Source organism: Rosa chinensis, chromosome 7 (assembly GCF_002994745.2).
Source record: "Rosa chinensis cultivar Old Blush chromosome 7, RchiOBHm-V2, whole genome shotgun sequence".
Classification (NCBI taxonomy): Eukaryota; Viridiplantae; Streptophyta; class Magnoliopsida; order Rosales; family Rosaceae; genus Rosa; species Rosa chinensis.
The window spans coordinates 46678946-46737940 of NC_037094.1; the positions used below are offsets into that span (position 1 = coordinate 46678946).

At 36.9% G+C, this 58995-nt stretch overlaps 2 protein-coding genes and 2 long non-coding RNA genes across 5 annotated transcripts; all 4 read right to left on the minus strand.

Annotated features, from left to right (window-relative positions):
* Nucleotides 1-21427: 21427 nt before the first annotated feature.
* On the minus strand, nt 21428-27083 carry LOC112176393 (tubby-like F-box protein 8). Its single transcript, XM_024314300.2, has 6 exons — nt 26654-27083; nt 26355-26456; nt 25345-25769; nt 25053-25140; nt 22961-23093; nt 21428-22398 (listed from the first exon to the last, which is right to left on the minus strand). Exons 3-6 carry the CDS (start codon nt 25690-25692, stop codon nt 21684-21686), a joined length of 1284 nt encoding a protein of 427 aa, XP_024170068.1. The 5' UTR covers nt 25693-25769; nt 26355-26456; nt 26654-27083; the 3' UTR covers nt 21428-21683.
* A 6468-nt stretch (nt 27084-33551) lies between these two features.
* LOC121050425 lies at nt 33552-35314 on the minus strand. Its single transcript, XR_005802928.1, has 2 exons — nt 35049-35314; nt 33552-33813 (listed from the first exon to the last, which is right to left on the minus strand). It is a non-coding gene; the product is annotated as an uncharacterized LOC121050425 (long non-coding RNA).
* Nucleotides 35315-38720: 3406 nt separating this feature from the next.
* On the minus strand, nt 38721-43491 carry LOC112180481. 2 transcript variants are annotated; one of them, XR_005803101.1, is made up of 5 exons: nt 43340-43491; nt 41519-41972; nt 40850-41031; nt 40327-40453; nt 38721-39219 (listed from the first exon to the last, which is right to left on the minus strand). It is a non-coding gene; the product is annotated as an uncharacterized LOC112180481 (long non-coding RNA). The 2 variants fall into 2 exon arrangements; XR_002928307.2 differs by having other exon boundaries at nt 41519-43491.
* A 7727-nt stretch (nt 43492-51218) lies between these two features.
* LOC112175487 (WD repeat-containing protein 3) lies at nt 51219-58287 on the minus strand. The gene is made up of 11 exons (XM_024313160.2): nt 58013-58287; nt 57705-57920; nt 56527-57624; nt 55872-55991; nt 55027-55440; nt 54646-54858; nt 53783-53914; nt 52356-52424; nt 51932-52054; nt 51626-51676; nt 51219-51541 (listed from the first exon to the last, which is right to left on the minus strand). Exons 1-11 carry the CDS (start codon nt 58250-58252, stop codon nt 51404-51406), a joined length of 2814 nt encoding a protein of 937 aa, XP_024168928.1. The 5' UTR covers nt 58253-58287; the 3' UTR covers nt 51219-51403.
* Between the last annotated feature and the right edge of the window lie 708 nt (nt 58288-58995).

Sequence of the window (58995 nt, forward strand, 5' to 3'; positions counted from 1 at the left end):
ATAATTCTTTGGGAAAATAATAGAAGATTCATGAATCTTGGAGACCAAGGCCAATGTCCCTATATATACTCCCCCTTCTTTGATGTTTTAGACATCCCCTAATTCAGAAAATCACTCCATAACGTCAAGTCTCTCTCTCCCTCTCTCCATTCTCTAGTGCAAGCTCCACAATTTTCAAGCAAGGAAGAAGAAGAGAAGAAGGAGCCGTGTGACCTATCCTCCATCATCCACCTTGAAAACTTGCTTCCAAGATTCAAGAATCCAACGGCAAATCCTCCATCTCCATCTCCAACTCACGGTGTAATTCATCCTCTTTCTTTGTAACCTTTTAGGTTTCCTTGTTTGATTTTTGTTGGAATTGTTTCTAGTCAATAACAATGTTAGGGCAAAGTTTGAACCAAATTATTATGATTAAATGAAATTTTCGATTCCTATGATTGTGATTCTATAGTTGCTTACGTGAGATTGTTCAATTAAATTTGCTTGATTGATATATTTTGTATGTTTATCTTAATTGGTTCGAAACTTTTAGGGTTTGCATATAATTGATGCTAGATTTAAGTAAAAGATTCACCTAATAGTTTTGTGAACTTAAATCAAAAGTAGTAAAGGCTTTGGACAAAGGTCAAATTTAATTGAAAAGGATTGCAAATAGATGAACTTATTCATACTAGGTTGTGCACTTAAGTTGATAACTTTTCTCTATGATTCTTGCGTTGAACATGTTTTGATTAGCTAGCTTTCTAGACTTTGATTGCATGTTTAATAGGATTGATCTAGGTGCTTTCACTTAGGTTAATTAGTAAATGAAAGTAAAATATGGGAAATCATTTGCTTTCAATGTTTCACATGATCAACTTCTTTCCCATGACTTAGAAGAACAATTGTAGGGTTTGAATCGAATTTGATACTTGGAATGGGTTTTGATCTTTGTTTCTTACGTTTCATTCTTGTACATGTGTTTTTATATTTTCCTTCTTTTTATTTTAATTTTCGAAAACCCTAAGTCTATAACCCCCCTTTGATTTCGTTATTTTGTATATATACTTTATTTTATTTTTGTAACTATTATACTTTGTATTTATTTTAATTCTTTATTTTTTTTACAATGACAGGTGTACCCTCAATCCCCGGTTAGAACGATCCCTATTTACCATATACTAACGATGACATTTTCAGGGTTAAATTATACGCTTACTTTTAGCGTATCATTTTTTTTTTTTGCTTCCTCTCTTTCACTTTCGGGGGTTTCTCCCTTCTCTCTCTGCGTTAAATCCATCTCTCTATCACAGCGCCAAATGTTTCGTCCCGTCCTTCCAGACGTCCCTATGGTACAGGTTTGGGATTTGAGATTTAACGTCGGATTTGGACGAATAAATGACCATTTTAGCCCTCAACGTTTGGATTTAACGACCAATTTGGACGAAGCATCAGAGATTGGGCACGGAAGAAAAAAGTGGAAAGCTTAGGGGGTAAAAAAGTGAAATTGAGAGTCGGGGGGGGGGGGGGGGGGGGGGTGAAATGATGACACCCTCAAACCTCAGCAGAGGGTAAACTGAAATTAATTATCTTGAAATGACCATTTTAGCCCTAAAAGTGGACCCCATTATCGACTTAACATCCAATTTGGACCGAAAATGAGACATTGGGCACGGAAGACAAAAATTGGAAAGTTCAGGGAGTAAAAAAGTGAAATTGAGAGTCGGGGGGGGGGGGTGAAATGATGACACCCCACTACTACAAAAAGTGCATCACACAACGGTGGAAATCTGTTGTGTGATTTGGGACATGTCTGTCGTCTATCTCGGTGTTGTGTGATCAGCACACTCCAACAACGGTGAATCACCGTTATGTGTAAATAATAGACACAACGCTTCAATTATAACCGTTGCACCGATTCTGCGCATGCCAATGCCAGAAATTGGATGCGGCGCATTCAATTGTTGTTTCGATGGTGGTCAGACAACAGAAGTAAGTATGGACCGTTGTTGGTTAACTTCTCACACAACAGAAAAATGACACTCAGACAACGAAAGTAATACCATACTGTTATTGGTTAACTTCTCATACAACAGAAAAATATAGGAACTGTTGTGTGACTTAACATTGGACAACTGATACCTATTTATTCTGTTGTGTGAGTATTAATGAGACGTCAAAATTTTATAGGTACCGTTGTGTGATTAAAATTGATTTGTTGTGTGATTAACGATATATGCATATTCATACAACATAATGTAATTAACTGTTGTTTGATTACTTTCGGTTCTTTACCTGAAACATTTGCTAAAAAATAATGCACAATATGAGATTTAGGCATTGAAATACTCTAATTCAACCATCTAATGTACTAAAAGAGCTAGCATATGTCAACTACCAAAAGAGCTAGCATTTGTCAATCGTCTATACATTCATGTATCCAGAAGGCATTCTAGCTAGCTTGATGGCTACTGCATTCTAGTTAATTACATTGAAAGATAGCAAAAGCTGATACAATCAAATAGTCGCAATCGAGAGAAACTTTGCCACTAACGTTCTGCCATACTTGCATAGTGTAGTACCAAGGCAGCAGCACCTAGTGTGTCGGGTGGAGCATCCAACAGCTTGTCCCCCAGTTCTAACTTCTTTTTCAAAATGATCTCTTTGAGCTTACTTGACTTGAGCTGCTCCAACTTTTACACTTCCATCTCAACCTGCAGAAAGAAAGTTAATACTATTAATTAGCTCATATAGAATAGAGAACTCTAATTTTTGTATCTCTAATGAGAGAAGATTAACTAGATTGTCGAGCATCAACTCGATTGTCCAATTATCTGTTTGTCTCCATTTGGGTCCGAAAAAATCAAACGGATTATATGATTATATGGTATTAGCCACTCAAGAAACCCACCAAAGAAGCCATAAGTAAGCAAATATAAATCAAAACCATCACCTCACAAAATTGGTAATAATAATGAGAAAGGGATCCTAGAGTATAAACTACCTGGCTTATCACCATTTTGGCTAAAACAGGGTTTGCTTGGAGAGCTTGTTCATAGACAATCCAATTATGTTCATGTACATACTTCAGTATCTCGTAAAGGGTCCATCCCTGAAATATAGCTCAAAATTAGTTCTAACAAGAAAAATGCTACATACATACAGAGACAAACCCCTCATTCAATGAGGAAAGAACTCGAGTTTGGTTGAGCTCATCATTAAGTTCCAAACCCAGCAGATACTTTGTATAGTCTAGTAACATCAATAACGTATTCACGATCAACCAAATCCAGCAAGAAAGCTTAGAACTTCACACCTATCATGAACAAATTAAGACATTTCTAGTCCAAACTAGTGGAGGAAAGAACCCAACTTTGGTTCAACTCAGTCATTATACTAAAAATCATTCTACCTAAACAAGTTCTAAACTTGGCTGAAACCAAGTATAGTTTCGAAACATCATTGCCTATCAAAGATCAACTAATTCCAAAACAAAGCTTAGAGCTTTAAGACATGCCCATTTCAAAGCTTATTAATACTAATAGAAACCAATTAAAACCTTTGCAGCTTATTTGCATATGAGCATCAAAACCCAACATATATAGTAATTATAACCATAATAAAGGATACCATAGTAAACAAAACGAAGAACATAATATAATACAAGAAAACATACATGCCAATAGTCATGGTCAATCGTAAGCAAGCACCGCAAAGGTCCCATGATTGCTTCCATCTTTTGCTTTGTAGTACTTAAAAAATAATTGACGAAGACCTTAAATTACTTAGTTGGCAGCTGGCACTGTACAAGTCCTTCTGAACTTTTCTAATACAAAATTTTCAGTTCTCTTTCTTTTAGCATATAAATTCCAAGTTCTCTTCCTGTGATCTTCAGGTGATCACATTTAAGGAGTGTATATAAATTCCTCTATGATTATGAATAATAGAACAAAACTACAAGGCTGCATACAGATCATCTAAGTTAAATATTAATTTCACAACTATTAAGGATTCATGAAGGTTTACCTCAATGAATTAGCCAACACCTCCAGAAGCATTTATCAAACCCCTCTGGTAAATTAACGATTGTGACATCCAAATGTAGTTGGTATTTATTGACCACCTGCAGCAAATTCCTACAATCCCAAAATCGAAATAAAAGAAAAACTCTAAAACCACCACTCGAGAAAATGAAAAAGAAAAATTACCTAGTCCAATTCTTTCTCCAATAACCAGGTCTTCCCAAGGAATATCACTTTCACCTTCATCAACATTCTCAAATACTTGCTCAACCCTACTTGAAATGGAATCAAAGGATGAGTTGCAACTGTCTCATTACCTTCAGTTTGGAATTGGTCAGGAATTTTATTGAAAACGCAAACAGGCTTCCAAATTGCAACAAAGCTTTTAGAAAGAATGCAGCAGCTTGAATAGCTAAAACGACGGAGAGAAATTGCAAAGTTAGAAAGGATTAAAAATTTACGAGTTTATGAAAGCAACTTAAAGAACACTATTGCACCAACTGTGATTTTGAGTAGGCAAATGGGAGGACCTTGATGGCTTAGACTACTTTGTTGGCTGATCAATGTACCTTATTTCATCAGTGTCCTGAGCATCAGTTAAACTATCCGATGGAAAATACAAACAAAAAAATGTAAGATCAAATATGGACATAACACATATCATCATAAAGTAATTGATGATTAGCTTAATATCAATCCTAGTTTAACATGGATACAAACAGTAAATCAATACTAGTGACTTAATGAATAGTGTATCAATTCATTAAGGATAGTAATCTATTGCTTAGTCTACAAGGAAGGCTACAAGTTGTGATACATTAAGAATCTAACTAGGAAACCTAAACCGATATGGATAGCTTTAATGGGAAGCTTCTTGAGGTTTAAGTCACCTATATATACAGATGAATTGGTCCCTGATTACTACCGACGTTTTGCATATTGTTCTGTCCATTGAGAAGCAAGTTGGTAAGTAACAGAAGGCTATATTCAGTGTTCGTGTTTGCAGTTGCATAAGATGGAATCCATGCCAGTAATTGCTGAAGGTAAGCCTTAATCCCTTTTACGATTGTGTGCATATGTTGTGAGCATGTATATGGTTATTTTACAATTGGTATCAGAGCATAGGCTCACAAGTATCAAAATCGTTTTAGGGTTTTGCAAAACAAACACAAAAAAAAAAAAAAAAAAAAAAAAAAAAGGGGTTTTTGCTTTACGGACCAAGTCACTGATCAGGAAACTGACCATGTAACTGGTCATGTAACTGATCAAGGTAAGTTACTTAAGTCAATTGCTGCATCTGGTTAAATATCAAGTTCACGCTTCCGCTGTGATTTTTAGCAGCAAATTGGGGAAAAAGCAAAAACAGGTTTTTCTGTGAAATTGATTTCGATTCATAGCATGATAATTGTGTTTTTGATTGTGCTCAAGAACCTTAGTTGCATTCCCGGCGTGCGTTAGGTTAGAGTAGATGGTGACCGGATGAAATTTACAATTTCTTGATTGTTCCGTGGTTTCTTGGAATCAAATCAATTTTGGTTATGCTTGAATATGCATGTTGAATTGATTGATGATATGGTATTGTATCTATGATTGTGTAAAATTGCATGAAGAACAAAAATCTCCCAGATTTTGTTTACACATTATTAAAATTGACAGATACGAGAGCTTAATTTTCTTACAAGGATGAATCTGGGTAGAATATAAAGTTAAAAGCTCATGGGTTTTGTGGTTTTCTGTTGGCATAAGTGATTATGATGCACAAAGCATTCTTCATTGATGTTGGCAGAAAACAATGATCAGGTAACTGACCATGTAACTGGTCGGGTCACTGACCATGTAACTGGTCGGGTCACTGACCAAGTAACTGGTCAGGTCACTGACCATGTAACTGGTCAGGTCACTGACCATGTAACTGGCCAGGTCACTGACCATGTAACTGGCCAGGTCACTGACCATGTAACTGGCCAGGTCACTGACCAAGTAACTGATCGAATAACAAAATTGAAATTGTGTTTTGTGTTTTAAAACTATGCTTCAGTTTTATCTTCCAAAGAAGTGGTCAAGTATGGTTTTAGAATACAAAACAGCAATATGCGTGCTTGATGAAAATAAATACGGATACTTAGAAATTTTTCTTCTGTCTAAAGATGTGGATAAATTTCTTTGGATAACTTGTTTTCATTGAACATGGTATATTGATAAACAACTCCAGGATGTTATGCTTCTGCTCAAAAGTGTTGCTTAACATTATTTTTGGTTATGGACTGATATGAATGCAAGTATGGATTGTTTAGGTTTTCTGTATGTTCTTGTTTTGGTTGCTTAAAGCTAAATAAAACACAGAAAACTTAAAGTTATTTTCTTTACAAATTGAGAACTCACACGAATTTTTGTTTTGCTCCTTAGGTAACTCTTACATGAACTTGAACAGTGTCTTGATGCTAACTGGAACCAACTATAGAGCTTGGCTAGATTCTGTAGAGAACTATATGGGAATGCATGAGAACATAGACTATTGCTTCACTGAGGATAAACCTGAAGAGTTAACTGAAAAGAGCACTAAGAAGGAAACTGATCTTTACAAGAAGTGGCATAGATCCAATAGAATGGCTAAGAACCTCATTCGTACCTCTATGTCCAAGACTGTCAGAGGAAGTATAGAAGAACCTGAGCTAGCATCAGATTTTTTGGAACTCATAGGTGCTAAGTTTAAAGAAAGTGAAAAGGCAGAAGCTGCTAGGCTAACCAAGGAGTTTCATGATTTGAAGTACATGGGTTCAGGGGGAGTTAGAGAGCATATTATGAAGATGATCAATATAAATGGCAGACTCAGGGAGCTCTTGATGGGGGTTAGGGATGAGCAGGTAGTGCATTATGCCCTACATTCCTTGCCTAACAGTTTTAGTCATCTTAGGACCAGTTACAACTCTCAAAAGGGAAACTGGACTTTAGATGAACTTATATCCATCTGTGTTGATGAGGAAGCTAGGATCAAGGAAGAAAAAGAACCTGCTACAGCCATAAATCTCATAGAGAAGCCTAAGAAGAAAAAGCCCCAGAATAAGCTCAAGCCTACCAAAGCCATAACTAAGAGTTCAACAGCTGCAGTGGCCAAGGAAAACAGGCCATTTAGGTTCAAGTGCTACTTTTGCAAAAGAGTAGGACACATGAAAAAGGACTGCACTGGCTATAAAAATTGGTTAGCCAAAAAGGGTAAGATTTTTTCTAATACAGTTTTTTCTTTAGAAATTAATCTTATAAATATTGAACCACAGTCTTGGTGGATAGATTCAGGCTCACCTATTCATATTACTAATTCTTTGCAGGGATTCATAAGGAGCAGAATCCCAAAAAGTGATGAAGTGAACCTGTGTGTAGGCAATGGCATGAGAGTGGCAGTCAAGGCTATTGGAACCTTAAAGCTCGATCTAGGATTAGGAAAATTGTTAGTTTTGGATAATGTTTTTTATGTACCTTCCATGAGAAGGAATTTGGTTTCAGTTTCTCTTTTAGTAAAATCTGGTTGTAGACTTGTTATTGATAGTAATGGAATTCTTATTTCTAAAAATTCTGTTCAAATTGGTTCTGGTGTTATCTCGAATGATTATTTACAGTTAAGTTGTTCAATGGCTCAACAAGAAATTTTACTTGTTGAAGATAACACAAACAGTACTAGCACTTTAACAGGTGTTAAAAGAACCAAACTAAATGAAAAGTCTGCATTTTTATGGCATAGAAGACTCGGCCATGTTTCAAAAGAGAGACTGAAAATTTTGGTGAAAAACAACATCCTAAATGAACTTGATTTTTCTGATCTAACAGACTGTGTTGAATGCTTTAAGGGAAAAATAACTAATACTAGAAAGAAGACTGCATATAGAAGCCAAAATTTATTAGAACTCATACACACTGATATATGTGGACCATTTAGGCATCAAACTATCTGTGGGAATGTGTATTTTATCACATTCATTGATGACTTTTCTAGATACAGTTATATTTATCTACTTTCAGAAAAGGCACAAGCATTGAAAGCCTTTCAAATCTTTAAGTCTGAGGTAGAAAATCAACTAGAAAAGAAAATCAAAACAGTAAGGTCAGATAGAAGGGGAGAGTTCTATGGAAAGTACACTGAATCCGGCCAACAAAAGGGTCCATTTGCCTTGTTTTTGCAAGACAATGGAATTAAAGCTCAATACACAACACCCTATAATCCACAACAGAATGGTGTTGCAGAGAGAAAGAATAGGACTCTTTTGAACATGGTTAGATGCATGATGTGTACAACTGGTTTGCCTAAATTTCTGTGGGGTGAGGCTTTAAAAACTGCAAATTATATTTGCAACAGAACACCTAGCAAAGCCATAGAAAATACTGCTTTTGAGCTTTGGTGTGGCAGGAAACTTAGTCTTCATCACTGTCATGTTTGGGGATGTCATGCAGAAGCTAGGATTTATAATCCAAGCTTGAATAAACTTGACCCCAAAACTGTTAGTTGCTATTTTATAGGTTATCCAGATAAATCTAAAGGCTATAAGTTATATTCTGCTCATCATTCACCTAGAATTTTTGAAACACATCAAGTAAAGTTTCTAAGTGAAAAAGTTCACAATACAAACCTTGAGGATTTAACCTCAGTTTTTGAGGAAATTGTGTCAGATGAGAATTTAAGTGTAGCATTGCCTTTAGAACAAGATGTAACTGATCATGTCACTGGTCACGTAACTGACTATGTCACTGACCAAGTAACTGTCCCTGGTCGAGTAACTGGTCAAGTGACTGACCATGTCACTGACCAAGTAACTGTCCCTGGTCGAGTAACTGACCAAGTCACTGACCATGTAACTGTACCTGATCAAGTCACTGCCCATGTCACTGACCATGTAACTACCCAAGTAACTGTACCTGGTCAAGTCACTGCCCATGTCACTGACCAAGTAACTGACCACGTAACTGGTCAAGTAACTGAACCTCAAAATCCTCCAGTAGCTCAACCTAGAAGATCACAGAGAGCAAGAAAACCAACTTATGGGGGGGAAGAGAGTGACTACATTGTTTATCTACAAGAAGCAGAAATTGAAATGGACTGTGCAGAGGACAATGATCCAACTACATTTAATCAGGCCATTGAAAGTAGTGAATCTCATCAATGGCAGCTAGCAATGGAAGCAGAAATTAATTCCATGAGTCAAAATGCAGTTTGGGAATTAGTTGAACCTGACCCCAACCAGAAGCCTATAGGTTGTAAATGGGTTTTCAAAACCAAAAGAGATGCAAATGGCAATGTAGAGAGACATAAAGCAAGATTAGTTGCCAAGGGTTTTACACAGAAGGAGGGCATTGACTTTACTGAGACTTTTTCTCCAGTTTCTACAAAAGACTCGTTTAGGATAATCATGGCTTTAGTGGCTCATTTTGATATGGAGCTGCACCAGATGGATGTTAAAACAGCTTTCTTGAATGGCGAACTAGATGAAGTGATTTATATGAGGCAGCCAGAAGGGTTTGTACAAGCTGGAAGTGAAAACTTAGTGTGTAAGTTAAGAAAATCAATTTATGGCCTTAAACAAGCTTCTAGACAGTGGTACAAGAAATTTGATTCTGTGATTTCTACTTTTGGATTTACAGAAAATCTTGTTGATGAGTGTGTTTATTTGAAGACTGTTGGGAACAATTTTATTTTTCTGGTACTCTATGTGGATGATATACTTTTGGCTAGCAGTAACATTAAATTGCTTAAAGATACCAAGAGTTTTCTGTCAAGGAATTTTGACATGAAAGACTTAGGAGAAGCATCCTATGTACTAGGTATTGAGATTAAAAGAGATAGGGCACAGAGACTACTTGGTTTGTCTCAACAGAATTATGTTACCAAAATTTTAAAGAGATTTGGTATGGAGAAGTGTGCAGCTGGAGAAGTTCCCATGTCCAAAGGAGATAAGTTAACCAAGAAGCAAAGTCCCAATAGTGATGTTGAGAAAGAAAATATGGAGTCAAAGCCTTATGCTAGACTTGTAGGAAGTCTCATGTATGCACAAGTCTGCACTAGGCCGGATTTGTCTTTTGCATTAGGGATTTTGTCAAGATTCCAATCTAATCCAGGCCATGAACATTGGGTAGCTGGGAAGAAAGTGTTGAGATACCTGCAGAGAACTAAAAACCACATGCTAGTTTATAGGCAAGTGGAGGATCTGAAACTCATTGGATTCTCAGACTCGGATTTTGCAGGGAATTATCCAGACTCCAAGAAGTCCACTTGTGGATATGTGTTCTTGCTTGCAGGAGGTGCTATTGCTTGGAAAACCATGAAACAAACACTTGTTTCAACTTCTACTATGCAAGCCGAATTTATTGCAGTTTATGAAACTGTGTGTGAAGGACTTTGGATTAGGAATTTTCTCATGCAGACCAAAGTATTGAGTCACATTGTGGCTAGAACACTTGTAATTTATTGTGACAATGAGGCTGCAGTTTTCTTTAGCAAGAACAGTAAAAGGTCAAATAATTCCAAGCATATTGATCTAAAGTATTACAGTGTTAGAGAAAGAGTAAAGCATGGTGAAATAGCTGTTTTGAGTATTGACACAAATTCACAGCTAGCAGATCCTTTCACCAAGGCATTGTCAGTAGCAGCATTCCAGAAACATACAGCAAGCATTGGAATTTTAGCTAATTTAGATGCTTAGGTTCAGTAGAGAGTTAGTCCAGTTGGAGCATTTAAAATTCTAAGGTTTTTTGAGTTCTTGTGTTTTAGTTGTGATCTTTTATTTTGTTTATCACAACTTGTTTGTAATGACAGATTTTATTATTAATAAATTTTGAGGTATTTTCAGATTTTGGTTATTACTGCAGTTTTTGTTGAATGTTCTGAAAATTATCGATTTTGTGTTTAAAGTTATACTTGCTATCAGATGGCTTAAATCATGTGAAGCATGATGTTAAGGTTCAAGCAATATCTTTAAGCCATCAGTGTTCAGTAAATTTGCTTGAGTTTTTGGTTTTAGAAACATAAAGTAGGACCTAATATATGTTTACTTGTTGATACACATTAACATATATTGTATCACTTCTGGTTTGACATATGTGGATTGCAGGAGCTTGTGTTTGTGGTTTTGAAACTCTGCATTTTTGTTAAAATGTATACTGTTTCTTGCTCTGCATAAGTAACTGTGATCTGACCATGTTGGAATGGATTTTCGATTTAAGTTTGTTATCTGGCGCGCACTTCAGTAAGTTAAGTAGGTTTTGATGTTCTCTGGTGCAAATCATCGAGCATGATATGTGTGAGTCCAAGGGGGAGATTGTAAGATCAAATATGGACATAACACATATCATCATAAAGTAATTGATGATTAGCTTAATATCAATCCTAGTTTAACATGGATACAAACAGTAAATCAATACTAGTGACTTAATGAATAGTGTATCAATTCATTAAGGATAGTAATCTATTGCTTAGTCTACAAGGAAGGCTACAAGTTGTGATACATTAAGAATCTAACTAGGAAACCTAAACCGATATGGATAGCTTTAATGGGAAGCTTCTTGAGGTTTAAGTCACCTATATATACAGATGAATTGGTCCCTGATTACTACCGACGTTTTGCATATTGTTCTGTCCATTGAGAAGCAAGTTGGTAAGTAACAGAAGGCTATATTCAGTGTTCGTGTTTGCAGTTGCATAAGATGGAATCCATGCCAGTAATTGCTGAAAGTAAGCCTTAATCCCTTTTACGATTGTGTGCATATGTTGTGAGCATGTATATGGTTATTTTACAAAAAATAGATATCAGTTATACTATTGCTAATTCATGACAATTACAGCTTCACGTAGAGAATTTTAATGACCAATATGATCAGAGAAATAAATAAAGATCAATACTTTAAGCTCAGTGAGTGGAGAGAGAACAATTAATACATGAGGTGCTGCAGTTGTTTGAAAGAATTCAAATCCTGAGCATCAATTAGGGTTTTAAATTCATTCGATACCTCCACTACGTATCATTAGGTCTCACTGGAGAGACATTAAGCATATCATTCACATGCCCACCAGGCAGGCTATATCATTGCCTTTTCCCCAATAACCCCAGAAAATTTGAAGGGATCAGAAGAAGTAAGAAACAAAAAGAAAATAACATCTCATGAGCCAAGTATATATGTAATGGAACTAACTACATGAATTTCAGGAGTCCCCTCTGTAAAAAATCCTGATCAAGATTACGTTTATCTCAGCTTCTTTCTTTCTTTGTAGCGAACTACTTGCTTCCTCCTTTTATCTTGCCCTATTCATTTCTGATTACAAGGAACCGTCTCTGTTTCGAATAATTTTTCCCTATCGTTTCAAACTTAGCCTTCACTCTGTTATACATGATGCAACTTATCATGGCGGTATGATAGCACAAATTCATTCAAGAAATGTTAAAAGAGGAAAATCTGGTAGACGCATGGAATCAGAAAATTCAAATAAAAGATCAAGGAAAGGGAAATACTTCTTATGCCCTCCTCTACCACCTTCGCTGCTCCTTCCAGATTTCGCACCACCATCAAGACTTGGAGCAGGCATGGCACTTGCGGCAACACCATCTGAGGCTGAAATAATTATGTCCTTATAAAATTATGAAACCTTTCAGAGGACAAACTGTGTAAAAAACATATACTCAACAACCGTAGTTTCACGTGTAAAAACCAAGTACTCAACAAGATGGAAAAGGGATAAAAGTAGAATACCAGGCCAGAGCTCTGCACCAATTTTTTTTTTCAAATATTGATCAAGCTGTTGTATGTGTGTATCAACCTGAACATTAATTACATAGAAATTATCAGGGGAAAAAAGACATTAAATAATGATACATTTTGTACAATTACTACAATTTTCAAAAGTATGAGCAGTTTAATTATTTTCTATTTTTTTTATAACGTACAGGAAAGCGGACAAGATATCCACAGAGAAAAAACATCTATGTACACCAGCTAGAACACCAATCATAACAACAGACCAATTTCTATACACTCATGTTGGGGAGTCTTTCTAATTACGGAACCAAACACACAGACTTCAACATAAATTAAGAGGTTGCAATTGCAGGATTTGAACTTCCTATCCCCACCATGATACCATGATAACTTCTATTGATTACTTCCCAAATGAATGGACTATTACAGTGCAAATCCCAAGTTCCTTATAAAAGATTAAAACCTCTGCAGCAGATGCCTTAACAAGAGATCTGGGATAACAATTTTCCATGCAAATTGTACTCGATAAATTGGTTCTATAGAATTAGTGCAGAAAACTAGAAGTGTAACATAGAGAACAATCAACAGAATAAGAAGAAAAAGAAGAAGATGAGAGGGAGATGGAGATGGAGAGGGAGAGAGATAGAGAGAGAGAGAGAGAGAGAGAGAGAGAGACTTACATTTGTGCTTAACTTCTCCACCTGAGACCCGGTCCTCATCTTCGGCGCATTTTGAAAGGGAATAAACCAAAATCAGAGAGTAAATTTGTTGCGATTCTTCTCTGCAACAAATCAACCAGAACACACAGATAAGATTAAGCAAATTCAGAAGCGAAATTAGATGTAGAAGATGATGGAATTCGTTAGAGATAGGGACCTTACCGGATTAAGAAGCCTTAATTTGATTCAGATCTTTAGCCATAGAGAGAGAGAGGAGGGTAACGCAAAGCGGAGCTTCAATTATCCATTAGTTGAAGGCGGATTTGGAGAAGTGAAGAGCGAGCACAAATTCGAACCCCAATTTCCCGCAGAGAGCGCTCTCAAAACACTGTTGAAGCGAGCACTCTGCCTATCCCGAAAAGCCATTGAAACGCCACCGCCGCTACTGCTCGTTGCCGTCGTCTTCCCATCTCACCCCATTGGACGGCTTGAGAATCGATGACATCGTAGTCGGCTCCCTGTAAAGGTGGAGGATTTGGGATTTAGGGATTTAGAGGGTTGAAATTAAGTGTGGAATTGGAAACTGGGGAGAGAGGGCTGAGAGAGGTTTCACGAGATAGAGAGCTTTCGCGGAGGACTGAGAGATTCACGAGAGAGATCGAGGTTTCACGAGAGAGAGAGAGGCGTTTCGGGGAGGCTATTCGAGAGAGAGGGTTGAGAGGCTTTGTATCGCGTGCTACTTCCTTTTCCCTTTGTTTCCTTTGGACCACAATGTAATTGACCTAGCAAAAAATTGTCAAAGTTACTCACACAACAGAAACTTCACCGACTGTCGTCTGAGTGCAGCACTAAAACTCAAAATGTGAAATCATGGAGGGAAACATGGCGCCTACAACATTTTGGCTCAAAATGTTGCCGCCCAGTTTCAAGTTCACACAACAGAAAATCTTAAATCTGTTGTACAATTTATACGACTTGCACTAGGCCTATCTAGGGGAAGACATTCAAGCAAGCTTCCTCAAACTTTGGTGCTCAATTTTTTAATCATACAACGGAAATAGTGAAATCTGTTGTACCTAGTACCCTAAATTTTGGTGTTTCAAGAGGCAACCAAGACTCCAAAGTGGAGGGAAATCTGTCGCTAAATTTTTTAAGACTCAGACGACAGACAATACTTAATTCCGTTGTGCAATGTAGTTCTGATAAAAAAGTTATCACTTTGTTGACATTCACACAACAGAACATCACTAATACCGTTGTACAATAGAGTTTACGTAAACACACAACAGATGATTTCTGTTCCGTTGTGTGATTGGTGTTGTGTGATGCACTTTTTGTAGTAGTGCCCCTAAACCTCAGGGGGTAAACTGAAATTAATCCTAATAAATATGAGAGGTCCAAATATCAAATTTAGTAAAAATCGCCTTATTTTAAAATGTCTTATCTGTTTTAGGGAATCAGAAATTGAGAGATAATCGCTGTGTATTCTCATTGATAATAGGGGCCTCTTTATAAAGAGGATTACAATGCATAGAGATAGAATCATACAAGGAAAGAGAATCTCTAGATTCTTCTAATTGAACCCTATTACCACTAGGTCAAGTAACCTAGAGTTTGGATTAAACACAAATAGAGATAGAGATATCCTTAAACACTCCCCCTTGTGTTGTCCAAACGCGGTGCTTCTCTCGTTGCCTTGTTACAAAACCTTGCCGAGTAACAAAAACCCAGTGGGACAAAAATAACCTCGGTCGAAGGGGAAAAATAGCACAACACACCCTTCATGATTCGAGACGAACATGTAGACATCTCCCCCTGATGTTTGTGCCTCCCCCTGATGACTACGATCATGGGAGTTCAGATAATTTCCGCAAGCCAATTCTTGCCACATGTTTCTCGAACGTGGATTTGGGCAATGACTTAGTAAACAAGTCTGCCATATTTTCCTCAGATTGAACCTAATTCACTTTAATCTTGAGGAACTTCTGTTGTTGCTGATTATGCTTGGTGTTATCACTTTTGATGTAGCCTTGCCTCATTTGTTCAAAACAAGCAGCATTATCCTAAATGCTCGTAGGCTCATCTGTGGTAGACTTCAAACCACAATTATTCGAACATGCGTAATTATGGATCCAATCCATATACATTCACGAACCACTTCGTGAAGAGCAATGATCTCTGCATTGTTCGAAGATATAGCGACTAGGTACTATGCTGTAGACCTCCAAGATGTCACGGTCTTTTCCCATGGTGAACCCTTGACCGGATTGGGAATGACCTTTGTGTGGGTCAGGGAGATACCCAACATCAGCAAAACCTTCCAAAACACATGTCGTTTTCGGATGGGGATAGTAGACGCAGACCAGTGTTGGCGGCGTACCTGGTGTGTGATGGGTCCGAATCCATCATCTCTTTGTAGGGATAGAATAATCTCATATCAATCGTACATCTCAAGTACTGAAGGATATCTTTTACACCAATCTAATGGCGTCGCGTTGGCTCAGAGCTATATCTTTGCTAACAAGTTCATGGTAAATGAGATGTCTGGTCTTGTGCATTGTGCTAAGTGCAACAATGCGCCTATTGCACTTAGATATGGCACTTCTGCCTCTAGCACTTCTTCGTCGTCATCTTTTGGACGGAATGGATCCTTCTTTGGATCAAGACTACGGACGACCATTGGGGTGCTTGAAGGCTTAATCTTATCAGTGTTGAAACGCTTAAGCATCTTTTGGGTATAAGCTGATTGATGAATTAGGATACCATCTCTACGGTGCTCAAGTTCTAAACTGAGGCAAAACCGTGTTTTCCCAAGATCTTTCATCTCAAACTCAGATTTCAAGTGTTCAGCGGTTTCCCTTAACTCTTTAAGGGCTTCTAATGAAGATCATGTCCAACATGAACCGCGATAGAATCCGAAACTTGTTATGGAAACACGTGAGCATATCCCTTCCCAATCAAGTAGTCACTTTAGTGAGCGTTTCAACCTTTTTGTAAATGTGCTCTATGGTCTAGAGCTACTTGACTTTGGTAAATGAAGTTCACCATGAACCTTCATGTATATTCCATATCTAGATCCCTATAGAGATAAGTAGTGACCGCATTTGTAGGTTGCATGTTCAGTTATTCGGAAACTACCAAACTGACAAGGTAGTGGAGTGCAATGACATCCATTACGAGAGAATATGTCTCATCGTAGTCGATTCCAGAAAGTTTTGTGAGAAGCCTTGCGCCATAAGGCGAGATTGCCATCTCTTTTTCTCATCACGGTTTCTAACGAAGACCCGTTAGTCAATAGGTTTTATGTTAGGAGGTGTTGGCATCACTAGCTCGAAAACCTTCCTCTTCGTTAGAGAATCCATCTTAACCTGGATCGCATCTTTCCATTTAGGCCAAATTTCTCTACGTTGGCATTCATTCATCAACGGAGCGTGGTTCTATATCATTAGACTCAATAAACTCATGCGCAACAAAATGCGCAACTACATCATCAATTATGATGGAGTTTCTATCCCATGTCTCATGTACACTAGTGTAAGTTTCATAGAGCTCTATATTCTCAGGAATAGGTTTTGACGTTGAGGCGTCCCCCAACGATAACCATAACCTGGAAGATTCTCATGAGACGGATTTTGAGTGTCGATGATTCAAGGATTGGTTTGTGCCAATGTATCCTTTGAACCCACGGGCCTCCCATGCATCATAGCTGGGGCCATGGCCTATAACGCCAGAGTGCCACTCTCTTTGGCGTTGGCGCCATGCCTACCTCCGTGTAGGGTGGCGCTACGTCCTCTCATAGGGACATCCTTCCTTGCCGGCATGTTTGCAGCATATTTGTGTGATCTCATCACTTTAATAGGGATCAAGATGAGACATAGTGGGGACAGACCATGACAATTCCTGTCGTTCCTGTTGAACATCTGTGTTCTTATCTCCCCCGAACAACGGGAAGACTGTTTCATCATAGTAACATCCGCAAGTCTAGCGGTAAGGAGATCGCCTTGCAAGGGCATTAAGTGGCAGACGATTGTAGGAGTCTCAAATCCAACTGAGTTGCCCATTCGTCTGGAATGACCTATCATAGTGCGCTGTGGCGGCGCAATGGGCACGTAAATGGCTCACGCAAATGTGCGTAAGTACAAAATACTTGTACCCAGTCACTAGCTGTAACGCAGGGGGACATTGAGTGGTGGTAGGTCGTAGACGAATTAGCATAGCTGCATGCGATATTGCATTACCTCAAGTGGATATAAGGAGAGTGGTGCGTATTGCCAATGTCCAGACTATCATCGTAGTCGTTTCCGCGAGACCAATTGGGTGTAGGGAATATGATGTCCAATATCAGTCCCAATGCAATAACCATCGAAAGTCTTCGATGTAAACTCTCCAGCATAGTCAAATCCAATTGACGGAATATGATGATTTGGGGAGTGAGCCTGTTGTCATATGATATGTGCTAGGAGTGTAGCATAAGCAGTATTACAAGTGGAAAATGGCACGACACGTGACCAATGTGTTTGCGTGTCAACCAACATCATGAGATATTTAAACATCCACAGGTTGGTTGAATCAGTCCATAGAATCCCCATAGATTTGATGTAAGAACAGAATGAGTATTTTCATATCCTTTGAGTAAGACGGTCTTAGTCCTAAGTTCCCGAAGGAACTGGCTTTGCAAAAAGAGAGAGAGGCTTTAGAAGCAACCAACCAATGAGATTTTTGGTTGGGTCTGAGCAAAGGAACTCATCTCCGTTCTCTATATGCGTTTTCGCATGGAATCCGTTGGCTATTCATAGGGCATTTTTTCCTAAGAGCGTAGAAAAGCTCGTAATTATAAAGGAGTCATAAAGAAGAGAACTCAACTTTTTTTAATAAGCCAAATGGAATTACATCATCATTTCTTTTAACCAAAGAAAATCTAATCCAATAAACTAGTTAATGCAAAACAATGGTAGTCGTCTAACTTCTTTCAGAAATTCCAATGTAAATGTGACTAGGTGAGTAGAGAGATGTCGGTGGAGCAAAGCTCGCTTAAGTACCACTTATCTCAAAACCTTTCTAGACATCACTTTTACATTGAGTACGCCTACTTTGAAGAAAAACTAATATCATTGGCATCTACTACAACAGTAATATGGCAATGGCCTACATCTCTTGGAAAATAAAAAAAGACTTAATCAAAATCGCCAGTTTCTGGGTCTTGATCCTTGTAGTCTTCCACCCTTAGATCGAGATCTCCATCTTGATCTTCTTGTTCCATGTAATTTTCTTCCCTTGCTTCACGATACGTCTTGTATGCGTTTGCAACATTCTGGGGTGCTGTACATGCTTTGGCCCATTGTTTAGTTGATCCACATCGAAAACAAACATCATTATGGTCAGGCTCCCTTGATCGAGGCGCCATTGGGGCACGATTTGGACGACCTATGCTCTTAGTGGCGTTACCACCATGGTCGGAGGCTCCGCCTCTCTCTCTCTTCACAGGTTGACCTCCACGATTCCATGCACGCCTCTCTTGGCAATTTCCTTCCTCTTTAGGGCGAACATATGGACCAGAATGTCCAGAATTGTCCCTACTCTTAGGGTTTCACTCCTTTCGTCCTCCATTGGGGGCGCGACTATAGTTAGACTCCGGAATAGGCTTAGTTCCCACGGGTCTAGCATTATAGTTCTTCACAAGAATATTGTCGTGCTTTTCAGCTACGTTCATGGCGCCAATGAGCTCATGAAACCCTGCGATACGTCCTGCATTTACATCAATCCGATAATTCTTTGAAATCAACAGTGCAGAGATGGGGAAGGTAGAGAGAGTCTTCTCGATCAACATCGTATCAGTTATGGCTTGGCCACAAAACTCCATCAGAGACTTGATACGAAGAGCTTCCGAGTTATAATCAAGCACAGACTTGAAATCACAAAAGCGGAGGCTATGCCATCGCACTTCTAAATCAGGAAGCAGGGAGTCACGAACGTTGCCAAAACGCTGCTCAAGTTCTACCCATAGCTTTCTTGGGTCTTCCTCATTGAGGTATTCATTTTGGAGCACGTCATTCATGTGCCTTGTCATGAGAATTATGGCTTTAGCTTGTTTTGCTTCAAAAGCAGTAGCTTGCTCAATGGAGAGCACGTTCTGACTAGGCTCTTGGATGGCTTCCAGAAGTCCATCAGCCTTAAGATGTTGGCGCACATCTCGGACCCACCTATGGTATCCTACGCCTGTTGTCTCTAGTGGAACAAAGTTCAACTTGTTCAGGTAACTCATCCTGAAAAACAACACAAGATTAGGGTTAGTTTAGGAGCGAAAAAGGCTACTACGAAAAACTATTAAATTCTTGAGCGTAGTAGCTTCCAAGAAATTAGGGATTTTCTGAGCGTAGTCGCTTCCAAGAAAAATCCGATTCCAAGAGGGGTTTTGGATTAGATCGAAACAACGATGTATGTGGTCGATCGTTTTCTTCTCAACAAACTCTAAGTTTGGAGGACTCTACAAGCTCCAAGCTTGGAGTGAGCACGAACCCCCACAGTTCGGCTTTTGGTCTCCCCTATGAAGAAGAAAGGGGGGTAGAAGAAGGGATGTTGGAAGTCCCCGAGAAAAAAAGAAGAAAATAAAAAAATTTAAAAAAAACTTCAAAAACAGGGAACTTTTACAAAAAATTACCTTAAAAAGTGGCTGGAAATCTTAATCGAAAAATTGGCCGAAAAGAAAAATGTCGCCGGAAGTTACTGTAGATAGCCGGAAAAATCATTGTAGATGGCCGGAAAAGTCGCCGGAAAATGGTCAGAAAAGTCACCGGAAAATGGCATGAAAAAGCACCGGAAAATGGCCGGAAAAATTGCCGAAAAGTTGTCGGAAAAGTGTTGACTGGCCGTTGACCGGAGGTTGACCGCAAGTGCTGACGTGGCAGGCTGACTGGACGCCTGCGTGGACGCTGACGTGGCAGGGAACTCTGCGGCTTGGCTGATGCACGTGGGTTCCGCTGTGGGCTGCACAGGTTCTCTTATTTTTTTTTTTCTTTCTGCCGGTTCAGGTCAGGTGGACGCCGGTGGCCGGTTCGGTTGAAATTAGGCTGGTTCCGGTGGTGATTTTTCAAGTTCCGGATTCTGGGGACGAGGTGCAGCTACTGACAAAAGGTGGCAGTGAAGGGTGGACGGGAGGCCGGTTTGAACACTTCCGGTGGCCGGTTCAGGTTGATTCCGGCCGGTTTTGGGGATGGCGCCGCCGGTTCTGGGTTCCTGGGATTGAGAGCTTCAAGGTAAGCGCCGGTGGTTTCTGATATTTGAAGGTTACGAATTTAGGGTTTCAAGGTTAGGGCTCGTGCTGATAACGTGTTTTAGGGAATCAGAAATTGAGAGATAATCACTGTGTATTCTCATTGATAACAGGGGCCTCTTTATATAGAGGATTACAATGCATAGAGATAGAATCATACAAGGAAAGAGAATCTCTATATTCTTCTAATTGAACCTTATTACCACTAGGTCAAGTAACCTAGAGTTTGGATTAAACACAAATAGAGATAGAGATATCCTTAAACATTATCATGTTAATAGATTTAACATTAAACTGACCCTTTCCAAAGTGTGTTCTTATCGTGGTGACCCGATGATATGGAACCAAACTAATATATCTCAAACTAAATCCTTATAATCTCCTTCGGATCGATATTCATGTCGTGTACAACTATACCAGGTCAAAGGGCCAGCCTGTTAGCAGGGTCAAAAACTCAATTTTAAAAAGAAAAAAGAAAAAATTGATGGCCTTTCATTAAGAAGAGAAGTCAGCCAGATTTTATGGCAAACCGCGCGGAGCTGTTGAAAGTTGACTAGATAGAAAATTCAGAAGGAAACTGGCGTTACAAGATTTCAATCAAGCAATGAAGAAGTGCATGACCCACCGAAAAACCACCTTCCCACCACCACCACCACCAAGGTCAGCAACATGAAAGTGATATCCACCAGCATCAAATGGTCACTACCATCCATTAAAAGGGGAAATGGGTTGTGAAAATGAAAGCATAACTAAATGTACAAGAATGAACAGACAAATGCAGATGGACATTAATGAATTGATTGACAGAAGGTCATGGGTAACAACACTAGGATGTGGTATCAAAGCGACGTTATACCCTGTTACCCGGGCAGCAATTGAGTTTTACAACAGAACAACCAATTTCCTATCCTAATAAAACTTGAAAGACAAGGTACACAAATAACAAGGAAAAAAAAAAACGTGAACAGAATGCTTGCCATTAGTCTCTTCTGCTTACCATCTATCCATTTATTCTTTTCTCTATTCACAAGCCAATTTGGTGTCAAAGCTGCTCAGGCAAATTGCAAAAGCCTGAAATGCAGATAAAGGATAACGATAATCCATAGTGAACATGTCTTTACCAACCTTGCCAAACTGCAGTATTATCTTATCAAGCTCAGGGGGCGCTGGCTGAGATGGAGTAGGTGCAACAACACTTGGTGCAGGCTGAATTGCAGCAATCAACTGAAAGTTCTTAACAGAAGCAACAGTTACCCGGCCTCGGAAGTTTAGGCACCAACACTGTAATTGTTCATGCCATCGTGGGGGCTTGTTTTTCAAAACCAATGGTCTTGTTTTGCTATCCTCCACATCATCCCGCGGCCCACCGATTTCAGAAAACCGTGCACTACTGAACTCAACTGAGTGGTCGAGAGACTTTGAGAAAGAGATACTTCGGAACGAATCTTCTAGGGAGCGGGAAAGGAGTTCCGGTTGGCCGGGGACAGTTCCTCCCACATCAAGAGAAGATACCGGGATAGAATGCATCATGCAATGCATCCTTCGTGGGCCACGAGTGCCTAACACATTTAGCTCGTAGGTTATTTGAGCAATGTTGTAGCTGCCAGTTGGGACTTTTGGGGAGACCTTTTTGGAAGTAAACCTACGGCTCGTCCGTCCTGGGGGCGTAATATGCTCAGAAGTGCATGCAGGCTGCGTATCATACACGATGAATTTTGTGCCAAGAAAGTTTGATCTGGGACATGAAACAAAAAATGATTACTTGAAATAAAAATTTCTAAAGCTTCCACATATAAAAAAAAATTATAGCTCCGAGTAAAACAATACATAAACATAACTAGATTAACTGTCCTTGTAAGTCCCATCCTGTCATAGTTATACCTACTTCAGCATAGAAAACATCTATTTGTGCTTCACGTTCAATCTACTCAAGACGTGACAAAAAGATAGGTGATCTAAACGAAGAGGGAAGATATTTTTGTGGTCTAAATAGGAAATTCTGTTTGCACTGAGAAAGTTCCGACCAATTCATTCACTTCATCTTCTACAATAGCTTCCTCCAAACGAAGAACATCAATGGTGATCCCCAGTAAGCAAATTAACAAGAGATTTTTTAATGTACTTGTTTACAAGTATATATAGACCAAAAACAAAACCAACAGACGATTATAGCTAATAGGTATTTAAAGTTTTTAAACCAAACTGCTGGTCTGAGAAATGAGAAACACAGGTATCGTTTAATTGTTTGTACTTGTGAAACTCGGAGATTTTTCGGTCTTTTAAATTCATGTTCTCACCTTAGCTTTCCAATGTAAGTGTTGCTTGATCTTGAAATGTTGTCAGCATCCATAGAAATAACATATTCTGTACAAGTAGTTCGTCGAGTCCTCTTTGCCGAAAGAAGGAACTTTCCATTTTCAACTAGCAAAGCTGCAGAATTGTGGAGACGAGACAAAAACACAAATTATGTTCAGAATCCGAAGGCAAACTTCAGAGAAACACATATGACAAAGTAACAGTACCGAAAACAATATATGGGTGGTCTTCATCAAGCGAGCATAGCAATTTATGATTTGAAAATGGCAAAAATTAATTATTAGTTTAAAGAAGCGACTGCTAAACATATATGCCAGCGTTATACTCAGACTCATGATTTATAGTACATTTTTGTGGAAGAGTTGATATTAGACATGAAAAAGCACATGTGCGCGCCATATTTTGACTTATTTATAATCCTGCAGAATGTTAAGGTCTCATGCAGTTTAGGGAGTTATTTTTCTTTAAACTTCTTGCTATTTTGCAGGCTATCGAAGCTGAAAAAAAATGCATAGATATATGTGCATTGTAAACTCACCAAGTGAGGATTTTAACTTTATCCCCTATCTAAATATTTTCAGTCATTGTGTTTGAACCATAACACACCCCCAGACCATGAAGTATCAAATAAAGCTTCTCATGCTAAGGATTATACGAGCTGGCACATTTAGCTGTGATTTCAATACCATCTGAACTTAAAGGGTACTCAAAAGAAACATCTATACAAACTAAATTATTATTTGGAAGTCCCTGGACAAAACTTCTCCCATCATTTTGTGATCCAAATATACAGGAAAAGAAAACAAGCAGTAACCTAAATAAGCAAGTAACAAAGATGCACGAGATATGTACGTGGTTTGGTATCCATAGGAAGCAAAACAAAGTCTTTTACCGTGCAAAGTAACGGGATTTGAGTGAACAATTTCAAAGATTGGTTACAAGCACTCTTTTGGAGTCACTCAAATGCATTACTATTCTAACTCTTCTCACTCCTAGTGAGGCTCCCATCTTCAAACTATGATAAACAACATGGTGAAGGAATGGAGGTTTATACAGGCTTTCAGACTAGGTGAGATCATAAAAAAGGCTATCCTCAGTGAGATAGTTTATTTATTTCCATTATCAATGTGATTAATGAAGATTCGACGAGATAACCACAAATGAAGATTTGTCTAAAATCCCAAAGTCTTCAATCTATTTACCAGATCACAGCAAATCCTCACATACCACGACGTGGATTACAGAACCCAAAACATGGTACATTGTGTTTTGGTTCCTTTACTTACTAAATCTATGACCAACCAAAATGCATTGCTTGATTAAAAAGAACACATTATGCAAATATATGAATTCTCTATGGAAGTACATACAATGATAAATATATTTTACTAATATTACTACAATGATAAACCTAAGCCTCCCCCACACAACTACTGCATGAAGTAAACTAGCGCAAACCGCACCATAGGCAACAATGCTTTCATGAATTATATTCATGTTCATTTCATGATACACTTAAAGTAGGGAACCCAGAAATGGCTACTTTTCAACAAAACAATATGGCTAGGATAAAGAGATCAGATATGCCTATTCAGTTGACAGCAGACAATGCACCGACTATGGACTAAAACACTTGATAGAATACAAATTCATTCTGATAAATTGATGTATACATGACAAGCATGAAAACTTTCTCTTTCTAGTTGACCGTATATAACCGGAATCTCATTCAATATGGTGTAAATTGCAGATATATACATACATATATATAGACACACACCTAACATAATTCTTCAGCACTTTTGCAAGCAAGGACCCCACCCCCCCCCCCCCCCCCCCCCAAAAAAAAGAGAAAAAAAAAAAAAACCTATAATGATTCCCAAATTGAACACTTAAGTAGTTCAATGGAAATTCAAAATATGCTGATAAATGTAAAAATTAGATTACTGGATGCTAAACCAATACTGATTCACTCATAACAATATATATGGGGGAGAGAGAGAGAGAGTAGTGAAGATGGTTATGGATGGATAAACTAATGAAGCCAACAACAATGTCAGAAAGTATACTCACCAGGACTAAGACATAAATACAGGTGGTATGTTAGATTAGATTTATCCCTTTTAATGAAGCACTGAACGAGTCCATCCCGTGGACCTGGCTGAAAAAGCAAACAAAAATGAATTGGTAAGTGTCATAGCCAACATCATAGGATGACCAGCTGCTCTAGACTATAATCTCCGGCTGAATGCAACTTGCATGGAGCCTTAGTAACTTCTATTTCAATGGAGACTTGGCAAGAAAAACATATTCCATTCAAACATAAGATGCACATTGCATTCAAATGGGTTGGAAGGAATCGAACCTGCTTCAGTGAAACTGGAAAAGTAAGCTTCCCGCAGATCTCAGGACTCTTAACAATTTCTTTGCACATCATTCTCCAAGAACGGCAAACTGAAGCACATGCAACAACGTGCTTTCGAGAAGGCCATGTGCTCTCACTCTCTTCCAGCCTCCTGATTACATCATACAATAGTTCTGGTGGGAGGCTAGCCCAACGACTGTTCTGAACAACAAGAGGCGGGTCATGCAAATCATTTAATGATCCATGAGATTTTCCTCTATGATGGCCCATCAGCCGGACTTCAAAACCCCGTCTAGATAGGCTTCCAATGCCATCCCTAACATCACGAACTATGCTACGGAATGACATTCCTACTTGTGCACAAGAAAATAAATTATGTCTCTCCTTCAAAATCCTCTGATTTTCCACTTGGGTTGTACCAAGAGCTGCCCCACAAAAGAAAAGAATTGTGACTCACTTGCCACGCAAAATAATCTTCATAGAGAAAAAGATAGATATAATACAGGAAAGGCAACAAAAAACTGAAAGAAAAAGAAAAGTGGAAAAAGGCAGATTCATATGGGCTATAAAGTAGACTAAAGAGCTAAACTTTAGTGTTACTAATATACCTTCAGGATCTAGAAACCCTATCTTGAAGATGAACATAAAAGAAAAAAGGCCAATTACCGTATAAACAAAAAAAATTACATAGCTCCCATCAAAAAGTACTAAAACACTGGATATATTTAAAAAGAATTGTGGTATCAAAAGAATTGTTTAACTTCATCCCACTAGAAATCTAAGCCCATGTTCACTATAGGAAAAGAAATTGCAAACCAAAAGAACCCTCATTTAGAGCAATTAATCATAGACAAAATCTCAACTTGGAGAACAATTAGTCATTTCTACATGATGATGGAAAGGGTCAGAATTTAGACCTGTTGTTCATGATAATTAGTTTTCTTCAAAATTATTTTCTATGTCTTCACTATAAATGGATTACAGAAAATGATAAACATAAATAGACTTACCGATCACACCAATAAAAAAAAATTAAAAAAAGCCAGATAATCTGAGCTTCAGCTGGTCAAAGTCAAAGCTGCTCCATTGCTTGATTACAGCAAGCCAAAGATCTGCAAGGAAAAATAACAGTAAGACTTGGCAAAGCTCAAGACTTTAGTAGAATACTTCAACCCTTGAAGTTCCTGGGGATTTTCTCAAGAAAACCCAGGTGGAGAAACCTAAAATTCTAAGCATATTCCTCAACAGCTCAGAATAATAAATAAAAATAAAAAATAAAATAAAAAACAAACATAGAATAGATCTGCACCTCAAAAACCAGCTCTGCAGAGACAAACAGAGCACAGTCCTTTCTGGGTTCTTCTGTTCTCTCCTTTGGGTTTGCAAATTACAAAGAGAGATCAAGCAGAGCAGAAGAAGAAGAAAAGGTAGGTCTGGTCAGAAAAAGCAAAAAACCACCTTCTTCATTATCATCAATCACTACTCTTTCAACCTTTTTGGGCTCTCTCTCTCTCTTTCTTTCTCACACACAGAGCGGACTCCAAGCCCACATTAAATTGAGTTCACGAAGCAGGAGAAGAAAAGGGAGACATGATTTTCTCTTTTGGGTTCTCTCTGTGTGGGTGTGGGAGGAGGCGGTGGTGGTGGGTACTTTTATATTTGATTATTCAAAATGAACAGTGCCTGGTCTTGGGTGTAAGAAAGAAAGAAAGAAATACTAAATACCTGTTGTTGTGTCTGTGACTGTGTATGTTACGTTTGGTGTGGTATTTTAATATTCCCACATCCCACTCATGCTCATGGTCGATGATGACCAAATGGGGCTATTTGACTTTCTCATTATATCAGCAGCTACAGCTTCTGACTTAGACGTCTGGCGAGGAACAGGGTTTTGTTCTCCTATGTTCATCATCGTCTCACTTTCCCAACTACATCCACTAGATTCTCCCATGTGACCTTATCTTTTGCTTCCTTTCTTTTTTCATCTTTTCCGTTTGATCCTTTTTATAATTTTGACTTTATTACAAGAAAGAACCCTTCAACTTTTATAAATTAATAAATTTTGTCCTATTAAAAAAATAGAAAATTACACACAAGGGTCTTTTTAAAACTTAAATTAGCCATAAGGCCACCTAACATTTTTTGTCATCATAAGGTCACTTGAGAACTCAAATTTTTGCCACCCTGACGATTTTACCTTCTACCTCAAAAAACTAACCGCACCACCGAAGCCAATTACAGATCAATCACTCTCTCTCACACACAATTCAATTCCAAAACCTAGACACGGAATCGACCTCCTCCTTCTGATGGCGCCGTTCTGGTCTGAAGAACTTTGACGATGCTAGCCACAACTAAAACGGCGCAAAGCTCCGATCATCGCTCCCACGAAAATGAATGGCGGCCGCACAAGAAGATGAAGAACCTCGAGCTTCAGATCATCGAGCCCGGCGGCCAGGAGCTCAAAATCGAAGCCGAGTCGCTTTCCTCGAGCCGTACTCCAATATTTTGTAGTCTCAATGTCCGGAAGGCATCTGAATCGGAGAATGGTTGAGTTGTGCTTTGTACTCGATTTGCGAGATTTTGCTGTCGCTGACTTGGCGCAAATCGCAGTCGCTCGGAGATCTGATATGCCTGTGCTCGTTGATTACCTCCTCTGATTGTATTTCCATCACCATCAGCGACACCTTATCCAGGTTAGTTGTACTTATTGATTTCTGATGTAAATCCCTATGCAACTGTAAACGGAGCTCCGTTTGATTTTGATTTTGTGGATGTGTGAATTATTATCATGGAGACTAGTATTAAGCGCAGTGAAGAACTGAAGCGAGTTGATGTAGTGATGATAATGTATGCCTATGATCAGCCAGTGACGCTTACTCGTATCTCTAGCTTCTAGCTCCCTGAGCTTCGTCTGTTGGAGGTATTGCTTTGTAAATTCAAGTGGTTTGCTTAGCTGATACCTAATATGGTGGTTAGGTTCGTAGGTAATATGATTTGAAATGGTTTAGGTGAATGTACTAGTAATTTTGGTTGGATGCAAGTTGGATTTGAGAGACGGGCATGATTTGAGGAGCATGGAGCAGGTGATGACACTGAGCATGGAGCGGTATAGGGAAATTGAGACTTGCATCGAGTGTTCTACTGCTACTTTTAGATTTTGTATTCAGATTTTGTGCAAGAGCTTGAAGACTAAACAGCAATTTGCTTGTGTTTAGGTTCCTGATGCATTCTATTATGCTCAAAAGGCAATTCTTCATCCAACATTGCCTTTGTTTGATTAAGAAACATAGTCTCTGCAACCCCGTTGTGTTAGTGCTTAATTTGCTACTGCTCCAGAAAGGTAAATTCATTAATTACACTTTATTTATTAGTGTGATGTGGTATACATTGTGTTGGATGTCACAGGTAGTTCTGTTGTCTTCCAGACCCCCAGAAAAAATGTTCAATGAATGGTTACCAGCGTTTGATAGTGAGCATTGAATTTGCAGGTAACTATTGTGATCTATGAAAGATAGATTTTGCTATTTTTAGGTACTAGCACTTATGCTGGTGTGCAACCAGTCAACCACTATCAAAACATATTGATTATCTTGTTAGATTGATAGGTAAATATGACAGAAATAGGAGGGTGAAGTGTGAATCATCACTCATTTTTCTTTGCTGTGTCGCCAATGATTTGGTTTTTTATGTGGGTTTTCAACACAGTGATAGTAGTTTTTTATTACTATGTTAGTATCTTTTCGACGTGATGTTAGTAGGTTTTTTTTGTTTTCATTTTATTTGATTTCAAGTCAGTAGCTCTCTATAATTGTTATAGTGGCTTTTCAATACATTGATAGTAGCTCTCCATCTATTTTAGTATCTTTTCAACGTGGTAGCTTTTTGGTTTTCATTTTGATTGATTTCAAATCTATAACTCTCAATAAATGTTATAGTGGCTTTTTAAAATAGTGATAGTAGCTTTCTATTCATACATTAGTATCTTTTTAAATTGATGTCAGTAGCTTTTTTTGTTTTCATTTTGATTAATTGAAGTCAGTAGCACTCTATAACTAATATAGTAGGTTTTCAATACAGTGATAGTAGTTTTCTATCCCTATTTTAGTATCTTTTCAATCTGATGTCAGTAGCTTTTTTGTTTTCATTTTGATTGATTCTATGTGGTCATTTGTTGATAACTTATCAAATTGGAAAAACATAATTATGAATGAAAATTCAATTTTCTTTTTGTTATGATTTCGCATCTCTTAACATTTCTTGTTTGAGATTTGTGTTCCACTATTAACATGGATAATCAGCAGGTTTTGTGCGACATGTATGTCAGTAGCTTTTTATTATTGGTCCAATAGCTTTGTACGTGTGTTATAGTAGCTTTCTCTTTTTAGATTGCTTATTTTTTATTATCTAGTTGATAAAGAGTGCCACGTTTGCGGCTTTAGCAATACATTGTTGTTTTTAGTTTTTATTTCAAATACTAATATTTTGTTGTATCTTTGTTCTTGTAGAATTCTTCCCCTTTGCATTTGTAGCGGTAGATTTCGAAACTCGTGTGAATTTGGATATTGAAGTCTTCATTGGCCAAGAGATCATTTGGCTAACCGAGAAATGTGGAAATGAAGTCTCGTGCTAAAGGTGGCAAAATTATGCCTATGGGATTAGGGCTTCATCATTGAAAAATCACAATAGCATTACAATATTGACAGTAGCTTTATACAACTATTGTAATAGATTTTCACAACTATATTAGTAGCTTTTTACAACTATGGAAGTAGCTTCTTACATAGTTATATCATTGAATATGATTTCTTTTCGCGATTGTAGTAGTATTTTTATTTTGGTTGTATCATTTACATTTCCATAGCTTTGTTAGTCTCTTAGAATAGCTCTTTCAGTCTCTGGGAGTAGCTTTTGTTATGCTTGGTGGTAGTTTTTTCCTACTTGGTTATTGTTTTTGGCATTGATGAGAGTAACTTTTGGTGATAGTGAGAGTAGATTTTGTTATTCATGAGAGTAGCTTTCTTGTATTTGTGACAGTAGTGCTTGTTGATGGTGAGAGTGAATTTTGGTATTGGTGACAATAACTTTTGTTGGTGGGGATAGCAGCTTTTGTTGCTGGTGACAGTAGCTTTTGTGACCTCGCCGAAGGTTGCCGGAAATCTCATCAGAGTAGCTTTTATTGTTAGCCACAGTAGCTTTTGGTGTTAGTTACAGTAGCTTTTGTGATCGCCGGAGGTCGGCCGGAGACCCACCAGAGTTGACCGAAGACCTTGACAGAGAGGAGAGAGAGAATGATTGTTGACTTTTTACTCCAGTGGCATTTATGTAATTATGTTAGTTTTTATCTTTAAAATATAACACCATTTTTAATCTAGTGGCCTTATGAGGGAAAAAAACTAGTTGGTGGTCTTATGGCTAAAAAAAAATTCAAAGATTCACTTATATGTAATTAACCCTTAAAAAAACTAAGAGCGTGGAAGTTAAATCTGAATTGTATATATACCAATGAACTATGAGATATTGGATAAATCATGGGTTTAAATCTCATTAACATCAGTAAAATTCTAATTCATAGGATGACTAGCTGCTCTATAATACCTCGAAAATTCGTTATTAATTTCTTAGAATTTCCTGAAATTAATAAAGTGCTCGTTAGTAAGATTTCGTGGTTCGAGGGTGGAGCGAAAGTGTTTCAGATGAATAATTACTCAAAATATTTTATTTTCGAGGAGTTAAAGGGTTGAATTTTTATTCATTGAGTTTCTCTGAAAATTTCTTTCACGAAGTCGTAGAGCACGTCGAAATGAGTTCGTGCATATGCAAAACTCGAAAATCGGAGTTCATATAAAGAAGTTATAGCATTTGGAAAAATTTCTATTTTGGTATAAAGGACTAAACTTTGTAAAAATTGCAAAGAATGACAAGTTTCCAAAATTGGAAACCTGAGCTACATTTTCTCTCTCTCCGACGGAAATCGCTGCTCACATTCTTTCGGCCACCATTGGCTGTGCCATTTGTCCTAATAGCTTTGCCTCTTGCTCCTCCACCTTCCTGTGGCAGCATCTTTGCCTATCTCGGCCCGTAAACGCTGCAGCAAGCAATTCCGGATCCTAGCTACAATGGGAGGTCAACGCCAATTTCTCCCTTCTCCGGCCACCACAGGTCGAGCCACCAGCCATTCTAGAACCCCCTGAAGACGCTGATCATGCTCACCAAGTGGTTTGAACATATTTGAAGCATGGAGAGAGAATTGAAGCAAAATCAGAAAATTGGGCAAAAACTCCGATTTGCTTTCTGTTGAGGTAATTTTCGGCTTTTCTGCTTTGATTTAGACTTGGTGCTAGTTGTGAAAGTTGTTAGGCTTGTTGAGAGGAAGATTTTAGCATAGGCCCCGCCACCCAATTTGGAGGTTGAGGTGGAGCCGCTGCGGTTTGTGGAGGCACTTAGAGGAGTTTCCGGGCATGTCAGGGGCAGTTTCTAGTTCTATATACGATCTACTCGTCGATACAAGCATTTCGATATATAACACATAATTTTTGGAGATCGTATGATTATGTTAGGGTTTTTACGGTTTCAATCATTTCGGTTTTCGATCTTGAGGGTCCGGTCGTCCGATCGACTTGTAGTTTTGTTGTATTGACCTAGAAGTGCTCTGGGGACTTTGGATGGTCTTGGATGAGGATCCGACCGTTGGATCGTCATTTAATTTTGAGAAACTGATTCTAGAAGCGATCCGTGAGGATCTGACCATTGGATCATCGTATAATTGTGTTTTGTGATTTGTGTCCTAAGTTGAGACCTTATTGTACTTAGGTGTGACGGAGAGTGATCTATTCTTTATCTCAGCTGTAAGAGACGCAACGGGATTTAGAGGTGAGTAAATCTCACGTGGTTTATTTAAGAACCGAGTTACATTATTGTTTAATTTAATTGTTAAATTGTGAAATCGTTTTCAAAAATAAATATTTGCTTTAAATTATATGTTCTTGATCGTCAACGATTCATAGGTAAGTAAAATGAAGTTTTATTATAAAAATAATTTTTTACGGGTTTTATATTTGTGAACTATAGTTGGTATTAGTGGTATCCCTGAGTGGATGACTACGTGTGTGTGTGTGTATTTACGTGAAATATATATGTATTGGTGGATTTTATGGTGATACAAGCAATATGTGTGAGTGGGTTCATTTATTATTTTGGAGTATAACTTTCAGGAAACAATATAGTGTGGGAAACTATATTTTCTATAGTTTTGACATGTGTTTGAGGATTTGGGAGTCACAAGGTGTGATTTCTTCTTTGAGTTTTGGGTAACATTTTCAGGTTCAGTGTGACCATTTTAAATGTATTGATTTGACGACCGGTGGCTTGAGGATTTGGGAGTCACAGGTTGTGATTTTTGTCTTTTGAGATTTGGGTAATATTTTGGGTCCAGTGTGACTCGTTTGATATTTTGATCTAAGGGTCAGGTTGGCCTAAGGATCCGGGGTCACAGGTTGTGACCTCAGGCAATATATCGGAATTACGCCTTTGCCCGTGTGAGTGGTTACAATCAGTTAGAGCTCTAGTTTGTCTGCTAACATGTCTAGGTTGGACCGGAGTTTCATATTGATTTGTTAGGTTAACATTTCCTATGATTTTGTCATGATGTGACTTGTGTTGTTTCTTTTGGAAAAAGAATTTTGGGTTTTTAAGGACTCATGGTGTGCATTTCCTTTCCTTGAGTTGCTTCCTTATATTGAATCGATGGATTCCTCAGGATTTGGTGTGAGTTATTTTCTTCGAGTTAAAAGGTGTTCCTTGTTATTCGCGTGAGTTGTTGACTTCCTTATTTATTTTTATTTTTCATTTAATGTAATCTCCTGAACTAAAATATACGCAGAGATTACTATGATTTTGGATTATGTGTTTTTAGTGATCTCCTAAACTAATTTTCTAGAGCAATTTACCAATAAGGTAAACTAGCCCAGGCCTAATGCCCATGCGGAAAAACATTTGAATCAAACACCATGCGGTCAATTCAAATTCTGTCTAACACGAAATAAACATTAAAGTTTTCATTAATTATGAAATTGCCACCGCATCTTTAAATTGACTAATAATTACTGAATTGCCACTGTATCTTTAAATTAACCAATAATTACTGAAATGCCACTACAGCATTTGGCTCAACCATTTCCGTCAACAATACTATTGTCTAACAGTAACATTCACAATCTTACTGTATTGCATTAGCTTTTTCAAAGTTCACTTGATTGACATCTCAAAAGCACCTTCAACGTTTTTAACAAGTAAATGTTGAGATTGATTTTGTACTACAACATAGTAGTTTCTCCTTTGTTATATTTGTGGTCTTTATCATTCTTCTTGGCCTTGAGTTTTTGCTTGTTTGTACTTCCCTCTTCCTGTTTGCACCTTATACATGTTATCCATAATTTATGAACTTTTCTTGGTAGGCACTGTGTGAAACTGCAAATAATGAGCTCATCATTAACATGTCAATTGTTATTTATATAGTAAAAGTTACTGATATGCAGTGTTAATAAATACATGCTAGAAGTGAGGTAACCGACATGCATGAATAGAGAAATAAAGATTACTCATCTCTGAATACATGAAGATCATATGAAAAACATTTAGACTCACTAGTATCCATATGATGATCACTATTGAGTATTAGTACATAATTGAATTATTGCTACTGAGAGTCAGTATCATTGTGTACTTGTTACTGAGAGTTAGTAGAATTGGGTAAATTGCTAAAAAAATCAGTGAGAAATTGGATAATTCTTGCTCACTATCAGTTATTGGGTAACTACTATTAAATGTAAGTGATACATTGAGTAATGCATCATTGCTACTGACGGTCAGTAGCAAGGAATGAGTATTAGTACAGAATTGAATTATTGCTACTGAAAGTCAGTATTATTGTGTAATTGTTACTGATATTCAGTAGAATTGGGTAAATTGCTAACAAAATCAGTGAGAAATTGGATAATTCTTGCTCATTATAAGTAGAAATTAGGTAACTACTATGAAATTGAGTAATGCATCATTGCTACTGACAGTCAGTAGCAAGGACATGTTTCCTACTTAGGGTCAATACAAATTGGGTAATTGCTACTAAAGACAGTAGAGAATTGTGTCATTGGCTACTGAGGGTATGTAGAGAATTACTGTAGGCAATATGAAAATAGATAGTTCCTATGAAAGATCAGTATGCAAATGGATAATAACTACTGAGGATTAGTACAAATGAAGTAATCGCTACTCTGGGTCAGTAGGAATATGCACCCTAAGTAGCAATTTCAATAGGGAATGAGTAGATAATAGGGAATTTGTAAAACCTTTACTATCAGAATATATGTAATGGTAACAAATTAGGTAATAGGAAACAAAACAACTACCTTGGCCACCCAAAACAAATTAAAAAGGCCAGCAAGAATGTCTCCTTAATCAATTCATGAAAACATAATTGTGAAAATTCAATCACCAAACACTACAGCAACAAATTTTTCAATGATTAAGCAAAATCAAATGTATTTGCTAGAAAAAAACAACAATCAGACTATACATATCAGCTAGAACTTGATGACAACTCCATGAACAAAATCAAAAATAAGAACAAAATTCAAGTACAGAACAATCAATTGTGAATTTCAATAGAAATACAATTGAGAAATTCAAGATACCTAAAAACATACCTCAAATTGTTAGATTTACAAATCAAACTTCGTTTTTGAGTGTGAATTTCAGATTCGTTGCCTCTATGCATCTCGATCTCAATATGAATCTAGATATCGATCTAGATCTCTTCCCCCCCTCATGAGAATTTCAAATTCATCGTCTTGATTGATTTTTATCTCGATCTCGATCTCAATCTAGATCTGTTCTCTCTCTCTCTCTCTCGTTATCTCTCTCTTTATCGCTTATCTTTCCATACTAATATATTTAGGGACATTTTCGTCAGGAAATAGGCTGCACTGGGTTTGAGCCTGGCGCATGGGCCATGAACAGTACCTCAAGGGGAATTAAAAAAAAAAAGGCTTGTTAATGGTAAATACTGAAGTAAAAGTGTAGTTAGTGGTAATTTGTTAAAAAAAAAAAAAAAAAAAAAAAAGACAAATGGACTTTGGCTTTAAAGTCCAAAAACCCTTGTAACCAAAAGAAAAATAAACGTCCAAAACCCCATCTCAGAAGAAGTCTGCCGTTCTGAGTCTCTGACTCTCTCCTTGGGTCTCTTGGCGTCGCACTCACCAGTCACCACTGAGGCCACCGCAGTTTAAGCTGTTTGGGTTTGATTTGGTTATGTATTTTATGAAATTGGAATTTCAAACTTTTGGTTACTGGTGAAGTGGTAATCTGGAATCGCAGACAAATATCGCTTGTTTTGCTCAAGCAAACTCAAAAACAGAAGATTCTAGCAATTATGTTGCTTATATGTTATGTGTGCTTGCTATTCAAGTTGTATGAGTCTTTAGCTTAATATCCCACAATTTCATCGGTTGCGTAGATTTCCTTGAATTTGGACTCCATTTCGATATCTTTCATTTTGTACTGTGATCACAACTAACTAGCACTTTTGTTGCAAATTCTAAGAATAACAAGATCAACTAGTTGCAAGATTGGAAATTTTGTTTGACTGTGTATTCACTATACAGGCGATTAGTTTCATGGTTGGCAGCCATCTTTGTGATTTGTGATTCTGTAGCCAATTGTCTTTCAAGTGTGTTCTACATTTTTTCATAACAAATGGACAAAGAGTGTGACTCTCCACTCATTGATTGTGTTAGCATATCGGAATATCTGCTGAGAATGCTCACCAACATAAAGTTGATGTTACAACAATATACGAGCAAATTAGCTTTTATCTGGGCCTCCTACTTGGTCTCAAAATGTCTATTGATGCTCATTATCAACATGTGTTGGTTGAATCTGACTCTGAAGTCCTTGTCAAGTTGATGAATGATGGTGTGGATGCTTTGCACCATTTGAAGTCTGTGATTAATAGTTGTCAGGCTCTTCATAGGCAGTTTCAAAGGTGTGAAATAAAGCATATCTACAGGGAAGTAAACAAGGTTGCTGATGTGTTGTCCAAGATTGGATTGGATTCTGAGATTGGAGTGCACTTCATGATGCAGCCTCCTCCACAAGTTATCACTATTCTGTTGGATGATTTGTGTGAAACTCCTTGTTTTAGGAGCATACCTTGTATCTAGTTTCTGATTGTTTTCTTTTGCTGGGCTTTTGGCCCCCATTTAATAAAAAAAAAATTAGCTTTTATCTAATGGGGTTTAGTCCAGAACTTACTTTTAGACAAATGACAGAAGGGGCACCAACATATTAGAGTATTTCCTGTCTGACAGTATAGTATTGCAGCAATCTGCTACATAGCTTCATTAGGAAGGATATAATTTACTTGCTTATCAGACAGTGATGATACAAAATAGGTCGTTTCAATTAGTTAGAAGTATTAATGTGAGCTCATGCTGATTGTAGATTTGTACTCTGCAAGTTGAGAGGCTGCATAGTATCCCTCTGTTCCATCTTAGTCATCAGGAAACAGACTCTTCAGAATACTAAGCAAGAACAGATACAGTACTAGTTTTCAGGAGAAAACAATCAAAATAAAGAAAGCTTTTATCTTTTTGTGAGACCAGTAAAAATATTGCATTCTTCTTAGTATTTCCAGCAATGATTCTATTAAGCTTCTAAACTTGTTCGAATATTATATTTTTGAAGAGAAAATAATAGGGTTGTTCCACATTCTAAAGATGAGGAACTGAGCTTATTAATATTTTTGAGAGACTAAAAAATAAAAAATTCAACTAGAATTTGCTATAGAGGACAGAGAAGATGTGAACTTGGAGATTTATACTTCAGATCTAAAAGGGGCATAACAGTTTTTCGGAAGTGATCTTATGGAAACTCGAAATTATAATGCATATTCTCTGGTTTATGTCAATTGATAGGTGGACAGGGTTTTAAAAATGTTCCTCGATTTAAAATGCAAGCCTAACCATGAAGTAAAGGGATTCAATTGTTGAGAGAGTGACAATTTATAATGCATTAATTCAATGGTACTTTCTGAGAGACCATTTTCTTATTCTACAAATTAAAATCCCAAAATTGCAAGCCAAGGGTTACCTTGTCTCGACTAATAATGAATGTCTCAACTGATAATGAATGCATTGTACCAGAATCTGAATATTTGTATGTGTGTAATTTAGTAATATGCTAATACTCCGTTCAATTCCTCTGGATCCTCTTCCTTCTTGTCATTTTATTATTTGATGTTAGTATCTCTATACATAGGCAGGCTTGAAGAGGATTGAGCTCAGCGCATTTGGAACCAAAATGGACGATACCAGCTCCTTTGGCATCAAATGATCATGTCAGTAGATTGCTTTCTTCCCAGGCCTTGATTCAACTAAATGGCAAAAAATCTCATCTTTTGTAAAAGTCTTCTTCCTATTGTTGCTGCCCAAAATTTCTGGCAGAGACCTCCTGTGAGCTTAGTAATTCAGGGGAGAAGGTTTCCAAACTAGATAGAATTCCTTTTTTTGATTGAAATCAGGTGATGATTGTATACCATTTATCCTCTCTAGCATCCATATTAGCAAGAGCCTTGTATATTTTAGATGATCGTTTGTAAGTTGAGAATTAGTAGTTCTCTCTGTTCTGCTTCAGCTAATTGAAACATGGCAAAAAAAAACCTAGTATTTGACTGTAGAAACATTGCATTCATGAAGATCAATAATGGCATCACATGGGTTAAAACTCAAAACTGAAACCTTGCATAAAGATCTTCTAGTATTCTCAAATTTTCTATGGTCTAATTATTGTTATCTTGGAGTTCTAGTTATTTAGTATGCTACTAGCTTATGTTATTTGAGCTCTAGCTTTTTGTTGTTACTTTTCTTGTTGTTACTAATGTTCTTGTCTCTGACATGTCTTGCTGCCATGTTTTTATTTTATTTTATTTTATTGGATCTTGCTGCCATGTTGGATGGAAAATTTTTGGAGATGTCAGAAATTCTGAGGTTTTTCCTAGCATCGCTTTATTTTAATTTTTGGTGGTTACTGATTACGGCTTGCTGGATAGGGAGCAAAGAGGGCAGGCGGATGGGACAAGTTCATGTTTAATTGTTGTTCTAGACTACCTTGATTACAAGCTCAATCCTTGTATAGAAATCCATATATAGAATTCCTTTATCTTGTTGTAGATCTGTTCCTTACATGGAAATAAAAATTTTGTGAGAGTTCCTTGTAGAAATCATGTTTAAATTACTTTCATTGTATAGAACTTGTGTATAAATTACTTCCTTGCATATAGGTATGTATAAACTCAACGTAATAGTTTGACCAATGATGAACTTGCACACTTGCAGATAATATGTAATGCATTTGGTGGTAAAGAACTTCAATTCTAGTGCATGTTACGGATTAACATTGTAGAAAGAGGAACTTGGCTGTTTTCATTATTTTGCTTATCCCAGCTTCAAAGTTGGTGTAGTACTTGATTTGACCAAATTAGAGCGTCTATATATGCTGAATATTAGACAAACGGGGACTAGGCTTCAATCATATTGACAACTTGATGCTGAATTCCGACACCTCAGCCTGTTTAACATGCCCATCAAATTTCTTGAAAAACTACGACATTTCATTTCTACTCCAGTGATGACAAGAGCTCTGGATTTGGTCACGGTGCCATCTCTTTACAATGTGTTTGAACATCCAAATTCCTCCAATGCCAAAAACAAAAAAAATGGCTTTCAATACCAGTCTGCCTCTTTTCCCTCTCGTATGGATCAGAGATTCTTTCCATGCAACCTTTTTTCCTCTTCAAAGGAGCTACAAGGAAGTCTTCTCCTTCCAAATGATACAAAGACAAATAAATGTGTCAGTATAGTCAATTTAAAACACACAGAAGAGAGAGTGTGTTACGAGAACACTTTAGGCTTGATACTTAATAATATCTTAACTTTCCTGCTAGTTCTAAAATAATGTCAGATAATGAGAACAAGCAGCAACAAGTTACTGAACTTCATCATCATAGCGCCAGTCATTATTGAAAGTTTGCACGGAGAAATAGGGTTGGAAACGTGGAGTGTGAGCTATGTATAAATGGGAAACATTTAGAGAAAAGAAATCAGGTGTAATGACCACATTGATCAGATGATTCAGATCTTTATTACTGGACAGATGATCCAGAACTCCTAGACCTGACATTTTAATAATGGGGATAATTTATTAATGCCTCAGGGCTTGGGAAACTGCAATGGCATTGCACATTATGACTTAATAATGTTCTACTCTTTTAGCTTAGAGGAATCATGCTTTCTGAAAATATATTTACAAATTTACACTTGAAGATGACTAGTTCATGGATAACACCATAAATTGGTAATAAAATAATCAATGATGATAAACTCCAGTCTTCCACTGTTCTTTTTCTCTAATCCTCTCTTACATTACACCATTTCTTGTTGCGAGGTCGTATAATCTTTTAATGAAATTATACTATTAGATTTATTGTGTAGTTTCTACAAGTCTTTAAGGTTTGATTGCTCTTCACTTTTTCTTTTCTTTTTTTGAAAGGAATTACTATTCACTTTTACTTCATACAATTTGGTTACAATTTAGTACCATCATATTTTACATGTGCATGGTTAATTAGGCTTTCTGGCATACTCATTTCTTTTTTGTTACATTGGAGCAGAATTAAACCCTGATCTAGCTTAATCCTCACCCAATTCCCTACCCTCCCTCATTACTTGAGCTAAGCCCAAGTCGTCTTCTGGCAAACTCGTTCATAATTCAATTTTAAGTTTTACCATATATTACCTCTCTTTATCCTAAACTTCACTTTCTTCTATTTTACTAAACTTTTCTCTTAATTTTATATGAAATAAAATTAGAGGAAGTTTGCCCTAATCCACTGAGGAAGATCTAATAGAGTAAGGTTGACATGATTACCTGTAAAATCAATTGCTGTTGGCCTGAAAGACTCATTTGTAGAGATCATCCTTTGCAAGTCAGGAACTAACTCGGGAGGAATAGAGGAGAAGGCTTCACTAGATAAGTAACTTAAGGTATTCATGTACTGCAGAAACAAACATACAAATAAACATTATTGCTGATACACAAAATCAAGAATCAAATTTGAGAGAACAATCCAGTTGAGGTTTTTTTTGGGTAGAAATGAAGTCAAGCATGCCAGAAGAAGACTTGCTATCCTGGCATAAACACTGTCATTCCTCCCAAAAGGAATAGGCGGTACAAGCTAGACGTTCATTTTTGACTCTTTTGATAGAACTTCCAACATTACCAGAACAAAGTACACAATGTGTAAAAGTTATGGCATTTGAAGAAGAATAAGTCATGATTCATGGATCACGAATGAGAATAACTAGCAATGAAAATACAACAATATGTACTTTCATATACCAATTACAATACCAACATTTGTACAAAAAAGAAGAATAGATATCAAGTGTACCATCTTGACATTATTGTGCAGTCAAACAAAGGCTTGCGTGCAATCAAGTGGTAGGCAAGACATCCAAAGCTGAAACTATCAGAAGAACATCCGGCTGAAGATGCTTTACTCCTAGCAAGTTCAGGAGCAGTGTAATTCAGCTACGGCTGAAGTGGAAGTAAAGAGTCCTCAACATCATACTCCTGCACAATCAATTTCAACTTATATTATAGTTGCTACATATGGCTTACAGAGAAAAATGTGAAATTCATCTTCTGTGTGGAACTAACAAAGCTTAACACAATACACCTAAGCCGTCATTGATTGCATAAAGAAGCATCATACAGCTCATAAAAAGCATAGACCAGAACTCTTAACCATTTGTAAGGAAGACCAGCAAGAAAATATCTTTTTCAAAGTTGTAGCAAAAGCAGCTACAAAACTACATAGATGGAAAAAATAAAATAAAGAATAATAATAAATAACAAATAAAAGGAAGACATCCACAAAATCATCAATAAAACAATACGAGAGAACCGCACATGACTAAATGCGAATCGTGAATTATATTCTGTATAAGAGATTGAAACCTAACTTGAATCCAAACAAAAAGTATGAATTCACAACAAAATGGGAAGGTGGGATACAATAAAATAGTTTATTTACAAATCCTATCAAGGCTTAACTTACTGCAAAATGAAATTCTGGAACATTCATATTGCCTGAGGCCTGATCTGTTGAGATCGCAAAACCAAATCCACCAAGGTTCCAAGCTCCACTCCGCACATATATGCATTCACATTAATTGACACAGTCAGTATGTCTCGAACCTCCAACTTGAAGAACAAGCACAATGATTTAAATGACAAGAAAAGATCATCAAACTTAGAGATGACGTAACAAAATTGCAGTTATCACATTTTCCTTGTTAAATCTTTTCATAATAGTCAGACAACAATGACAGGTGGGTTGGTAGAGCCTCGAGATAAAGCCCACCTTTAGATGTCAACTTTGCATTCAATAGGAGTCATATCCAGCTAATCCTTAGTATGCAGGACCTGATTAAACTCATTTGAAACCAATTTATGAACAATAGTCCATCAAGTAGACATGAATCACATTCCCATTATGATGAACAAGTTTCCTATCAAATATAACAACCAGGTTTTAGAAATTGACCGACCTTATACACATCCCAGAAGAATGTTAGGCAAACTATCCCCATCCCCTAAATTTATACAGTTACTCAAAACAACATCACAAGAGGTAAAGGGACATGAAAAACAATTCTACCTCGTAAATATATACACCCTTTGATCATCTCCATTTGCTTGATAAATTACATTTAAGTAATAAGTAGTAAAGCTCAGATGCATTTTATTGCAAAGAAAGTCAGAACTCAAATTCCTCTTGGCCAAAGAATAGTTAAACTAAATGAATGAAGCAGATGTAAGGTAAAAAAGTCTAAAGCTTATAGTTCAGAGAGAACCATGTTTAAGTTCAAAAAACTTTCGAATCAAAATTGGCTAAGCTAATAGTTCTGGCCTTAGCTGATTTGAATATCTTAATCCATCGATCATGCCAAATTACAAGGGAACAAAAGGAACTACTTCAATTATTTCAGTAACTTAAACGCAACATGTGTTTTCTCCCTTCTATATCACCCAAACAACCAGAAGGTTACAAAATGACGAGTTATCAAGTACGTAATTTTGGGAGGATTTGCATAACCAATAAAGACGAGGGAAATAACTAGGGAATGCCCGATTCTCAAATGCTAGAGACAATACAAAGAGAAGACTAAGGGAGGATTTTGAACTAGTGGTAATGTGTAAAAGCTTTGTTTATCTAGGATCGGGGTTGATGATAAAACAAGAGGTACACTTAGAAAGTTACTCTTCACACTTGAACTGTCAATCATCCAATTCTTAAAGATGATAATATTTACATGGATGTTCAGGCACCACCATTTTCGACTGACCAGAATGCAGCCCAACATATTTTGCATCACTTAATAACAAGCCTTATCTCAAAATTCTCAATATGCCAATGTAAGAACAAGAAGTACCCAAACAAATGTACAGCAAGAGCAAGTTAACTAGTGAAACTTTATGGTCGGATATCTCACTACTCTGAATCCAACATCCCTTAAAGCCCCAAGTCTCTATCACTTAGTACATAGATTTAGCACCCAAAGCAAGAACTATGTATTTGAAGGTTTTTCATGAATTTTTGGATCATTACATGTTCAATTTGGTAGTTGATGGGCCAGTAACCTGCAAAACACACACCCATAACACATAGAAGGAAGGAATCGGATATCGAAAGCAAAATACAGATCCTCTGGCGTTGAAACAAATAGCAACCAGAACAGAGAATCGAAAATCTATACAAATAATTTTCTTTCAAATCTCTAACCCTATTATTGTAACAAACATAGCAAGCAATCCCCGATATCAAACCCTAATTTCCAGCAAACAAAGAATTGAAATCAAAACCGAGGGTGGCTACCTGACGCCTTCTACGCCCAATATTAGAACATGACACCATGAGGGTCAGTTGAAACTGGGTTTAATTTTAGCATATAGTAGGGAAACTGGGTTTAGACTTTAGAGCATGACACCATGAGGGTCAGTTGAAATTTCGGCAGGAATTTTGGCGGGTTTTCATTTCTTCAGAATTTTTTTCTTTTTAACCAAATTTCGTTTCTTCTATTTGACGTGTCTCCTACGGCTGTGTTGAAAATCACAAAATAAACATTGCAGATTTGCAGTCTTATACATTTAAAATATTTTAGGCCGTTGGATATAATTAAAATGTGAATATATCTAATAGTTCTAATTATTCAATAACGGTTTCGAATTGGGTATCGATATATTCATCACAAACAAAAATATGCCGTTCCGTTGTCATCTGGAGACACACAAGAATATAGTGGTAGTATCCAAATTGGTACATAGAAATAGACCTAATCATTACACATTCAAAAACGTAGACATAACTTGAATCCTCTTTTGGTACTATTCCAAAGACGCTACAGACACATAGAGTGCACAAAAGTGCCTAGGTTCCTAAAATATTATATTATATACGAAATGCCGGTTCCTTGGGCATTGTTACTACTGTTCATCAGGCCTTGAAAATTCCCTTTCCACAGTGATTTCTATTCAATATATGTTAATGATCTGTACGTCTTAGCAACTTCACGTTATTCAATAGGTAATTTCTGTAGCTCTGTTTCTAAACTGTAATACATTGCCCTAAAAATGTTCTTCCCTTTTCCTTTCCAGTTTTAACAGTGAGGTTACCTAGTTCGGAAGCTTGAACCTAATATGTTACAAACATTACCCAACTTCCCATAACGATTTTGAGTCAGTGTTGCATTGTTGATATGTGGGTTCCTTTTGTTAATTTCATGGTATTTGTTAAGAGGTTGGTTATTCCTTTTGGAAAATTGGTTTATGGAGAGATTCATCGTCTTGGTTCGAAAATTTACTTTTATTTTTTCTTTGGCACATGGTACGTACTATCAGAATATCATTGAGCTATTTCTCTTCTCTGATCACTGAGACATCAAGAACCATTGCAGCTGGGAGGAGGGAGCAGATAGCTGTTCGACGTACACAGATAAAGATGAGGACTGCTCATTTGGAAGATCAAAGTAGGCAAATTTTGAAAGAGTTGCTCCAATTGAGACTATGGAAGCCAAAGTTGGTGAAGAAGATCACAAAAGATGCAGCTTCATCGCAGCTAATTCAGGAATGGAAATATATCTAACATAAATGCTCCTTTTAGTAATTGAGATTTGTTGTGTATTTTATCTTTTTGGATGTGAAATGAGAAATAGTCAGTAACTGTAATTGCTTCGTTCTTTTCTTTATTATCAGATCCCATATATGTTGCTTACCATGACTTCCTTACTTGGCCATTTGGGATTGTTTCTTATTAATTATTGTTAGCATTATAATTATTAATTAGTGTTCTGATTGAATGGAGGGAAAGAGAGAATCAACGGGAGATTAAAACGGTGATTTGTGGGGTGGAATTATATGGAATTTTGTGTTAAAAGCCACCATGTTTATCACTTGGGACTTCCCCCTCTCCACACTTGGGAATTTTGAGCCTAATGGTGTTGTTCCTGTTTGTTTATGCAGATTCTGTATGCAAGCAGGTCTGCCATTACCCTGATCCTGTAACAAGGTAAACAAAATCTATAGACCTATGAAAGATGGAAAAGACCATCTGGTTAAAGCTTTCATTTTAAAACCACATTACTTTGCATCTCTATTATAGTTTGGTTCACTATCTACCTTAGTGATAGTGCGTGGGTCAGTATTCTATCAGGAATCAGATAGCAAACAGCTTTATTGATTAGCTATTTCTTATTCCACTTTTTGCTATTCTGCAATATTCGTGCATGCATGGGTCGCTTTATTGATTTGCTTCTCTTTCTAAATCTGTTTGTTCTTTTCTTTTCAGGTTTAACATTGCACCAAACTTGATGGATCAAGCAAAAGATTATTTGAACAGAACTATGTTTGTTATATTGTTGGCTAGAGTGAATATTTTAGAATGAAAAAAAAAAAGGTTGTGGTTGCACGGTTGTGTGCAGTGCCTCTTTAAGCTTGCATGTCCTTTGAATGCTGATTTAGGATGGCCTGCTTTTGGAGTGTTGATTTATGTGATTCTATGTTCTTCCTATCTCTGTTTCTTTGTTAATGCATGATAGGAGCATTTTAATACGATGTTTTAATAGTTATTTCCTCATATTTTACTTAGTTATTTCCTCAAATAAATAAATTTTAATTTAGTTTTTATTTTCTAGGTACATTGGAATAAATGAGCTCGGAAATGGAAAGAAGAGCTAGTCAACGTTGGAAGGAGGTCAAGGACTGCATAAATGAGCTGAAACGAAGAAATGAAGTTTTCCTGGTCCAACTAGGAATCCCAGTCAACGCAGGAATTTTGATGAGGCTAGGAAACCTGAAGGCATTAGGAGACCACATGGCTTGAAGATGACGCAAGGAGGCCCAAGAATCTTCTAGAGTATTATGGATTTCGGCAAAATGGATGAAAGCCCAACAAATTAGGGTTTTGTGATGCATGAGAGATATTCTTGGAGATTTAATTGTGCTTTGCAGTTAAATGCCAAGGAGGAATGGAGAAAATAATGTGAAAATCAGAAAATATCAAGGAGATTGACGCCACAAAAGGAAGGATTGCCTTAGAGATTTTATGGGAGAGAGTTTTAAGGGAAAAGAGATATTCTTGAAAGATAATTGTGTAGTTGCCTTGAAAATCAAGAGAGAATAATGTGGAAATCAAGAGAATATATGGAAGATGGCGTTGGAGGAGAATTAGGGAGAGTTTTTAAGGAAATAAAAAGTGTAGACAACAAGGAGATGCTAAAATCAAGTCTAGGTTCATCCATACAGATATTGTGGCCGAAAATAAATCAGAAAATCAGAATTTATTCATGGAATTTCGGCAACTTAATATTAGGGAATTATTTTGGTGAGTTTTTGGACAACACAACAAGGCTTACGTGGAAATTTTTGATTGGTTGAGTGACATGACAAGCTGACGTGGCATTAACTGATTGGATAGAACTGTGTCATAAAGCCTTGATTTCCCTTATAAATATCCTCCCTCCTTGGACGTTTGGAGTTCCACACTTGACAATTTTCAGAAAAAAAAATCACATAGTTAACGTCTAGCCTCTCCTCCTCTCTCCATCCTCTAGTGCATACAACGAATTTCAAGCAAGGCCAAAGAAGAGAAGAAGGAGCCGTGAGCAATCCATCCATCAACCACCATTGAAGACTTGTTTTCAAGCTTCAAGGATCCAAACGTCTACATCTCCATCTCCATCATCCATCCACGGTGTAATTCGACCTCTACTTTGTAACCTTGTTTTGATTTTCGTTGGTTTGTTTCTAGTTGACATTGATGTTAGAACAAAGTTCTTAATTCCTAATTTTATATGATTGAATGAGAATTTCAGATTCCTATACTGTGATTCGTGGTTGCTTTTGTGAGATTGTTCAATTAAATTTGTTTGATTGAAATCTTTTATGTATTTATCTTATGTGGTTCGAAACATGTATGGTTTATATATAATTGTTGCTAGATTTAAGAACATGATTCAACTTATTGTTTTGTGAACTTGAATCAAAAGTAGTAAAGGTTTTGGACAAAAACCGAATTTAATTGAAAAGGATTGCAATTAGATGGACTTTTTCATACTAAGTTGTACACTTGAGTTGATATCCCTTCTTGTGTTCTTCATGCGTCTAACATGTTATGATTGCCTAGCTTTCTAGAACTTGAATGCATGTTTGATAGGATTAATCTTTGTGCTTTCACTTAGGTTAATTAGTGATGGAAAGTAAAAAATGGGAAATCGTTTGCTTCAAATGTTTCACATGATCAATTCTTTCTCATGACTTAGATGAACAATATTAGGGTTGAATCGAATTTGATTATAACTTTGGTTTTGATCTTTGTTTCTCTCATTTCATTCTTGTAATTATTATTTTTTGTTTTATTTATTTTCTTTACTTAGTTAATTTTCGGAACCCTAAATCAAACCCCCCCCCCCTTAATTTCGTAAATATGTTCATAATTTGTTTTATTTTTGTAAATAATTTACTTTGTACTTATTTTAATTTTTTATTTGTCCTACAATGACAGGTGTATCCTTAATCCCCGGAATAGAACGATCCCTACTTGCTTATATTACTAATTATATTTATAGGGTTAAATTATATGCTTGCTAAGAGCGTATCAATGCATTTTTAATGAGAACCTCTCCTATAGTTACTAGGAATTTCTAATGTGGAGCTCTTTAAATTGAATGAATTCTTCAAAAGTGAGACATTACTTTTGACAACAAATATCGGTCAAGAAAAGTTCATGTTAGATTAGAAGTGTTGCAGCAAGCAAACAAACCCATAAATTCCGCAGCAAAGTGCGGCACTATTTGCTAGTTTACTATATACTAAACGTGAGTGTACTGTTCATAAGGAACTGAAAGGACGGTTTTGTCCTCACTTTGTGTTTTTCTGTGGCTCTGCCGTTAACCTACTGAGGAACAATAGGAGATTAGATCCCATAGAGTTCAATTCCCGTTCTCAACCCATGACCAATATGAGCTCGAAGTTTTCTTTGTAACCCCCGGAACTTCTTCGTAGTGGCTCCGCTCCATGCCTCATTTCATAGGGAACCTCAAAGATCTTCTCATTTCTGAAGAAACTGGAGTTACATCTCTTTTCCATTTTCATTCAAGAGTTCTTATGTGTTTCCACGCCCCTTCGCGACCCTGAAAAGTGGACAAATTCCTTTTCTTTTCTTAGGAACACATACAAGATTCGTCACTACAAAAAGGATAATGGTAACCCCACCATTAACTACTTCATTTATGATTTATGAATTTCATAGTAGGAAAAAGATTTGTGGCCTCAATGAGGCCTAAGATTTGTGGCCTCAATCTTAGGTGTCATGTCATGTTATCCACACACATCACCTATTTGTTAAATCATGCTATGTAATTCTTGAGAAAAAGACCATCTTATCCTTCCAAAATCTAATGACTTTAAATTATTTTGGCTTTCTTCTAAAGAAAATAAATTTTGGCTTTCTTTCATTTTTTTTTTCGTTTCATTACACTCATGCTTAGATTTAAACAACATCAATCAAGAGTATAAAAAATTTCATCTAATTCAATCAATAGATTTGCACGTACATTCAATTAATAGATTTGCATAACACATGTATATGAATTCAACCTTTGTGGGGTTCCTGCAAATTTTGGAAATATAATGTGAAAAATACATATTCATATGATTATATATATTCTTTTGTTCATTATTTTCTTTTTATGTAGGTAGCTAGAGTTTAAACGTTAGATTTGAATTCATTATTTTTTGTTTGTTTTTCCCTTATCTCTCGATTGTAGATGTTAATTAATGGCTGCTAACGTGAGAATTTTTTCTTACCTCTTAATTTAGACTTAAGTATTTTCCAAATTCAATTTATTAATGCTATTTTTTGTTGGATGAAATTAATCAAAATATTTGGAAAGAAAAGTTAACGTCTATTTCTTGGCACATAATTCAATATATTAATACCATTTGGAAAGAAAAATTAAAGGAAAAAATTTAACTAAATGAAGAAAAATATTGGTCAAAGAATTTATAGACATATCTTTTAAATTAATACATAATTAATAGCTGATAATTTTTTCGTCTCCTAATTAAATTCATTAATGTAATTGATTTACCCCCTAACATCTAAAAGGAAATGTAAAAGGGTAAATTTGGTGTTGCAATAGTATGATGTGGCAAGATATATTATGTGGAATTAAAAATAAAATTTGTATTTACTTACATGGCATGACACTTAGGATTTGAATCCACAAATCTTAGTCCTCATTGAGGCCCCATATCATTGCCCTTTCATTATTTCTATTACATCTGTCCTACTGAGACAAAATTTGGAACTTGCTATCCCCTTTCTTAGCAGGCAAAGATTTACCTCCGTAAAAAGGATAATTCATTCAGATCAACATGAGAGTCCAACTACATTGCATTGCCATAATCCATGTTGTATATTTGAAAGAGGTTGACCCCCTTGCTTCTCTCATGTTACAATCCTCTTCCCGCTGAGCCCCCAATACGCCTATTGTGATTCCCGATACAAGAGTCAAAATAGGAATAAGTAACCATATAATTCCATAGACCCCTTTTAAAAATTCCAATATAGAAAAAGAATGATATCTTGTACTTCTGGTGTATCAATTATCATTTCAACAATCAACTTCTCCCATAATGATATCTATACTACCTAGAATTGTCATAATATCAGCCAATTTCATTCTTTTAAGAGTGTTTCTATTGGGACCTCCAAATCTACTCACTTGACCTCATTCTATTATGAATTATTAAATGACATATATAACCTACTATAAAATGACTATTAAGGACAATAATTATACCCAAAAAAATATTATATTTATTTTATGTAAACTTTCCAATTCAATAATATTAGATTGTATTCTTTATTATTTTCCTTATCTATTTTTCATTTTTCAATTTCACTACATACTCATTAAAGCGTTCATATATATTTAATGAGAATTAAAAATATTATTAAGATAATGTGACATAAAAATGTATGATATATTGATATATATGTTGAACATGCATTGGTGAGGGAAAACAAAATAAATCCTATTATAATAAAACCACAGAATAGTTCATGTTATTTTCTTATTGATTAGAAATTAATTTTCGAAACTCAAAACCTTGTGTTTGATTTTTTTATATTTTATTAGAAAAACAATTTTTGCATGTTGTTTGATTAAGGTATGTATATGTAGTTAAGATTTATAGAGTAATTAAATCATTGAAATGACTAAGTTTTTTATTTTAAAGATAATAATTTGTTTATGAGTGAGGTTATTTGAGGAACTTTAGTGAGATTTAGTGAGTAGTTTTAGTATTTAAAAATTTGATAGATGGTGTAAAAAGCAAAGAAGTCAAGTGAGTAAATTTGGAGGTTCTAATAGAAAAACTCTTCTTTTAACTAACTTAGGAAGAATTTGTGGCGGTTTCTTCTTTCTTCTACGGCCAAAGAATTGACTTCTGCCGGTTTCTTCTTAGAAGCTTCCTCTCTTCTGCCTATTTTTTCGCTCTCTCGCTCTCTTCCCTCTCAATATTTAATTTACATATCAAGAGAATATCATGAGAAACTTTCTAAATATCACGATATTTTGTGAAATTTTTGATAAATTCTTGATTGTTAGTCTCATGACCTAACTGCCAAACTTGGGCCCAAACTCGAATGTTCCTAACTTCAGCCCAAATTTTAAAAAATTGGACAAAAAGGCAAGGTGAAGTAAAGATGATTCGAAACTTGGTTGCCCAAGGTATGTCAAAATTCCTCAACCATCCCTACTGAGATGTTATTTGGTTAATTTGTGCACATTTTTACACATATACGCTCTCCATATATTTCATTCTTTTCCCATCATTTCTCGCAAAAATTTATCAATATGGATACTTTCTCAATATTTCCATCAAAATATCTATTCTTCAAACCGTCGAAATTTCCTCGATAATCGATATTTTGGCCCTTGAATTAAACTCATGCAAGTAAACAATTAACTAATGATAATTTGTTAATTAATTTTTGCACCTGCTCAACTTTGAAATTCAAATAGAACCAATAAATTTACAAACTCCTGTAATCAGAGTGCCCGTTCAAAATTATCCATCTCTTGGCAAAGGTTTACTTACGTAGTAACATGCCTGGTAAGCGTAAGGCGCATGTATTATTTGTACTGTGGACTTAATAATTATTAAACAAACCATCATTGTCTAGCTGCACATAGATTTTAACCATTTTATAGCATAGCTTACGGGGGCTAATGAGCCGGGCAGGTTTTTTCCGGCCTTTGGCGGGCCGGCCCTGAAATTCCTAAGCTAAATCGGTCCTTAACACCAGCGTGCATTAAGAGGCTAACATTAATTAAATATAAAATGCTTGTAACACCAGAAAACGAGGAACATAAAATTATAAATATGGCGTGGGTTCACATGTTCGAACTTTTTTGCATTTACCTTCTTCCGTCTTTCCATACCAACTTGCACCTACACCACGCTTGGAGATGGCATCAGGAAGTGGTGCATTTGATCTTGAATCATGCAATTGCTGAAACAACAGATTAATTACTAAAGTGAGAGAAGAAAAAGAACAAACCGGAAGAAAAGAAAAGCATTGATCTCAGTCTCGCACCTTGATATGAGTCATTGCTGCATGGTTGTAACCAATGATATCCTTCTTTGCCTGGAGCAAAACAGTTATCAACATGTCAGACAAAGAATCAGTAGTATGTATGACCAAGACTATCATCAAAATAAAATTAATTTCCTGTAACGTCTGAATCAAGCAACTTAGTCGAATTTATGTCTCTACAATACATTACAATTGGTACAGACATAATATCATCCTGCCCATCAGTCCTAAGCAGATAAGTGTGTAAATGTTAAAAGGCACCATTAACCCTGCAAAATTTCTATCCTAAAGTGAACAATCTGTTACCTTTAAGTTGGGATAAAGAACCTCTTTTAAACCGGTCAATATTGGTTTTACAGCTGGAGTGGAAATCAATTGATTACAATTTATCTGCAGCAGCAATGTAACCACCCTGGTAATGAATTCAACCTGCAAACAATTGTTTTTTCTTTTAATAGAGAGAAAAGAAACAAATAAGTTCACAGCTTCTCCACCCCCAACCCCAAACAAACCAACCAAAAAAAGGGCCAAATAACGGGCAGGTGATAAGTGTTTCATAGTCATGATCCAATTTTAAAAGCATGACACTAGTACAACGCTTATAATAAATACAGGAACAGACTATGCGAGGCATAAGTTATTTGAGAAAACTGTGTAAACAGATACAAGCACGAGCAACAAATGAACCTCGATGGATACCCTGTCTTTGAAAATTTTAATAGACACCAACCTCATCAGGACGTAGACCAACATCCTTGCAGAAAGACAAAATCTTCAAGGCATCTGAGAAGGGTATCCCCTGCACTACCAGTGTCAGTAATCTTAACAATGGAAGAAACTGATTGTGCATAAAGATGTATAAAATATGAAAAGAAAAATCCCAGAAAGAGAAGCTCAACCGGCTCAAGAAAATAAAAGGTGTGCCAAAAAGGGAAACCCTACTGGTGTGATGCCAGTAGTTTATCCTTTATCTCCTTAAATCACTTGTTCTTGCTTTTGTAGAATCCTTTTGTTTCTAACCAACCATAACCCGCTGCGATAAGACCCTAGATTATAAACAGAAAACCTTGTTCTTCAAGTTTTCCCCTAATTGTCCGGCATAATTTTGGTATCACAGGAGGATATTATGGGAAAACCTTTTGAGGGACGTTTGAGTGACTACCACTCATTTTAACATTAAAAAAAAAAAAAAAAAAGAACCAGCCATGGAGAAGGAAACACCAAAAATAATACTCATGAAAAGGAAGAGAAACAACCAAAATTCTCACAACAACCAATACAGCAAGTACAACAGAGCAAGGAAGACAAAGACAGGAGATAAGAAAATAGAGTCAAATGTTCCAGCAATTGGATATCTTATTCATATTGTATCCAAGTAAATAACGTATGAAATCTAATATAAATGATTACTAAGTTAAACTACAATATGCAATTACAGGGGGATTTGGATTTAAATTGCTTCCTTTTTTAGAGGATGCAAGATCTATTCCATCTCCTATATCGACTAGGGTCCCTGCACTCCCTCGACATCAGCTGTTAACCGATTAGGGGTTTTAGATATCTAATAATAGATGCTGAATCATATCCGATATAGATTTCCAATCAAGTATGTCACCCAATAGAGAGAATACATAGACAAAGGATAAAGGGTTGTTTAGAAGACTTCATCAATAGCCTCACTAGTCACTAGATTAGTGCTTGATCACTACAACTACAACTTGATTATGAATTGTTCTTGCTCCATATCTATGTCCTTGTGTGTTTGATCCTAGTAGTTTTAGAAATGTGGCTAATATCTGAAGAATACCACTCTTAAGAGAGAATGATGGCCATTTGTATACCGCTCCTGGCGTGAGAGTGAGATAATGTGAGATGTACAGAGATGGAGAGCAAAGCGTATTCCACTCTCAAATATAGAGGGAGGGAGGGAGGGACCTTATTTGTTACTCTGGTTTAACCAATTCACAACTTTGACTCGAAACTTTAAAATATACAAATATATACTAGTCTAGCTCACAAACTGCAGGGCATTGCACCAAGGAATAAGACCAGGATGAGATAAAAAAAAAAAAAATAATAATAATAAAAAATAAAAAAATTGAAAGACAACACAGAAGCACACTACTGCATTTTGAACAACATGAGGTAAAGTCTTACCAATAGCATCGACTCCAAATCGCTTGTCTTAACCTTCAAAAGTTCATGCAGAAAATAATCAGGAGGAGACAGCCCTAGCATAAAAGGATTTGGTTGAAACTCAGCAACCAGGTTTCCACTGACTTTTTCCGCCTGAAATGGCATGGTGAAACAATTTAATTTATGTAGCTGTGTTATAGCTATATGAGTAGTAATTTTCTGTGATTGGTGGTTAGTGAAGTAAGACCAAAAGACTCAACCTAAAAAAAAAAATAATAAGGACCAAAAGGTCATGAGAGGCAGCAAATTCGTTCACCAATTTCTTGGCAAATTCAGTATCTTCATATTTAGTGCATCAAAATTCATTAAGATTCCCCATCTTTTGTCTTTTTTCCCATCTCTCCAAACACAATCTTGTGTAGTTCCAGATAAATTTATAAGTTTTCTAATTGTATTTGGAAGTTCAAATGAGCACAAGTTTGGGTTATAGCAGTGCTCCAAAGACAGTACTGAGTTTGATATTTTGATTAATGAATCATGTTGCACATAAATGGAGAAGCCACCATTGCCAAATCTGTCCTTTAGTTTATAATCTACAAAAGCCATATATGTAGTACAGTATATTTCATACGTAATGCATGCAGAAATAAGTTTTGAGACTCAAATAGAGAGTTTCCAAACTGAAAGGATGATTCCCTTAGTTGCTTCTGGTCCATTAATGACAGTACTTAAATGTTTGAACCAGGCATACATACTAAACTCAGGGAATATTGCACATGATGAGATGCATCCAATGTCAACATATAAAGAACATTATAAATTAATGTTATCTTTGAAGTATCATTGGTCAAGCAAAACCTAATCAATTTCAGAAACAAATGTACCTCATAATTGGCTCGTCGCTTTGATTCTTCCCATGCTATTTCTAGTTTAGCAACAATTGAGTCGGTCAAAGAAATTGTTTCTTTAGTTTTCTTCCCAGCAAAAGCCACAGCTCCCTCTGCTGGGATCTTTTCCTTAAGTGCAAAATTGTTCTCATATTCATCCTTGAAGTCAGACTCGTACATCTTTTCCAACTCCCGTTTTTCCCTCTCTTCCTGCAATTTCAAACAAAGATTTTTAATAGGAGAAGAAATTGTCTTTTTAAGAAGTCCATATTCAACCTCAAACATCATGATCAGTAGCACCAGAAAAGACTCAACTTCAAGTTAGTAACACAAATTTGGGGTGGAAAAACAGCTTCTTTCGTCAAGAAGAGGCATTACCTCAAGGAAAAATGGCTCATCAGTACGATCCCAGCGGCGAATTGAGCGATCATGAGATCCCGTGACAAAGAAATCACCACGGTTACTAATAGCGAGGCAACAAACACCCTCATGGTGTCCCTTCATAGTTAAAAGCAACTCAAATTTATCAGCATCCCAGTAGTTTACTTGCTTATCATCCCCAACACTAACAAAGTAATGGGTATTTGGCACAAATTGTACTTGCTGAACGCTGCTCTGATGATCAAACATTGATTTGTGGCAGTCACCAAAATCTAGCCCCCAAATCTTCACATTTTTGTCTTGAGATCCAGTCACTATCAACTCTCCATCGGATGAGACATCGAGACATAGCACTGGCAGCTTGTGACCATATAAGGTGACGAAAAGTTTGAGTGAATCCATATAGAATACCTAAGAACACCACATAAATGCCAAAGCTAAGAACAGCACTCAATGAACAGATGTTATTAATGAAGATCGCAAACCCAAAACAGCAAAAAGTAATCCCTGTAATTTTATCCAAGCTCATGTTGGGCATTTCTCATCACAAGTTTTAATATATACCTTACAAACATCTGGATAAGTTTTAGCAATTGATCACTAATTTTTTTCTTTGCTTTCCTGTGAATTTCCGAAGTTAAGAGAAGTTACTAACTAACTTATGCCCAAATTCGGTTATGTGATTAAAAAAGTAAATTCAGATGGCATATGCTAAACAAAGTGAAAATAAAAATTGATGTCACCAATACAGATGTACTGCGTTTTCTACAGTTGGAGGCCAAATTAGGACTTGGTTTAATAATTAAATGAAACAATCCAATGGATGATTATGTCAATTTGACCTTTACTATGGTATCCAACGCCACCAAAAGATATTTGGCATCAGGACTGATAGAAACCACACGAACATCAGTATCCATCTCCTTCATTCTTACATTTGACACTAGCAGGTGCTTAGAATCCTGTTACAAACAAAGTGCATCCAGTCATAAAAAAAACGTCAAGAAGGTTGGGCCCAATAAAACAGCAGGAATGGAGGGCCACAAAGGAGGAGGGGAAAATCAAAGATAGGACTTCATCTTAGAAGAAACCCATAATAAAGTAGGGATTCCAACTTTGTCCAATCAACAAAGAAAAAAAAAATCCCTTCTTCTTGTTATACCTGAGCCCATCCATAGACATGCATGTATGTAACTATATAGGGATGCATTTTTTTTTTTTGGAAATGGTTGAAACGACTGATGATCAATAAGTATTAAAAGTAGACAGATTCCATTTTGCATGGTATCAAAGCTTATATAGATTTGAGAAAACAAGAACACTGATATGTTAAACATAAAGACATCACCAAATCAGGACATAGACTCATAGAAATGAGACAAAAGTATGCTCCAGAAATAAGTCCTAGAGCAAATAAATGACATGTTACCCTAAGAACCGATAATGATAGTAACATAGGATTAGAACTTCAAACAGGAGAAGGTAAACAGGACATACTTCTTTGACTCCATATTCCCAGAACTTAACATAACCATCTGAGCTTCCTGTGACAAAACCATTTTCATTGGGAATTCTTGCAATAGACTGAACAGAGCCACCATGTGCTTCTACTACTTCAGTGACAGTTGCACTCCCAACGTCAATAATTTCCATTGTTCCACCCTTGGTTCCAACAAGTGCAAACTTGTTATTGCAAGAAGGAAGGATAAAAGCACACATGGTGAATCCTGTGTCAATAGTTCCAAGGCAGTAACCATTAGTTGGATTCCAGATCTTTGCTGCATTATGACTGGTTGACATCAAAACTGTGTTGTCTGAGCTAAGCGCTACACTTGTGACAGATGATCGGTGGCCGTGGAGGTCTATAGCGCGTGTTTGTTTTGTTGCTTCGCTCTCAAGAGAATAAAACACGCATAGATTATCGCTCAGAGACAAAGCTATTGTGGCTAGGGAAGTCTTGGGAGGGTTTGGACAAAAAGAGATGGAACATATCTTTTTGCCAGGTCGGATAGTTTGGAAAAGTTGAAAAACATCAGAGACCATGACCTCGTGCCCCTTTCCCTCTTCTCCAGCTCCATCATCCTTCATCACCTCGGCTTCCCCTTGGGCAGACTTTTTCTTTTTGATCCGGCGAATCCTGCGGTTTGCTTTACGGGTAGATTCAGCCTCATCCAGTACGTTGAATATATGTACCACCTTTCCTGCCTCTTGACATGCCAGCAAATTTCCAGACTTGTTGAATCTCACAGTTGCAACTCTGTTCTTGCTTTTTCGCTGATATTCACCAAACAGCTTCAAAACTTGCCATTTATTAGGAGGGGATGGATCTCCAGAGTCTGCAATTTCTGTTCCATTAGAAGTGGATTGGCAAGCTTTAAGGTCATGCTTAATTGTGTAAACCCTAAGTTCCAAGTCAGCAGAGCCAGAGACCAAATATCTTTGTTCCGGATCGATATCTATGGACCAAATTTCACTATGGTGGTCACTTATTGTCTGCATGCAATGGGGGGTTTCAAGATCCCAGACCTTCAAAAATTTGTCTTTTGAGGAACTAACGAGTTTCTTACAACAGTCCAAGAAGACGAGATCAGTGACCTATACAATACACAGAGATAATTTAAAAATCCACAGCCTAAAAATCGGATAATAAAGAGAGTTGTAGTTTTATTTGAAACCTGATTCCCATGCCCGCGGAGGCGATAGATGCCCTCGCCCCTCTCCACATCCCACAATATAATGTCCTTATCTTGGCCACCAGAAACCAGCCTATCTCCAATCTTGTTGTACCGTAAGACACTAACGGCCCCCGTATGACCGTAGAATGTGGTCTCACAAATTTTACTCTGAGAGTCCCAAATTCTAATGCTCCCATCTCCATACCCAGTGGCTATCTGCAATCAATGACATAAGAAACAGCAGTATCTAAATTAGTTCTGACTGTTGAATCTCGGAACTCCTTTTCTACAGAAAAGCGTAAGCTTACCAGAGAAGAAGAAGAAGAAGAAGGCGAGACCGCGATGGAGGTGACTGGCGGCGAATATCCATCAGCACAAGGAGTTAAGGTTTTGATGCAAATGCCTTGTCGCACGTTCCACACGCCCACCTTTTCCAGGCCCGGGGCAAAAATGTGCTTCCCGGAACTGTCGTAGGCGATGTTTGAATTGCCAGAAACTATCACGCCGAAGGCGGCACCCTGCTCGTATCGCAAGTACGACTTCACCATGACTCCTTTTCTCTCCGCTTCTGAGAAGTAGGGTTTAAGAACCTCTTTTTTTTTTTTTGAAAGGGGGTTTAAGAACCTTTTACATTGCAACGGCCCAAATTTTGAGCCCAGAGTCCATTCGTTAAATTATAACTGGGCCTGTTCACAACTTTTTATTTTTATACGAAAACGACTATATTAAATGTAGAAGGATACTCAGCTCCGGGAAAATGTGTCGAACTTAGTAGAGATCGTATAAGAAATTGTTCAACGATCTCGATAAACGTTAAGTTACTCGAGAAAATTTTCAGAAATTTTCACCAAGTGATATCCTCGATTTAGGAGTTGAATAATAAAGTACACGACACGACGAGTTCGTGGAAATTTTCCGAAGTGGGATTTTAGAAAATAATTTATAGAAATAGAATTTTCACCGGAGCAAAGTCAACTAGAAGTGAACAGTGATTTCGGCTTGTGGGCTTCATCGACGGTGATTTAGGCCGATTTGGCTTGAACCCCAGGTATTAAAGTTTCTCTACTTGGTATTCTTGACATTTTGGATAGTTTGGATTAAGGTGGTTTTGAGTTTTTGTCCGGCGGTGCATGTGCAACTGCCTGTGGCGGCACTTGGCGGCGTTTCCGGCTATGTCAATGGCGGTTTCTGGTTTTATATATCATCTACTCGTCGATATGAGCATTTCAATACATAATACACAATTTTTGGAGATTGTATGAACTTTTTAAGGTTTTTAGCAATTTCGATT

Bases quoted from the DNA above. Each gene is read 5' to 3' on its own strand.
- LOC112176393 (XM_024314300.2), bottom strand. From the start codon at position 25,692: ATGTCATTCCGTAGCATAGTTCGTGATGTTAGGGATGGCATTGGAAGC. The intron at 25,141-25,344 runs GTTCGATTCCTT...TTGCTTTTTCAG, and splicing joins TTCCAGTTTCACTGAAGCAG to CCAGGTCCACGGGATGGACT. The intron at 22,399-22,960 runs GTGAGAACATGA...TTCATGTCCCAG, and splicing joins ACTTACATTGGAAAGCTAAG to ATCAAACTTTCTTGGCACAA.
- LOC112175487 (XM_024313160.2), bottom strand. From the start codon at position 58,252: ATGGTGAAGTCGTACTTGCGATACGAGCAGGGTGCCGCCTTCGGCGTG. The intron at 55,441-55,871 runs GTCAAATTGACA...TGGTGTTCTTAG, and splicing joins CGTTGGATACCATAGTAAAG to GTATTCTATATGGATTCACT. The intron at 51,677-51,931 runs GTAACAGATTGT...GTTTTGCTCCAG, and splicing joins TTCTTTATCCCAACTTAAAG to GCAAAGAAGGATATCATTGG.